This window comes from Rana temporaria, chromosome 9 (genome assembly GCF_905171775.1).
Source record: "Rana temporaria chromosome 9, aRanTem1.1, whole genome shotgun sequence".
Classification (NCBI taxonomy): Eukaryota; Metazoa; Chordata; class Amphibia; order Anura; family Ranidae; genus Rana; species Rana temporaria.
This window is the reverse complement of record NC_053497.1, coordinates 21,986,875-22,058,963: the sequence shown is the minus strand read 5'-3', so window position 1 is coordinate 22,058,963 and position 72,089 is coordinate 21,986,875. Positions and strand designations below refer to the sequence as shown.

At 42.1% G+C, this 72,089-nt stretch overlaps 1 protein-coding gene across 1 annotated transcript; it reads left to right on the top strand.

Moving 5' to 3' along the window:
• The first annotated feature begins 20,720 nt into the window (after positions 1–20,720).
• LOC120913177 (red-sensitive opsin) lies at positions 20,721–40,695 on the top strand. Its single transcript, XM_040322939.1, has 6 exons — positions 20,721–20,971; positions 28,381–28,677; positions 30,435–30,603; positions 32,790–32,955; positions 35,015–35,254; positions 38,031–40,695. Exons 1-6 carry the CDS (start codon positions 20,863–20,865, stop codon positions 38,145–38,147), a joined length of 1,098 nt encoding a protein of 365 aa, XP_040178873.1. The 5' UTR covers positions 20,721–20,862; the 3' UTR covers positions 38,148–40,695.
• The last annotated feature ends 31,394 nt before the right edge of the window (positions 40,696–72,089 follow it).

Here is a 72,089-nt window from a genome sequence, read left to right as displayed (position 1 = left end):
TTGACAAAATCTTGCAAAGCCTACTACATGTAGGGCCAAAATAGAACTCTGGGCCTCATCTATGAAAGTGTCTTAAACCAGAGTTGTCTGAGTTTATCATAACAATCATTTTCTTCTTTTCATTGTCAAGCCTGTACTAAAAACATTAAAAAAGGAGAATGTGATTCATTAGATTGTCCCCGCAGACAATTCAACGAGATACTTCCATAACGTAAGGCTCAGCACAGCAAGCAGCAGGTTTGAGGTTAGGCTTCATTATCCTCTATTGTGTCATTCCATTATTTTACAGACTATATCACATAATATACACAGCCAAAAAGTAAAATTACAGTTCCATAAGGAGCGATGATGCAGACGTTTCATAGCAGCAGCCAGTCCAGCCAGAGCCTTGACTTTGATATACAAGGATCTGGTACCCAAACCTCCTGCTCAATCCACAACAGATGTCCTGGGTTCCTGTAATAGTTCTTTTAGCCAGCTCTGCTCCGGTTGCTAGTGTGGTACATGACCGAGTTCTGCTAGTAGTGAACTTTTGTTTAGCAATTGGGAATAGTTCAGAACTAGCGGAATTCCTGCCAAGCACTCACAGAAATAGGGCAGGTGGGCACTGTGTTCATTGTTCAGTCTACTCGGGATAGGAAAAAGGGTAAGCAAAGTTAACAAATTATAGCAAATCCATTCACAATCATTATTGCAAAAACACAATTCCTGTTGGCATATGTAGATTCTGGTCAATAATCGTCAAAAAATGGGCAGATTTAACAGTACAAAATAAATAATCGAGAAAAGGGAAGCGCAGCACTTCCTTGTGGTAAATTAATAAAAATGACATAAAATTCAATATATATACATAAAAGACAATATTTGATATTTAGTCCATACACAATTATTTGATTTTGAATTCATGCACAAGTGCCCAAACTGACAAGAAAACTAAAATAAATTATTTTAATCCTGCACCCAAAAAGTGCTATAAAAGTGACCAGCTATCTCCACTTCCCACGTGACTTGAACACATCCACCACCAGGTGAAAAAACCTGCTCACCTCCAGCAAGTTAAAACCAAGCTCATCTGTGTCCTCCAACTGGTAATTGTCTCAAACTCGGCAGACCTTCCATAACTCCCCTCCAACTCTGGATGGAAGCAACATCCAGGGGTATTGTGGAGGCAGTCCTAATGAACTTGTCACTTCTGGTCCCATGGGGTGAGATGTGTACATTGTAACTATGGAAATGCGGCTCGTGGCTATTTAAGGGCTCGAGTGAGTTGGCTCCCTACCTACTGAGGAAGCCCAATCGGAGGGTGGAACACGCCTAGGAGGGAGGAGCCGAGCCCATTACGTCACGCCACCACTGTATGAGGCAGGCTGATGGTTGCATTTTAAATGCATAACATTTTGTACATTTCTTTCCTGAAATGGAAAGCACTATGTTGTTGCCTATCTGTTCCATATAATATATGTTGGATGTCATACGAGTAAACTTGGAATCGGAGGGTACTTCCATCCAGAACTGGAGGGGAGTTGTGAAAGGTCTGCCGAGTTTGAGACAATTACCAGTTGGAAGACACAGATGAGCTTGGTTGTTTACTTGCTGGAGGTAAGCAGGTTTTTCACCTGGTGCACAAGTTACTTTAAAAAGTTGAGATAACTGGTCACTTTTATAGCACTTTTTGGGTGCAGGACTCATTTCATTTAAAATTGTATTTATTTTTGCTTTCTTGTCAATTTGGACACTTTTGCATGAATTGAGAATTAAATAGTTTTGTATGCACTAAATATGAAATATTGTTTTTTATGCATATATATTGAGTTGTATTTATTTATTATTTATTTATCACAAGGGAGTGTTGCACTTCACTAGGGCCCCTTTCACATGGAGCGGATCTGCTGGAAGGACTTCGCCAGCTCAGCGGAGATCACTCTGTTGATCTCCGCTATGTAGGCGGATGACGTGTCCGTCTCTGCTTACTGTGCAGGGACGGTTCAGAGACCCGCTGTTCTCTATTGCGAGATCAGATGAAAATAGACAATCTATCCGTTTTCATCCAATCTCATCCGATCTGCTGGACGTCTGTTTTGAGCGGATCTTGTCAGATCGGATGGCAGGTGGGAGTCCACTGATATGCGCCTGCCCATAGATGTCAATGGGTGGCCCGCTCGGATCCGCCTGTAAAATGGACAGGCGGATCCGAGCGGCCCGATTGTGTGAAAGGGGCTTTATTCTCGATTATTTATTTTGTGGTAAAAGGTGGGGTGAGATCACCTTAATGTGTTATAGCTAGCAACACAGTTTACGTTTGTATTTTTTTTAGGCTGTGCTGATTGGAGTATCATTTTTCTTTTAGATTTAACAGTACTTATGAAGAGATTTGCAAGTAAAGGATTATGAGTTAAGAAGGATGTAAACAAATCCAATGTGGTCGTAGCTCATACTCATTTGAGTATGCAGCAAACCCTCCAAATAAAAGATGTTGTGCCAGGGGCATCACATTGCCAAGGCTTCTCTCTCCTTTTTAATTACCTATGGTAAAAAGGTGTGAAATGTAACTGTAAAAAAAACAAAAGTTAGATTTATACTTATTTTAACCTTCTACCCTAGAGCTGCTTCTTGTGAGGATTTTAACTGCTCTGTATTGCGAGAAATCTATTCTGAATGTGTGTGACGTCATTCCAGCCTAGGCACCACATACAAAAAATGGGGGTAGAATAAGTATAAATCTAACTTTTTCAGTTACATTGCTAATAGCAGGTTATTTGGGAAGAGGGAGGGCCAGACAGCGTTTTACTGCACAGTATGTTCTAAAGCATATATCTAAAACCAAGAACAAAAATGTAATATATTGCAGCTTACCAGTTCTAAGATGAGGTGCCTGTCCTGGCCCTGTCCCACCTTGTGTCTGGACAGTGAAAGGCAGGGACGTGCAGTCAGGGGAGGCAGGTGAGGCAGAGCAGAGCCTCACCTGCCATAATCATAAAAAAATAAATAAAACATATATCGACTTCGAGGGTCGTAGATTGGCGACCTGGGGTCACATGGAGAATAGAAGAAGTCCTATCCCACCATTGGTCACAATTTGGGGCTCCCTATCATCTCCTTTTGCAGCCTGTCAGAATCTAATTACAGAGCAGCCACTTTAAATACAAGCTGGCACAATCTGTCTGCAGCAGACTGAGAGGATGAGCACACAGTGCCTCTTCTTAAATTCTTGTCAGAGGCACTGAGCTCAATAGACAGCTTGGAGTCGTGGACCAATGTTAAAGTACCATTGGCCCAAGCTGTCCAATAAAAATGCTGCAGTGGAGGCACGCCTCTCACTGCAGTGTCATAGAAGGGGGCATGTGTCTAAAAGACAAATCCTCCCTTCTAGCCCAGCCCTCTTAACTAGAAGGAAAAAGCCTGGGTTTATGGGTATAAGATTTACCCACAACCCCATGTTTTTCTCACACAGTTAAGAGGGATATTGAGAATCTTCTGCTGCTGAAAAGGTATAAGCTAAATCCTATATTATTATGCTACATGTTATAAGCTAATTTATTATTTATCTATTTACTGTGAAATTACTGGTTTGAATTTATAACTTCAAACTTCTGTAATTTGTCCATTAAGCCACCTACTTGAGTACAGATTTGGAAAATATAGTAAATTACCTTAAAAATAATATATACAAATTATTTGTTATATTACTTACTTATGGTAATTAAACCCTTGCCATCCAGGCCAATTCTGACACTTCTCTTATATTTGTATATTCACCTAGCATAACAAAAAAAAAAAAATGCTTCCCTCTTTAACTTGCTTTTTACATTATCTTACGTAGCTTTGCCTTATATGTAGTGTTAAAGCGGGGGTTCACCCGTACATGACACATTTTCCCCTTAGATGGATGCTCGTTTTGTCTAGGGGAATCGGCTAGTTGTTTTAAAATATGATCTGTACTTACCGTTTACGAGATGCATCTTCTCCGCCGCTTCCGGGTATGGGCTGCGGGACTGGGCGTTCCTATTTTGATTGACAGTCTTCCGAGAGGCTTCCGACGGTCGCATCCATCGCATCACGATTTTCCGAAAGAAGCCGAACGTCGGTGCGCAGGCGCAGTATAGAGCCGCACCGACGTTCGGCTTCTTTCGGCTACTAGTGACGCGATGGATGCGACCGTCGGAAGCCTCTCGGAAGACTGTCAATCAAGAAGGAACGCCCACTCCCGAAGACCCATACCCGGAAGCGACGGAGAAGATGCATCTCGAAAACGGTAAGTACGGATCATATTTTAAAACAACTAGCCGATTCCCCTAGACAAAACGAGCAGGAATCTAAGGGGAAAAGAGAAAAAAAAAAGATCATTGGGTGAACTCCCGCTTTTAGGAGGGGGCTAGGGTATTATGTTTGGCATAATACTCTGTACTATGCTGGCAGATTTTCGTTATCAGTTGTAAATTAGATGTACACACTATCTGTCCTAAAAGGATAAAGCTCTCAAGGCTTGGGTGGTACATAGGATTGGAAAAAATGGTCCCCTAGTCTGTTGCCTAATTGTACAGTGCAAGCTGTTCTGAACAATTAAAGTTGCCTATAGAGCCCAATGTATAAATCTGCTCCACAGAAACAACCAGAAAGGTAAGAAATATTTATTACAAAATAATTTTTTGTACAATGAGTGAATGGGAACACAGAACAAACATATACTGGGGGTTTCTCAGATTTCACTGCAAAGGTGTAAAGCAGAGATATGCAATTAGCGGACCTCCAGCTGTTGCAAAACTACAAGTCCCATCATGCCTTTTCCTCTGGGTGTCATGCTTGTGGCTGTCAGAGTCTTGCTATGCCTCATGGGACTTGTAGTTCTGCAACAGCTGGAGGTCCGCTAATTGCATATCCCTGGTGTAAAGTGTTGGGTAGTGGAAGGAAACACACAAATGCAAGCTGAGATTACCAGCTCCATGTAGACCATGGGAGCTCAACCTGTGGCCCTCTAGCTGTTGCAGAACTACAAGTCCCATGAGGCATTGCAAGGGTGACAGTTAGAAGCATAACTTGCGGAGCTACAAGTCTTATCATGCCTCTTCCCAAAGGAAGAGGCATGATGAGACTTGTAGCTCTGCAACAGCTGGAGCGCCACAGGTTGAGCACCCATGATGTAGACCATGGATAGGAACTTCCTTACAGCAGTGAAAAGTTTACAGTGGGAGTGATGTAATATTTTGGTGAACATCACTATACCACTGCCACTAGAGTAAGACCCCTTTCACACTGGGGCCATGCCATGTTAGCGGTAAAGCGCTGGTAATTTTAGCGGCGCTTTACCATCATTTTAGCTGGGCTTTTCGGCCGATACAGGGGCGCTTTTTACCTGAACAAAGGGTTAAAAGCGTGTTGTGGATCTGCCAAAGCGTTTAGCAGGCGCTTTGGCAGCGCTGCCCATTCATTTCAATGGGCAGGGCGTTTAGGGAGTGGTGTATACAGCGCTCCAAAACCACCCCAAAGATGCTGGTTGCAGGATTTTTTTTTCCGTCCTGCAAGCGCACCACCCCAATGTGAAAGCACTCGGGCTTTAACACTGGGGAGGCATGAGAGGCTCTTTGCAGGCTCTGGGGCAGATCCACAAAGCGAGTACGCCAGCGTACTTTCAAATTTCCCGCGTCGTATCTTTGTTTTGAATCCTCAAAACAAGATACGACGGCATCTGGGTTAGATCCGACAGGCGTACGTCTTCGGATCTAAGATGCAATTCTTCGGCGTCCGCTGGGTGGCGTTCCCGTCGCTGAGTATGCAAATTAGCTATTTCCGACGATCCATTAACGTACGAGCGGCCGTCGCATTCTTTTATGTCGTCTCTAGTCGGCTTTTTCCGGCGTATAGTTAAAGCTGCTGTTTGGTGGCGTACTCAATGTTAAGTATGGCCGTCGTTCCCGCGTATCATTTAAAAAAAAAAAATTTGTTTGCGGAAGTTGTCCGTGAATCGGGCTGGACGTAATTTACGTCCACGTCAAAACAATGACGTCCTTGCGACGTCATTTAGCGCATGCGCAGTTCGTTTGGCGCGGGGACGCGCTTCATTTAAATGAAACACGCCCCCCTACTCGTCGATTTGAAATAGGCGCCGTTACGCCGCAAGAGATACACTACGCCGCCGTAACTTACGGCGCAAATTCTTCCAGGATTTAAACCAAAAAAAGTAAGTTACGGCGGCGTAGCTTATCTCAGATACGCTGCGCCTGGGCAGATCTTTGTGAATCTGCCCCTCTATTTTTAGCACTAACATGCCTGAAAAGCTCCTTCGGTGTGAAAGGGGTCTTAATTGAAATGTACATTTCGCTTGTATGAGCAAATTATTTACATATCCAAATGCATGCAAGTATCTGAAACCTTTCTAGAACAACTGCTAAGGTTTATGTAGAACTTTAGTAGCCACCTTCATAAAAAAAAAAAATCACATTTTTTTTGTAGAAAACAAAAATATAAGATATATACTTCACTTTTGGGTAAAAATATACAAATCATTCCTTTATGACCTTGTGACTAAATGTACAAGCAGAGCTGCTAGTGTATATCACAGTTGCATCTAAATATACTAAATCAGGTATCCAACTTTACAGTATAGCAGTTTATCTGACTTTGAGATAGAAAGATAAAAACGAATTCTAGGAATCTGTGAGCAAAAAGAAAAAAAAAAAAAGGTCTCCTAGATAGATGTAAAGTGCAAAATGGCAAATTCTTCCATATAAGATCTGAATGTGTTAACAAATTTCATAATTTCCAGTATGTAATTGGTACTGGTTTTCTATATGTTTTAGATTTTTAGATTTTTTTTGCTAAATTATTTAAGTAAGTTCTTCTTTTATTAAGTAGTAACTTTTTTTTTTTTTTTTTAAATAATCATAATACATATTCTTACATTTATTTGAGCAGAACATAGCTAAAGCCATATCAGTAACTAGTAATGCTATTTATTAGGTAGCTACATACTGTATATCTTATCAGCTAAATTGGATGAAGTTAAAAAAAATTTCCACTGAAGCTACACTTAGGTTAATTGTAGCTTACCGGTACCCATGAGGTCTGAAGATGAGCACAATACCTTATGCAATGATTTCAGCTCTGTCCATTGATTTCCATTGTGGCCTTATCAGCTATAGGACCAGTCTTCTTCAAAGACAAGCAGACATCTGAGATGTAATAGCCAGTGCCCCAGTTATTCATTCCTTCGCTCTCTCCATTCACTTTCCTAGTATGTATTTCCTCTTTCCTCCCATCGCGTAGCCTAAATTTCGTAAATTACGTCTGCCCTGCATTGACAGATTAGACATTTTCTTAATCTGCCTTCCCTGGCCTGAACCAAGAATCCCTGGGAGGATTAGTGACACTCATGGACATTTGATGTCAGTTTCCATCAGTCTCTACCAGGAAGTGTGACACGTTTATAAGATTTGGGGTTCTTTGCACTAACTAGTTCCTAGTAGAGCAGAAAGCAGAGATAATCTCAGGTGCATCTGTCAAAAGGCATCTGCTAAGACTCAGAAATAAATTAGTACATAAATTGAGAGTTCTAAGTCAAGGTGAATGCCTCACGCAGACTCACATTCTATATTTAAAACCAAATAACTTTTATTTTACATATATAGTCAAAATTACAACAGAAAAAAGGGGGTCAAAAAAGACACTCAAGCACTTAGTAGGTCCCTTTTAACAGTCACTACACCTCTATTAGGAGGTCACTTCTACCTAAGGATACCTCCAAGGATAGTATGATGGTGTAGACCGTTAGACTCTCACACATTCTATATTTACCATCTTCGGGCCAGATTCACAGATGAAATAAGCCGGCGTATCGAATGATACGCCGGCATATTTTCAAATTTCCCGCGTCGTATCTTTAGTTTGAATCCTCAAACCAAGATACGACGGCATTTGGGTAAGACCCGACAGGCGTACGGCTTCGTACCCCTTCGGATCTTAGGATGCAATACTTCGGCGCCCGCTGGGTGGAGTTCACGTCGTTTTCCGCGTCGGGTATGCTAATTAGCTGTTTACGGCGATCCACGAAGCTACGCGCGCTCGTCGCATTCTCTTACGTCGGCTTTTCCCGTCGTAAAGTTACGGATGCTATTCCAATGGCTTATATTTAGACTAGCCATGTTAAAGTATGGCCGTCGTTCCCGCGTCGAATTTTGAATTATTTTTTTTTGCGTAAGTCGTCTAGGAATAGGAAAGAACGTAACGCACGTCAAAAAATTACGTCATTTCGCACCGGGAAATTACAAAACGGAGCATGCGCAGTACGTTCGGCGCGGGAACGCGTCTAATTTAAATGATACAAGCCCCATTTGAATTAGGCGTGCTTGCCCTGGACGGATTTACGCTACGCCGCCGCAAGTTTACAGGCAAGTGCTTTGTGAATCGAGCACTTGCGCTGAAAACTTGCGGCGGTGTAACGTAAATGGGATACGTTACGCCGCCGGAAGTGTACATGAATCTGGCCCTTCATGGCTAATAATAGGAAAATAGTCTTACCAACATTAGGTTACAGATAGACACCAGCTTCAAGACACAATTGTAATTGCTGTGCCCTGTAGCTGTCATTAATCTGTCCTTCACAGATGACAACAGTCTACAAAATTACACTTTTGTGAATCATATTTTATCTAAGCAGAACACAACTAACTAGTTGAGTGACTCTGATTTGTAAACCTCTATTCATCTTGGGCATAGGGCTGCCACCTCATCCCTTTAAACCCAAACACATATGAATTTCACAGGTTCTGTGGCTAATTGAATGCATATAAGGCACCAAGTGAGTTTAATTACTACCTTAATCAGCCACAGAACATGTGTAATTGATATGTGTTTGGTTTTAAAGGGATGAGGTGGCAACCTTACTAGGACACCTGGCTGTTGCACTAATTAATTGAGTTTAGTTGCCGATGTCCTCATCTTATGAATAGCTGTGAGGTAATCAAGTAATGGAAGATCTGCTCTGCAAGTGGTTTGGCAAAGTGGAATTCATTACTTGGTCAGCTGGGAAAATATTTGATTTGTCTGATGCAAAGGTGTAAAGGCCCGTACATACGGTCGGACTTTCGGCCAACAAACTTCAAAATCTGCAAGTTTTCAATTTTGTCCGATCGTGTGTACGCTCCATCGGACCAACTTTTTCGGGTTTCATCGAACAAAAAGTTCGGTCTGCAAACGGACAAACTTTACGAAAACAAGAAAAGTCCGATGGTGCCTAGTCCGACCGTGTGTACAGCAAGCCAAGTACAAAGACGCATTCCCAGAACCAATGTTAAAATCAACCAACAATAGCAGAAGTTAACCAAAGGGTGGCGATAAAGAGCAGAAAAGAGCAGAACAACCACGTGATGTTGGGAACGTTTTAGAAAAGTTTTCAGAAAAGTCAGAGCATGTGTATGCTATGGGTGTGACCGGACAAATCACTTCGGACAAAAATCCAAGGGAAAGTTTGTCAGATGTCCAACCGTGCGTACAAGGCTTTACAATCACCAGAAAGTCCTGCTTGAAAGCTACAGGGCCTCAGGGCAGGTAGGCTCAATCATATACAAGAATGGCTAACCAAACAAAATTTGCTGCTCAGTTAAAGAGCTGTGAAAGCCAAGGACTAGATTTAAGACACCTTTCACACTGAAGGCGTTTTTCAGGCGCTATAGCGTTAAAAATAGCGTCTGCAATCTGCCCTTAAACACTTAAGGACCGCCGCATGACGATATACGTCGACAAAATGGCACAGCTGGGCACAAGGGTGTATATGTACGTCCCCTTTAAAAACCCAGCCATGGGTCGCGATTGCGCTCGCAACCCGGTCCAAAGCTTCGTGACTGCGCCCGCGGGACCCACGGACCCGTTCGCCGCCGGTGTCCTGCGATCGGGTCAGAGGAGCTGAAGAATGGGGGGGAGAGGTGAGTGTAAACCAACCTTCCCTGTTCTTCTCTGTGACTTGTCACTGATTGTCTGTTCCCTGTCATAGGGAACGACGATCAGTGACGTCACACGTCCAGCCACGCCCCCTTACAGTAGGAAACACACATTAGGTCACACTTAACCCCTTAGCGCCCCCTAGTGGTTAACCCCTCCACTGGCATTGTCATTTTCACAGTAACCAGTGCATTTTTATAGTACTTTTCGCTGTGAAAATGACAATGGTCCCAAAAATGTGTCAAAAGTGTCCGATGTGTCCGCCATAATGTCGCAGTGATGAAAAAAATCGCTGATCGCCGCCATTAGTAGTAAAAAAAAAATTATGAATAAAAATGCCATAAAACTATTCCCTATTTTGTAAACGCTATACGTTTTGCGCAAACCAATGGATAAACGCTTATTGCGATTTTTTTTACCAAAAATATGTAGAAGAATACGTATCGGCCTAAACTGAGGAAAAAAAAATGTTATATCTTTTTTTGGGATATTTATTATAGCAAAAAGTAAAAAATATTGAATTTTTTTCAAAATTGTCGCTCTATTTTTGTTTATAGCGCAAAAAATAAAAACAGCAGAGGTGATCAAATACCACCAAAAGAAAGCTCTATTTGTGGGGAAAAAAGGACGCCAATTTTGTTTGGGAGCCACGTCGCACGTTCGCGCAATTGTCAGTTAAAACGACGCAGTGCGAATCGCAAAAAGGGGCCAGGTCCTTTACCTGCATATTGGTCCGGGTCTTAAGCGGTTAAACTTCTGCTCTTTTCCTTTCTTTGTGAAAGCCTGAGGGCTTTCACACTGGAGCGGTGCACTGGCAGGGTGTCAGAAAAAGCCTTGACAGCAGCTTCTTTGGAGCGCATTAGGAGCGGTGAACTCACCACTCCTAATGCGCTCCTGCCCATTGAAATCAATAGGCAGCGCCGCCGTACTGCTGGCAATGCAGGCGGTTTTAACCCTTATCTCAGCCCCTAGTGGGGGTTAAAAGTGTCCCGCTAGCGGCCGAAATGCACCGCAAATCCGACGGTTAAAATAGCAGTGTTTTACCGCTATTTTACCGCCGACGATATGGGCGGCACAGTGTTAAAGGGGTCTAAATCCACAATGTACACATTGATCCATATGTCACAGAAAAACCAAAGGAAGAAATTGGAGCAGTGGGACTTGGGATGTAAGGTAAGTAGAATGAAAAAGCTCTGTTGGACATATCAGTCACACATTGGAGTTGATTTACTAAAGGCAAATAGACTATGCTCTCTTGAAGCGCAGTTGCTCCAGAGCTTAGTAAACAGTGGCGGTTCGTCCATAGAGAGCGCTGGAGCGCCGCCCCCTCTGGCTCTCGCACAGAGACTGAAATACATAGATTCATGCATTGCATGAATCTATGTATTTTCGCCGCTGCTGCCCACTATTCAGATGGCCGGATGCTGAGCGCCGGCCATCTGAATAAGGGTAGCTGGTTGGCTGTGTGGAAGTGCCTATCAGAGCCAGCAGGCTGTAGTCGGCTTCCTGAATGCTTATCCTCGGGACGTACCGGCGGTGCGTTCCTTGGATAAGACTGACAGGCATCTCAGCCAATCAGGTTCACCGGTTCTGGTTATCGGTAACCTGATTGGCTGAAGCGTCATTGAGGGTGGGAGAAGACATCGAGGGACGGTAGAAGCACAGCCGACCCCAGAAAGGTAAGTGCCAGGCGGGGGGTAAGGGGGCATTTTACAGGTCACAGTGGCAGCATTTTACTGGGCACAGTGGCGACAATTGTGGGGCACAGTGGCTACAATTGCTGGGCACATTGGTAACAATTGATGACACATACAGGTCACAGTGGCAGCATTTTACTGGGCACAGTGGCGACAATTGCAGGGCACAGTGGCTACAATTGCTGGGCACAGTGGTAACAATTGATGGGCACAGTGGTAACAATTGATGGCACATACAGGTCACAGTGGCAACATTTTACTGGGCACAGTGGCGACAATTGCGGGGCACAGTGGCGACAATTGATGGGCACAGTGGTAACAATTGATGGCACAGTGGCGACAATTGATGGCACAGTGGCAACAATTGATGGGCACAGTGGTGACAATTCATGGCACAGTGGCTGTGTTTGATGGCATGGCACAGTGACTGCGTTTGATGGCATGGCACAGTGGTGACAATTGATGGCACAGTGGCTGTGTTTGATGGCATGGCACAGTGACTGCGTTTGATGGTATGGCACAGTGGTGACAATTGATAGCACAGTGGCTGCGTTTGATGGCATGGCACAGTGACTGCATTTGATGGCATGGCACAGTGGTTGCGTTTGATGGCATGGCACAGTGGCTGCGTTTGATGGAATGGCACAGTGGTGACAATTGATGGCACAGTGGCTGCATTTGTTTGTTTTTCATTTGCCAGTGCCATCTGGTGTGTTTGATAATTAAGATGGATAGGAGTGTGGAGGAAAGAAGAGTAGCCGTCAGCTCTGGATGTGAATACCCTTTTTGAGCAATTTACTTGGCAATAACTTTGTCATTACTTAAAGCGGACCTTCAGTCATTTTTTCAACTTTCCATCTATTAAAGTGGTTGTAAACCCACTAAAAAATTTAATAAAAAAAACCTGCAAGACAAAGGCATAATGAGACAGTATGCATACTAGCTCATTATGAAATACTCACCTTAGATTGAAGCCCATGCAGCGGTCCCAGCAGTGGTGGTGCGTCCATAAGGGCACACAGGCACTGCCCCCTCTCTCCAGCCACCCCCTCTATGACCAATGGATAGTATCATGCATAGCATGAATCTATCCATGGCTGCTGCTGCCACCCCCTATTTGGGTGCCAGACTCCTGAATTAAAGTGGCAGGGGGTATTTTTGAAGCACCATAGGCTCTAATAGGCTTCAAAATAGGTGAACTGCGAGCGACATGCTTGGCACTCGCAGTCCATCCAGGTTTTTTAGAAAAGTGAATGATATTCGCTTTCCTAACACTGAACCGCCTCTCCGCCAATCAGGTGCTTGGGTCTGTTGCCCATCACCTGATTGGCTAAAACAACAGGCGCTGTAATTGGACGCCTATCAGGAGAAAAGTACGGGAGGAGACGCATTGAGGACAATGGTTGCCGCCGTCACCCGCTGCCCCACCAAGACAGGGTAAATCGGGGGTCACAGTGGCAGCATTCAATGGGCACAGTGGCAGCATTTGATGGGCACAGTGGCAGCGTTTGTGCACAGTGGCGGCAATTGATGGCAAATCGGCGGCATTCGATGGGCACAGTGGCAGCGTTCGATGGGCACAGTGGCTGCGTTTAAATGGCACAGTGGCTGCAATTGATGTTTTTTTTTCAGAATTTTTCAGTTTGTTTGTGCCCCCCCAAAAAATTTAAGCACCAGCTGCCACTGGGTCTCAGTACACAGCTCCAGCCGGCGACATCGCTCTCGGAGTTATTTCCGGGTATCACGGGCTCCAGCGATGTGACTTGCCGGAGCCACGATGACGTCACTCCCGAGCATGTGCGCAGGAGCTGCCGGTAACAGCACACTAGCTGAAGCAATGGCACGAACATACAGGGGATATCTCCTAAAGCGTGCAGGTTTAGGCGATATCTAGGGTAGCTACAGGTAAGCCTTATTATAGGCTTATCTGTAGTAAAAAGTGGATTGTAAGGGTTTACAACAACTTTAAATGCTCTGCCCTTGTTGTTTTAACTTTGGATAGTAAAACTTTTTTTCTGCTAGTAAATACCTTATACAGCCCACTTCCTGTTTCTTGTCTGGTCATTAACCTAGGCCAGGAAGGGAAGGGGGGATGAGTCATAAGAGGGCCATTGAGAGCTGCAGGGCTGTGTGTGTGTGTGTAAATACAGGAAGGGAGGGAGCAGCCAGCTCAGGCTCTCAGTGGCTCGTTGAGAGTCTGAGCTGGGTGTCGGTCTCGGGATCTGGCGAATCCAGACTCCCATTCTCGTGATGATGTGGTACCTGGATCGACTTCTGTGACGTCAGCATAGAGCAGACTTCAGCCCACTTTCTGCTGAAAATGAGTCACAGGAGTGCAAAACGATCTGCACTCTTGTGATCCACAGGAGAAGTACAGCCAAATGAGCTTTGGCTATACTTCTCCTTTAACCACTTAAGGACCGCCTCCTGCACATATACGTCGGCAGAATGGCACGGCTGGGCACAAGCACCTACAGGTACATCCTCTTTAAGTGACCAGCCGTGGGTCGTGGGCGCGCGCCCGCGACCCGGTCCGAAGCTCCGTGACCATGACCGCTGGACCCGCGGACCCGTTTGCCGCTGGAGTCCCGCGATCGGCCCCCGGAGCTGAAGAACGGGGAGAGCTGTGTGTAAACACAGCTTCCCCGTTGAAAGTAAAGATATATATATATATATAGAGCTTGAACTTATATGGTATAAGAATAGTAACCAAATGCATTACCGTCCCCCGTTCTTCACAGTGGCGCCGTCATCGATCGTGTGTTCCCTTTTATAGGGAAACACAATCAATGACGTCACACCTACAGCCACACCCCCCCTACAGTTAGAAACACAAATGAGGTCACACTTAACCCCTTCAGCGCCCCCTTGTGGTTAAATCCCAAACCCCAATTGTCATTTTCGCAGTAAACAATGCATTTTTAATGCATTCTTTGCTGTAAAAATGACAATGGTCCCAAAAATGTGTCAAAATTGTCCGAAGTGTCCGCCATAATGTCGCAGTCATGAAAAGAAATGCTGATCGCCGCCATTAGTAGTAAAAAAAATTTTTTTTTATAAATGCAATAAAACTATCCCCTATTATGTAAACGCTATAAATTTTGCGCAAACCAATCGATAAACGCTTATTGTGATTTTTGTTTTACAAAAATAGGTAGAAGAATACGTATCGGCCTAAACTAAGGAAAACATTTTTTTTAATATAGATTTTTGGGGGATATTTATTATAGCAAAAAGTAAAAAATATAGATTTTTTTTCAAAATTGTCGCTCTATTTTTTGTTTATAGTGCAAAAAATAAAAACCGCAGAGGTGATCAAATACCACCAAAAGAAAGCTCTATTTGTGGGGAAAAAAGGACGCCAATTTTGTTTGGGAGCCACGTCACACGACCGCGCAATTGTCAGTTAAAGCGGCGCAGTGCCGAATCGCAAAAACTGGCCAGGTCCTTTAGCTGCCTAAAGGTCCGCGTCTTAAGTGGTTAAGATAACAAAGTGGAACACTCCTCATTTTTTTCCAGGATGAACTAAGCTTTCTTCTGTTGATATTACAAAATGTTTTTCTGTGCAATCTTTAGACAAAATGACATAACAAAAACACTACTACTTTGATCAGTGCTAATTAAAAAAAATTAGCTTTTTTTTAGATAAAAAAATTAGTTTCTGTAGATAAAAAAACAAAAAAACACACAACTACTTCTGTAGATTAAGAAAACATGAATTCTATAAAAAATAATCTTTATAAGTTGCCATTCTGGTGCAAAGTATTTCAAAGCTATTTAAAAAGGAAGAAATACTTTTTTTCTCAGTTTTATCAATTTTGCATATTTTGTTGAACTCCCAAAAAAATTAATAAAAACATTTATATAATTTTTCTAAAAAAAAATATAAAAAAATAATGGATTAATTAGAACAGAAATAAATTAATAGAACATAAATAATAATAAAAAAAGCAAAAATAACAGCTAAAGTTGGAGGATGGAAGTTTATTATCACTGATTAGGGGAGTAAACAAAGGCTTAAAGTGGTTTTATACCCTGTAATTTTTTTTTTTTTTTACACCTGTAAAGGAAAAGCCATAATGAGTTAGTATGCGCCGCATACTAGCTCATTATGAAATACTTACCTTAAAACGAGGTGAAGAGAACTTACCTGGTCCACGCCGAGCGAGATGTCATCTTGCTCCAGCTTGTCTTCCGGGTATCGCCGCTCCAGCGCTGTGATTGGCTGGAGCGGCGATGACGTCACTCCCACGCATGCGCGCGGGAGACTTCAATTCGGCAAGGTCCGGTTGCTGCGCATGCGCCACTGCAATCAGTGGCGCGTTGCAGGGGGAATATCTCCTAAACCGTACAGGTTTAGGAGATATTCTTTATACCTACAGGTAAGCCTTATTATAGGCTTACCTGTATGTTAAAGTAAAAAAAGTGGGGTTTACAACCACTTTAACTAGAAACATATTTTTTTTTTTAAAGCTGAACTCCAGGTATGATTTTTATTGTTTTATTGTACAGCCCATCAGTGATTTTATTTTCTTTCCTCCCAGCACCAGTGGAAGGAAAGCAAAATCGCTTGATTCCCCCATCAACACAGTCAAGCCCTGTACACACGCTCGGGTTTTCTCTGCGGTAAAAAGTCAGCCGAGAAAACCGAGGGGAAAGCCGAGAACCCGGCAGGAAAACTGTCATGGAGCTTTGGCCGGGAATCCCGGCCGTGTGTTTGCTCCATCGGCACTGCCTCGCAGTCTTCCCCATAGGTAAGTAGTAGATCTGGCAGAAATAAAAACGCAGGGAATCCCGACGGGAAAATAGAGAGCAGGTTCTCTATTTTCCCGACGGGATTCTCGGCTGTTTTCCTGATGGGAAAACTGCGAGGAAGCATACACACATCCGGTTTTCCTGGCCAAAAGCTCTCCTGGCATTTTTCCTGCCGGGAAAACCGGTCGTGTGTACGAGGCTTCAGTGTTGTGTTCCCTTCCCAGCTGGCAGAGCACCATGATTGCTACGAATGGCTTTAGCCACCGGCTGTTATCGTATATAAAAAAATCTGACAGGCTGGTTGTACCCAAGTCAATCGATGGATCGACTTGGGGACAATCGACCTGCTCATACATGTATTGAATCTCAGCCAGTCCCTGCTAAACCGGACACATTTCGATCCATGTATGGCCAGCTTTATTAGTATTTATTAGTCCAACTCGGCACCATGTAATTATGCTTATTTCATAGCTGAACGATACCTATGGAAGCTGACAATCACTACAGAAAACTTCCACGGGGGTTGCTGCCATTCATATGTTTTTCAATTAATACCAGGCATTTTCTAAATGGGCGAGGTGGAGATCAGGATGTCATTGCCCCTCTATCTTGAACAATCAGAAAACGCCTTGTATTGGTTTAAAAAAAAAAAAAAGTGTCCTGTAAATGGAGGCAGTGCCAAGCGGGCAGCCCCCTGTAGTTAATATCCAGAAGGGAAGCTACTTGTCTTTTCAGATATTTATTAGTGAAACATTTTAAAAACCATTTTATAATTTTCTTTCCACTTGACAATTATGTGCCACTTTGTGTTGGTCTATCACATAAAATCCCAATAAAATACATCTACATTTTTGTTTGTAACATGACAAAATGTGGAAAATTTCAAGGGGTATGAATACTTTTTAAAGGCACTGTATGTGTGAACTCAATAAAATTTTAATAGGTAACACAAATAAATACAAAAAAATTATAAAAGATACCGCAAATATTATAGATAGCATACAATCAACATTTTAAATCACCATTAGTGTTTGTGATATAAACTAAAAGTCCATAAAAATCTGTGTTTTATGCTTCTGGTAATACCTTCTATGGTGAGAACTTCCCTCAGTGGTGTTTGATGGGCTATGTTTTTTTAAAGTGGAGGTTCACCCAAAAACTTAATTTTTAACATTAGATTGAGGCTCATTTTGTCAAGGGGAATCGGGTGTTTTTTTTAAAATCGAAGCAGTACTTACCGTTTTAGAGAGCGATCTTCTCCGCCGCTTCCAGGTATGGGCTGCGGGACTGGGTGTTACTATTTGATTGACAGGCTTCCGACGGTCGCATACATCGCGTCACGATTTTCCGAAAGTAGCCGAACGTCGGTGCGCAGGCGCCGTATAGAGCCGCACCGACGTTCGGCTTCTTTCGGCTACTCGTGACGCGATGTATGCGACCGTCGGAAGCCTGTCAATCAAATAGGAACGCCTAGTCCCGAAGACCATACCCGGAAGCGGCGGAGAAGATCTATCTCTAAAACGGTAAGTACTGCTTCGATTTTAAAAAAAACACCCGATTCCCCTTGACAAAATGAGCCTCAATCTAATGTTAAAAATTGTTTTTCGGGTGAACTCCCGCTTTAAGGGACCCTCCATCTCCTCTCCTTTGCTCCCAGGCACACAAATTAACACAGGTCCATAGTGTAGCATGTATAACATACCAACTTTTATTAAAATAAATTTACCGTACTTACATTTAAAACAATTAAATGTGCCTTTAAACTGGATAATACAGCTGCAAAAAGGTACTCAATGGCGTCGGCATCACCCGGCTACTCCCACACGTTACGTCACCAACCTCCTGACTTCCTCAGTAAAACTATTAATTTCTGTAGCAGTCACATACGTATAATTGCACATAATAACTGATTCTCTATAGTGCACCTATAGAGTCCTAAAAACGAGGTTGCCTTTATATGCAAAAAACTACCAGTTTCTCAGGTCACTGGCTCCTCCAGTTGGCCCATCACTTTGATGCCTTACCAACCAATACTGAGACACTGTTTGCATAGCATAGCACTCCAGTATTTGAGTGTGCCAAATATCAGATATAAATACAATATACAATAGTATATAAATCACCGCGCTACTAATAGAAAAACGAATAATGGCAGCCAACACTACAGAACTAGATCGGTTCTGAAACACAAGCAATAAACAACAAAAAGTGTAGCGCTCATAATAAGTGAAAAATAAATAATAAAAGATGAGTAAGACCCTTAATGAAAAGGGACATAAAAATTATAAAGTTCAGAGGAACCAATCCAAAAATAATGTGAAAAAATGTTCAATAATAAAGTTCAAAATGGACAATTAATCCAGCATAAAAGTGACTTGATACTGAGAAGAAAGTGAGGTGAAATTGCAGTAGAGGGTCCACCACCAGGGAAATTCAGAGGCTTACCAGATGTCATGGACCTAAATAGGTATATACCTAATAGGTCACTAGGGCTTAATAGTAGTAATGCCTTGACTTCAGGGCAACTCCAACACCACACAGGAAGATGATTCCACAGGTAAGTACGATGGACGGTGGGACCATAGGGACATATACTTGATAGTGATCAGCAATGATGAACAAAAAAGCTCATATTCAATGTTCAGAGGTTCACAGCATAATGGACCCAGGAAGGAAAAAACGAGATGGACATAGTGTAATACTGTTGGTTAAAATTTTACTTAGTTGAAGAAAGTAAAAAGTTACACTCACATTTCAGTGGATGATACAGGCAAATAAAATATTAGCAGTGGAGTCAGCGAATCCCGACGCGTTTCGATCGATTGATCGTCATCTGGGGTACTTAATACCCCAGATGACGATCAATCGATCGAAACGCGTCTGGATTCGCTGACTCCACTGCTATTAAGCCCTAGTGACCTATTAGGTATATACCTATTTAGGTCCATGACATCTGGTAAGCCTCTGAATTTCCCTGGTGGTGGACCCTCTACTGCAATTTCACCTCACTTTCTTCTCAGTATCAAGTCACTTTTATGCTGGATTAATTGTCCATTTTGAACTTTATTATTGAACGTTTTTTCACATTATTTTTGGATTGGTTCCTCTGAACTTTATCATTTGTATGTCCCTTTTCATTAAGGGTCTTACTCATCTTTTATTATTTATTTTTCACTTATTATGAGCGCTACACTTTTTGTTGTTTATTCCAAATATCAGATATGACATTTTGGGACAAGGTTTGATCTTTTTTTTCTTTTACATACATAAGGTTTCTGCAAATGTGTCTACTTGTAATTGGCAATGTCAGTAATGTTAAATATTTAGATGGAGCTAATGCATGAGAACATTAAACTAAATTTGGGTAAGTGTTTGACCTTGTAAAAGTCTCATATCATCTCTCATTGCTCAAGGTTCCCTTAGAACAGTCCTATAAATATCTAGTCCAATGTCCTGAATTCCTCCAGTCTTCAAGTTGATCCAACACAGATACAGAGATTTAGACAAAGGCCTATTTTTGGTGTATGTAGGCCACCCAACTAGGCTACACATTACATCTGCTCATCTTAAAGCCATAATCCCAACTCAAGCAAACCAGCCTCACTGACCGGGATAAATCTATAGTCTAACCTCCTCTTACTGGAAATCTTTTTCGGTTTTAACAAAATTTCCAAAGGATCGGTATGCACTCCAACCATTGCAAGTTATTAAGCAAAACATCAAATGATAATCCTCTGTCTAGATATTCTCCATCACGATGTATGGTATATAATTGCTAGAAGAGAGATTCCGGTAACAGATGGTAGGAGAGATAATAGTACCTCCCAAACTTTCTCTGAATGGAGATGATGCCCTGATTGTTTATTGGCCAAATTACAATAATGTGCACAGGTACATAGTCTAAAGAAATGAGAGTGTATAGCTCAACATCAATTCACAATACAGGGATCTTTATTTTATACACAATTTTCACTTCCTCTAATTAACACAGTGACCCCAATTTCACAAAGTGAAGGGTATTAGCAAATGGACTGACATGGAGAAGATGAGATTGGATTTGGTGGCTAAAAAAGCCCAAGCCTTTCCCCTCCTCCTTTGTCTTTCATTTAAGCAAGCTCTTATCCTGTCACCCAAAGTGTCCAGAAAAGTCAACCTTAACCTGATCAAGTGACGTAAAACCACAGCAAGCAGCAAGGAAGATTGGCTGTGGAGAGGAAGGAGGGGTGAAGTTAAAACTCCTGCTCCAATTAAGAGATAAAAAGTTTAAGGTGGTTTGAGCTGGGCTGTGGGTGTCTAGGCTAATCCATCTCTGCTCAGTATATAACTGGAGAGAGGTAAACAAATTACCCATCCAAGTGACAGCCAGGAGTAGAAAGCAAAAAGGAGAGATTGTGTGGGAGAAAGGGAGAGGTGGTGGGAAGGAATCAGGGGTATTTCATACCAGAGGTGTCAGTTTGGTGGCAAAAGGGATACACAGGTTATGGCTGCAACATGGAATGAAGCTGTATTTGCCGCTCGAAGAAAACATGATGAGGAAGAAACCACGAGAAGTAGCGTTTTCACATATACAAGCAGCAACAATACGCGGGGTGAGTAATGGGGGTGGGGGGATGGCGGGGCAGCAGAAACCTAAAGTTAGACATTAGACATTAGAAAAATTAGAGTTGTCTACTGGACAACTATTTTTTCGGAAAACTGTTTGTGTAGTTGATGCCTGAATGAACATACCAGAAAACAATATCTGCCATTAATGTCAGCCTATGCATCTTCAAATACACAAACTTCTGAAGATATGTAATGTCCAATAATGCTTCATCATTTTAAAATATGCTTCTTAAAATGTTTGCCGATGCATAGGTCACACAAAATATCTTTTATCAGCATTCACATGAACATGCAACACTCCAAGACGAACAACCAATAAACAATAGCTTTACCAATTGACTATTGGGCAGATATCAGTCTGTTTATAATATCTAATACAAATCATTTTTGTCCTAAAAACTTTCTCTAATGTCTATGAGGAAATGTATATGTGTATGTGTAAAAATTACTCTCATTAGGTTACTTTAGATTACATTATTTAGTTATTAGTGTTACATCCTTAAACCCACTAAGGTTTTTCCTATAGAAGAAGTATTACTTACCGAGTATAACTTGGATATTACAAATGTTAATGCTAACATTAAAAGACAATCACATAATGCAACTACTTATATAAAGCAGCTAGGTGGCTGTGATCAGGGGAACTCCCGAATAAGTTGACAACATTTTTTTAATGGCGAGCAAATGCTTTTTGTGTTATATTATGACCACTTCTTGGTACACAGAGATTATACGAAGAACCAAGCGTTTTATTCTTGCCCTGTCATCCCTTTTAGGGACCCAACCTGCTGGTCTCTGGGCCCTTTAGTCTTCATTAGAAGCTACCAGGTCCCTTGAAAAGGTCTACATGGGCATTTGTATATTGATCAGATAGTTGGCTGCCTACTTGCATAGTAAAGCAGCTGATTTAATGCAAGTAAATGCCCTCTATATCTTTCATTAACTCTTGATTTATAATCTTCTTTCTGAGATATTGATGTACCATTGTATACCCCAAGCTTTTTTTCTGGTCCTTTATCAGAGGACTCAACTTTTCCTGGTCCCTATACATTAGGCTAGATATGACATTCTAAATTTGTAGAAAATTACCTGGGAAGGGGTGACGTTAGATAATTTTTTCCCAGCTTCACCAAACTATATATCTGTTTATAAAAGCCTAATGTATAGTTTGCTTTTCTCAAGTTCCCAATTTATGGGTAAAATCCTTTTCTATAACCCTTTAAATTTTATGTATCCTTGTTTTAGAACAAGAAATTGTAAAGCTTAATCAGGAGTAAAGCCTAGTACACACGATCAGAAAATCATACGAAAAATACTGCTTTTGAAGCGATCATATGATAAGCTGATCGTTAGTACATAGCTTTCTGAATAGCGTGTGAGTTTATTTGAAGGGACAAACGCAACATTTTTTTTGTATGATACCAGATCAAACAATTTTTGTTTAATCAGTACAGTTTTTGTCTGAAAATACAATACAATGCATCACTTCCGAATTGTTATTCTTTCGTGTGAGAATTTTCGTACCTTTAGTGACCTCTTCATTTTTGATATGGAGGCTAGCAGAAAAAAGAAACTGTCGATAATTGGTCCGATAATTTTATCGTGTACACCAAGCTTAAGTGTCACCTGCATGACTGTAGGGGTTGAGTGAATAACATGAGTGTATGAACAGAACTACATGCTATTCCTTTGTAAAAACATTTGTTGAGTTGACTTTAAACAGAAATGCTCCCTGAAGTACAGAAAGCAGTGCCGTTTATGTATTAGGAAATGCAAATTACTAGATTGGGAACAAAAAAAGAGCACTTTGCATACAGCACCAGAGTAAAGTCGGCCATACACTGTTTGAATTTCGAAAGAATTTTCTTTCGAAAATCGTATCAAAGAATTTTCGTATGAATTTCGCACCGTTAGTGGGCTGCAGCAACAGCCAATTTTCGTGCGGCAATCAAATTTGAGGAATCGGACATGTTGGAAATTTTTAGAAAAAGGAACGATTTTCTAATCAATGATGGGAGAATCGTGCGAGGAGTGTAATAGAAAAAAATGCGCATGTGCAAGAAAAGAAAATTCACGGAGAGAAAAGAATATTCCCGGCCACGAAAATTCTTTTCTGTAGCAACATGAAGGCTTTTCGAAAAACAATGGTGGCACCATCGGATCACAAAAAAACGAACTTTCTGATTTTGAAAAAAAAAATTAGTTTCGAAATTCGACTGTGTATGGCCTGCTTAAGGCTAAACATACTCTGCAAAGCCTACAATATGTTTCGGAGAGTGCTAATGTTCTGTGCTTTTTTTATGTAAAACAGTATTTATAAGCCTTCAGAAAGCAAACAGCCTTCAACATTTCACAAATAGAAATGAGTACTCATAAGGAAAGTAAGCATGTTTTTGAGTAAACATGGAAGAGTTCCTGCTTATACTTTCCTGCATGCACCAAAGAGACTTTTTAATACATTTTTTAAGGCTCTGATTTGTCAAGCTGAGAGCACATTTAAGGTGTGTGCAAAAGTGACCCCTCAAGCCATAGCATATGACTTGACGATCCACTTTGGCACACCTTACATGCTATTGATGAAGGGCCAGTGACCTTGTCTTCTGCTTCCACATTGGAGAAGTAATGGCTAATAATACCACTTTAACAGTCTTCTCTGGAAGTATAAAGCACACCTTTCCAAATTTACAAGCTGGATCGGAAAAGTACTGAATATTTAGAATCTGCAGGGAACGAGGTTTGCTTAAACCAGCACCGACTACCCTTTAGATGCTTACTTTAGCTCATATATTTTCTAAGGAATATGGGTTTGTTTGGAAAAGTTTAGACAGGTATTCTAAAGGGCAATATTGAGTGTTTGGGTAAGCCACTAACCTGCAGTTTGATTGCCAGGTATGTTCCAGTACCCATGCTGTTCATATTTTGTCTCGCCAATCACATGAGCATGAACGTCCCGTTGAGCAGAATATTCTTGTTAAAGCTTTAGTAGATGGAGCCTCGTTCATCTTAATCTGGGGATAGGGGTAGGTACCATCATCCTTAGTTATTGGATATTGGAAAGAGAAGGAAGTGCCTGGGGCTGCTCCAAACATGCTCCTCAGCACTAAAAAGTCAAGGACTATCTCGGTACCCAAGGATTAAGCCAGGATCTCATCAGGATACACATCTCAGCCCCTCTTCATTGGGGTTTATTTGTTTATCACCCCCTTTCATTACTGTGCACGGTTTTGAGTGCACACTGTATGTACTTTTGTACTAACTGTTTTTAACCATGTCTGTTCTTTAATAAATTGAAAACATTTTTTAAACTGCATTAATCCCTGGGTATCGAGATAGTCCTCAACTTTTTAGTACTGAGGGGCATGTTTTGAGCAGCTACACTCCCTCTCTTTTCACTTGTTAAAGCTTTAATACATTTATTTATTTTTTTCTAAAACTGGAGAGTGCAAAATCTGGTCCAACTGTGCACGACGGTAGCCAACCAGCTTCTAACTTCAGCTTGTGCAATTAGGCTTTGACAAAAAAAGCCTGCAGGCTGATTGGTTTCTATGCGAAGCTGCACCAGATTTTGCACTCTCCAGTTTTAGTAAATCAACCCCGTAGTGTTAGTGTGATATGTTTTGTGTGCTAAATTATAATTTATTTTACTATATAGGCATCCATTACATTGAACAGCTTATAAACTATAATAGCACAAACTACTTTAGTTGAAACTTTTCCAAAGTTATGCAGGCCTATGCATAGCAATTTCCTGGACATTTCAACCACTTTCAGCTATGTTTTTATTGGATCAAGGCAAAATACTATCAACAGTTTCTATTGACGCCATGAAACAACTGTTTGTGGAAGGTTGCTTTTGTCAGTTTGAAAGCTGAAGGTGAAAGCTACTTGAGAGTAGGTAAGATTGCCAGAAAATTGCCCTAGCATTAGGGCCAGCATTATATTTTCCTACACTAATGGAAGCAGCCCACATCCAACCCCAATGGCCCATTGGGATACCATCAGTATAGTTTTGATTAATCCAAAGTGTAAAAGGATTATCTACTTAAAGGGGATGTAAAGGTTTTTTTTTTTTTTCTAAATAGGTTCATTTAAGCTAGTGCATTGTTGGTTCACTTACCTTTTCCTTTGATTTCCCTTCTTAATGTTTTTTTTTCTTTGTCTGAATTTCTCACTTCCTGTTCCTCCTCAGTAAGCTTGCCCCCATCATCCATGGGGGTTAGTCAGCCAGAACAGCTTACTGAGGAGGAAGAGAAAGTGAGAAATTCTGACAAAGGAAACAAAGAAAAAAAACATTTAGAAGGGAAATCGAAGGAAAAGGTAAGTGAACCAACAATGCACTAGCTTAAAGGAACCTATTTAGAAAATAAAAAACAAACCTTTACTTCCCCTTTAAGTAGATAATCCTTTTACACTTTGGATTATTAAAACTATACTGATGGTATCCCAATGGGCCATTGGGGTTGGATGTGGGCTGCTTCCATTAGTAAAGTGAGAGCCTCTGGGTAAGATATGTAAATACTAAAATATGAGGTACCATCATCCTGAGAATATAGAACATTTTGGGTCTAAGGTCCCCGAACCAAAGAACCAAGGGGGGAAGAATGGGCCAATTAGGACTATCACGGTACTGGTACATAGGTGAAGAATGAGAGTAAATATTTAAAACAAAAAATAAACTTTATTCAAAACATGGACAAACATAATCACACAATTAAAATAATGATAACCAAAAACAACACCATACTGAAGGTCCCCAGGTAGGGAGAAAAACACGATGGGTTGAGGTTTATGCCAGTCTCAACTAGTTTCGCGGAATATTCCGCTTCCTCAGGAGAAAATCTAAAAGTTATTAAACAATCAATAATAAAATACAGAAACAAAACATAATTTAAATGGGGAAACATCGGGCTGAGCTGATCACCTAGACAGGTCCCGCCAAGATGAAAACAACGGGCGTAACCCTACAGAGTCCCGTACGGTAGCCAGGGGAGACACATGGAAGGAGTATCCTGCTAGTCTAATATGTATAATACAAGATTGTGTAAGTTAACATCTACTCAGCTGGCCTGAAGCAGGGAGGGGAATGTGTGAACACGCGTGAGTAAAATTTAGTGGGTGAAAGTGAGGTTGTGAGTGCAATAGGGGAGGAAAGAAAAGGGGGTGGGGAAAAAAGGAGAGATGGGGGGGAGAAAAGGGGGGAAAAACTCTGTAGGGTTACGCCCGTTGTTTTCATCTTGGCGGGACCTGTCTAGGTGAGCAGCTCAGCCCGATGTTTCCCCATTTAAATTATGTTTTGTTTCTGTATTTTATTATTAATTGATTAATAACTTTTAGATTTTCTCCTGATTATGTTTGTCCATGTTTTGAATAAAGGTTATTTTATGTTTAAAATATTTACTCTCATTCTTCACCTATGTACCAGTACCGTGATAGTCCTAATTGGCCCATTCTTCCCCCCTTGGTTCTTTGGTTCGGGGTCCTTAGACCCAAAATTTTCTACTTTCTGCTTCCATTAGTGTTGGAACTGCCAAAGAAACCTTGGGATGTGAAAGTAATACATGAATCTAAAGATCAAAGTGCCACACCAAAGTATTAGGGTTTTCATTTTATGCATATAATAAGAGCAATAAATAATGCATTTTGGGGGAAACCCATCACACCATTTGTCAGGGCTTAAAAAGAAATAGAATTAGCTAGTATGGACTCAAACTGTAATTTAAACGCTGTATTGGAAGAACATGGTGACATTCAGCAGCTGGTTTAAGCTACCAACTACATTGCCGAGTTCTTCCAAACCAAACCATAATTTGTACTCTTATGCCGCGTACACACGATCAGGCTTTTGCCCGGCCAAATCACATCGGAATTCCCACGGAATTCCATCAGAGAAAAATAGAACATGTTCTATATCTAAACTCCAATGGAATTCATCAGAATTTCCAATGAAAAAACTCAGATGGGGCTACACACGATTGGAATATCCGATGGAAAAAGTCAGTCTGACTTTTCTGTCTCAAAAAGTCGCGATTGGAAAATTCTGATCGTGTGTACGCGGCATTATACTTTGGCACGGCGCTTTAATCTTCAGTTTTAAGTTAGTTTTAACTCTTCAACGTCTAACAAAAAACAGAAATATCAGTCAGACTGATTCCATTACAAAACGAGTACAAAAATGTAATAGAGAGCACACTGCATTTACCCCTATCCACCAGTCATTTGTCACTTTTCATCACCGAAGAGCAGTTAGACTAAAGCCTCGTACACACCAACTCGTCGGAAAAGACACATCGTTTTCCTTGACGAGTTCCTCGACAAGCTTGCTTTGCGTACACACTGTCAAGACAAAATCCCCTCGTTCTCAAACGCGGTGACGTACAACGCATACAATGGCAGGGGAAGTTCGATTCTACTGGCACAACTCTTGGGGCTGCTTTTGCTAATCTCATGTTACTGCGTGTTAAGTAAAAGTTTGGATCGGAGACGATTTGCACTTTTCAGTCTGTTACAGCGTGAAAAATGTGTTATCTCCATTACAAACGCTACTTTTACTCCCGTCTCATACTTTATTCTGAGCATGCAAGGGTTTCTTAGCATACACACCATCGTGTTTCTCGTCGAAAACCAGCCCGACGAGGAAACTTGTTCTCTTTTTTCCTCGTCGAGTTCCTCGACGGTTTCCTCGATGAAAAATGTACACACGACCGGTTTCCTCGGCAAAAAAGCTCTCCCACCAAGTTTCTTGCTGGATTCTGTTGAGTTTCTCGTCGTGTGTACAAGGCTTAAGAGAAGATAAATTCTGATTGGTTACCTAGCGCGTTACCTAGTTTATATTACCTAGTGCATTATACTTTTCTTTATTAGATAAATCTCTAATTCTTCACGATCTGTCTCTCCCCTGATGACCCCTTACATCTTCTGCTTATGTTAATGCTGCCATCTGTTTCAGAACGCCCCATTCAGCAGGAAATCTTTTGGCACTCAGCAACCAATGCAGGCAATTCAGAGCCCAGGAAAGTAAACAATTTGGGACATTATTACTGCAGCAAATCCACAGAGAAAAGCTAAAGAGTATACTGTTCACAGAATTCCCTATTTTTCTCCAGTATATCCAGTGTATTCATTTTGGGTGGAACCCTCTTTTACAAATAATGCACCATAACTCTAATCAATAGGCCCAGGCCACGTTACAATTTGATGGAGTTACTGCAATAGGGTGGACCTAGCATTGGATATCTCGTTTCATCGAGTGTGGAATAAACTTGTTTGATAAGACATATACATGTATATCTAAAAAAATGCAAACAATACATTTTCTCTTAGATTAAATCATTAAATACCAGGAGTTGATGTAGTAATGTCTATCCAGTGTAACTATTTTCTTTATCATTTGCAGGTCCCTTTGAAGGTCCAAATTATCACATTGCACCTAGATGGGCCTACAATGTCACCACACTCTGGATGATATTTGTAGTTATAGCATCTGTTTTAACCAATGGGATTGTCTTAGTAGCTACATTTAAGTTTAAAAAGCTTCGACACCCTCTGAACTGGATCTTGATGAACTTGGCTATTGCTGATCTTGGGGAGACTGTCATTGCCAGCACCATTAGTGTCATCAACCAAATTTTCGGTTACTTCATCCTTGGCCACCCCCTATGTGTGATTGAAGGGTACACTGTTTCAGTGTGTGGTAAGTCTTCAAGGAGTATTACAATGTAAGGTTCTGCAGTTCTTGGTAAAGTGATGAGCTGCTCTGATTGTTCGTTTCATTTTTTTTTTTTTTGTATATGTAATGTTTGCAAATTTTCAGAAATCTTACCTCATGACTCATCCCCCCCTCCCTTCCTGGCAAACTCTCAAGCCCCATACACACTATCAGTTTTCCTGCAGGTTTTCTCTTCAGGTTTACCAAAACCATGTAGTGAAAGGGCCTGCCTGATTGCATACAAATTGAAACTCTTGAGGTTTTACCTCATATTAGATGGTTTTGGTAAACCTGAAGAGAAAACCTGCAGGAAAACTGATAGTGTGTATGGGGCTTAAGAAGAGTGAAAGAGAGAGCTGTGCATAAGCCTAGGCTTTTTACCAGACAAGAAACAGGAAGTGGGCTATATAATGTTTTACTATCTAAAGTTAAAACAACAAGGGCAGAAGATTTAATAGATGAAAAGATGACTGAAGGTCTGCTTTAAGTTACAGGGCATACAGATGACAGCTCTCTACGCATTGTATCTGAAATGACCATATAGCATAACCAGGGCAGCCATCACAAATGTTGGGCCCCCTTACTTTAGGCAGGATCCCCCTGGCCCTCGTCTCTCCTGCCGCGAGATGATAAATGGTGGGGGGTGGGGGGGTTGTGGTAATGACGAAAGTGTCATCTCTATTCTTCTCTCTCCTGCCGCGAGATCATAAGTGGGGGGGGGGGGGTTGGTTGGTGGCTGACGAACAAAACAAAGTCAAGTCTTCTCTTCTCTCTTCTGCCGCAAGTTGCTAAAGGTGGGGGGTCAGACAGAAAAAATAAATTGTGCTAATTATTCCTGTGCATGAGCCAAACTTCTCTGAATGGCTGAAGGCTGCCATGGGAATGAACAGATCTGTGGTGCATGTGCGCAGTAGGGTCATTTTCTTTGCAGCACTGGGCAAGACTGCACAGTGAAGATTTTTTGAGGAAAGTACGTATTCTACTAGAGAGTCTTAATTTAGGGGAGTGGGAATTTAACCAAAAGTACAGGCATGATTTAACTGTAAGCCTTGTCATGCACCATTCTTTTCTGTATGGTGGGGTTGTGTAAGTCTTTTAGGACTGAATGGACAGGACTCTGTGCAGGCCAGTCAAGTTCCTCCACCCCAAACTCTCTCATCCATGTCTTTATGGACCTTGCTTTGTGTACTGGTGCAAAGTCATGTTAGAACAGGAAGGGGCCATCCCCAAACTGTTCTCACAAAGTTGGGAGCATGAAATTAACCAAACTGTCTTGGTATGCTGACACCTTAAGAGTTCCCTTCACTGGAACTAAGGGGCCAAAATTAATTGGACCAAAGCAAAGTCCATGAAGACATGGCTGAGCGAGTTTGAGGTAGAGGAAATAGACTGACCTGCAAAGAGTCCTGACATCAACCCAATAGAACACCTTTGGGATGAATTAGAGCGGAGACTGTGGGCCAGGCCTTCTAGTCCAAAATCAGTGCCTGACCTCACATTTGCGCTTCTGGAAGAATGGTCAAACATTCCCATAGACACTCCTAAACCTTGTGGTCAGCCTTCCCAGAAGAGGTGAAGCTGTTATAGCTGCAATGGGTGGGCCAACTCAATATTGAACCCTACGGACCAAGACTGGGATGCCATGAAAGTTCATGTGCGTGAAAAGGCAGGCGTCACAATACTTTTGACAATATAATGTAAATATATCTAGAATCATGTCTAAATTATTGATCTTTCTACAGGTATCACTGGACTATGGTCATTAACAGTAATTGCTTGGGAAAGATGGTTTGTTGTGTGCAAACCCTTTGGTAACATTAAGTTTGATGGAAAACTGGCTGCTGGTGGAATAGCGTTCTCTTGGCTTTGGGCAGCATGCTGGTGTGCACCTCCAATATTCGGCTGGAGCAGGTAATATCTTCAGACGTAAACACTACACACAAATGTAGCCCGTTGTTTGCTTCAAGTCCAACTCAGTTAAATACATTTCAGATGCATCAAAACAAAAAAAGCATTCAAAGCTTTACAAGTTGTTTTCTTTAACTACCTCAGCCCCGGAAGAATTTACCCCCTTCCCGACCAGAGCACTTTTTGCAATTCGGCACTGCGTCGCTTTAACTGACAATTGCGCGGTCGTGCGACGTGGCACCCAAACAAAATTGACGTCCTTTTTTCCCACAAATAGAGCTTTCTTTTGGTGGTATTTAATCACATCTGCGGTTTTTATTTTTTTTGCTATGAACAAAAAAAGAGCGATAATTTAAAAAAAATATATATATATTGTTTACTTTTTGCTATAATATAAATATATAAAAAAAAATAATTTGTTCCTCAGTTTAGGTCCATATGTATTCTTCTACATATTTTTGTAAAAAAAAATCGCAAAAGGAGTATATTGATGGCTTTACGCAAACATTATAGTGTCTACAAAATAGGGGATGGTTTTATGGCATTTTAATTATTATTATTACTAATAATGGCAGCGATCAGCAATTTTTATCGTAACTGCGACATTATGATGGACACATCGGACACTTTTGATGCTATTTTGGGACCATTGTAATTTATACAGCGATCAGTGCTATTAAAATGCACTGTTTACTGTGTAAATGGCACTGGCAGGGAAGGGGTCAGTGGCGGCCCGTCCATAAGGACGCCCGGGCGCCGCTCCCCCACCCCCTCCCGTAGTCACAAAAAAAAAAACGGGCCCTTTAAGAACTTTTATTTAGCTAAAATATAATTTTTACATTTTAATTGCAGTTCTGGCAGCCGTCTATAGAGGGCGCTGCAGCGCCACCCCCTCTCGCAAATAACACACATTCATGCATTGTATTGCACGAATGCATGTTATTGTTGGTTGCCAGCTGCCTGCACTATTCAGATAACCGGACATTGGATGCCGATTACCTGAATAACGGCAGCTGGTTGGCTGAGCGGAACTGCCTATCAGAGCAAGCTGCTCTGATAGGCTTTCCGAGTACAGCCCTCCGGCTCTCGGATGTCTATCCTCGGACCGCAGCCTCCCTGCGTTCCTTGGATAAGACTGACAGCCGTTTCAGCCAATCAGGTTCCCGGATTATGGTTATCAGGAACCTGATTGGCTGAAGCGTCACCAAGGCGGCAGAAGACATCGAGGGAAGACATGGAAGCTTCAGGTAAGTGCATTTTACAGGGAACAGTGGCGAAAATTGATGGGCACATTGGCAGCATTTTACAGGGGCACAGTGGCGAAAATTGATGGGCACAGTGGCTACAATTAATGGGCACAGTGGCGACAATTGATGGCATGGCACAGTGGGGACAATTGATGGCACAGTGGGGACAATTGATGGCATGGCACAGTGGGGACAATTGATGGCACAGTGGGGACAATTGATGGCATGGCACAGTGGGGACAATTGATGGCATGGCACAGTGGGGACAATTGATGGCATGGCACAGTGGCGAAAATTGATGGGCACAGTGGCTACAATTAATGGGCACAGTGGCGACAATTGATGGCATGGCACAGTGGGGACAATTGATGGCACAGTGGGGACAATTGATGGCATGGCACAGTGGGGACAATTGATGGCATGGCACAGTGGTGACAATTGATGGCACAGTGGCTGCATTTGATGGCACAGTGGCTGCATTTGATGGGCACAGTGGCTGCATTTGATGGGCACAGTGGCGACAATTGATGGGCACAGTGGTGACAATTGATGGCACAGTGGTGACAATTGATGGCACAGTGGTGACAATTCTTCCCAGTGAAACCAAAGATGGAGCACAATTACTCCCACTGAAACAAACAATGTGGAATGATTTTTTCTCACTGAAGTCAGGACCTTTTCTACTCCCAATGGCCACAGTCTGACCCCCCTAAAGTCTGAAGGACAGTAAACTGGTTCTTTGTTTATAAACCCCTGGTGTAGAGCACTTTATATGCAGTATAGATAAAGATATAAACATTCACTTAATTGACTTAATTAACAGAACTTTTTAAAAGAATAATCTTGCATCTGTAGCGTGCACATGTTATTGTAGACTGAAGGTCACACGGTATTTAGAAATGGGCTCCAACCTATTTCACATTTTCTAATGTTTTTCTACAGATACTGGCCCCATGGCTTGAAGACATCTTGTGGTCCAGATGTGTTCAGTGGTAACAGTGATCCCGGAGTTCAGTCTTACATGATGGTGCTCATGATCACTTGTTGCATAATTCCTCTGACAATCATCGTCCTTTGTTACATACACGTTTGGTGGGCCATTAGAAAGGTGAGCAAAGCTAGTATTAGAGCCATATAGCACAAAAAAAGTAATCTTAGTTAAAGCGGGAGTTCACCCGAAAAACATTTTTTAACCTTAGATTGATGCTCATTTTGTCAAGGGGAATCGGGTAGTTTTTTTAAAATCGAAGCCGTACTTACCGTTTTAGAGATGCATCTTCTCCGCTGCTTCCGGGTATGGTCTTCGGGACTAGGCGTTCCTACTTGATTGACAGGCTTCCGACGGTCGCATCTATCGCGTCACGAGTAGCCGAAAGAAGCCGAACGGCTCTATACGGTGCCTGCGCACCGACGTTCGGTTACTTTCGTAAAATCGTGACGCGATAGATGCGACCGTCGGAAGCCTGTCGGAAGACTGTCAATCAAATAGGAACGCCCAGTCCCGCAGCCCATACCCGGAAGCGGCGGAGAAGATGTATCTCTAAAACGGTAAGTACGGCTTAAATTTTAAAAAAACTACCCGATTCCCCTTGACAAAATGAGCATCAATCTAATGTTAAAAATTAACATTTCCGGGTGAACCTCCACTTTAAAGGGGTTGTAAAGGTAACCTTTTTTTCCTAAATAGCTTAAGGTACAGTCCTCCTTCACTTACCTCATCCTTGGATTTTGCTTTTAAATGTCCTTATTTCTTCTGAGAAATCCTCACTTCTTGTTCTTCTGTCTGTAACTCCACACAGTAATGCAAGGCTTTCTCCCTGGTGTGGAGAAAGCCTCTTGAGGGGGGAGGGGGCAAGCAGGAGTGTCAGGACACTCTCTACTTTGCAGATAGAGTAAGGAGCTGTGTGTTAGTGGGCATCCTGACACTCCTGCTCGCCCCCTCCCCCCTCAGAAGGCTTTCTCCACACCAGGGAGAAAGCCTTGCATTACTGTGTGTAGTTACAGACAGAAGAACAGGAAGTGAGGATTTCTCAGAAGAAATAAGGACATTTAAAAGCAAAATGGAAGGATGAGGTAAGTGAAGGAGGACTGCACTAAGGTAAAGGAAGCTATTTAGGGATTTTTTTTTTACCTTTACAACCCCTTTAATATTTAAGGCATACTTGGCTGTCACTAGAATCTGTTTATTTCATCAGTATATATGCTTAAAGGGGTTGTAAAGGTTTGTTTTTTTATTTTCTAAATAGGTTCCTTTAAGCTAGTGCATTGTTGGTTCACTTACCTTTTCCTTCGATTTCTCTTCTAAATGTTTTATTTCTTTGTCTGAATTTCTCACTTCCCGTTCCTCCTCAGTAAGCTTGCCCCCCATCATCCAAGCCGTTCTGGCTGGGGGATAGTCAATGTGCTCGCCCCCTCCCTTTGGACTGGGCAAGCTTACTGAGGAGAAACAGGAAGTGAGAAATTCAGACAAAGAACAAACATTTAGAAGGGAAATCAAAGGAAAAGGTAAGTGAACCAACAATGCACTAGCTTAAAGGAACCTATTTAGAAAATAAAAAATTAACCTTTACAACCCCTTTAAAGCCCCATACACACTATCAGTTTTCCTGCTGGTTTTCTCATCAGGTTTACCAAAACCATGTAGTACAAGGACCTGCCTGATTGCATTCAAATTGAAACGCTTGAGGTTTGACCTCATATTAGATGGTTTTGGTAAACCTGAAGAGAAAACCATCAGGAAAACTGATAGTGTGTATGGGGCTTAAGAGAACATGAAGCTCGTTAAGTACTGAAGAGACAAAATTGGAAATGGTGACTAGTGTGAAAGTTATGTCCTAGTGCAGTGATAGCAAACCTCGGCACCCCAGATGTTTTGGAACTCCATTTTCCTTGATGCTCATGCTCTCTGCTGTGTAGCTGAGCATCATGGGAAATGTAGTTCCAAAACATCTGGGGTGCCAAGGTTTGCTATCACTGTCCTGGTGCAATATAATAATGAAGCCAGGGAGGATAATAAGTGTTACCCAGTCATAACATTTGGACATGGTTTGTTTGCGAAACCACAACACAACATGTTACCTGGAAAAAGTGTTTTACAGTTGAAAACACCACTGCCAAGCTTTTATTGGGATCACAAGTAAGTTTTCAAAAATCTTTCTGTCTTTTAGGTAGCCCAGCAGCAGAAGGAGTCTGAATCCACACAGAAGGCTGAACGTGAGGTCTCAAGGATGGTAGTTGTCATGATCATGGCTTACTGCTTTTGTTGGGGACCGTACACAATTTTTGCCTGCTTTGCTGCCGCCAACCCAGGCTACAGTTTCCATCCCTTGGCTGCCTCGTTACCTGCCTATTTTGCCAAGAGTGCCACCATTTACAACCCCGTCATTTACGTCTTCATGAACAGACAGGTTGGTGCATTGGGGAAAATTGAGGAAAATATGCTAAGTCATTCATCCTTTGCAGCAGAAAATCAATGTAACTATGGAAAACGGTAATGTCTCCTGTGCCAGTGCCTGGGCCTAGCAGCCACTTGCTAGGTAAGGATGCTGAAACAGGGTTAAAGGACACATGACCCCTCTATACCCGGAAGTGCTCACTTTTCTTAACAGCTGCGATGGAGCAATGAGATGTGAAGAGTGCAGATAAAGTGAGTATATAAGGGTGTCTGGGAATGCCCTTTACAGATACACTATTACTTTTCCCCCATAGGCAAAGCGACAGTGTCTATTTGAAATGACTCTGTCACTTAAAGGATAAGTTCACTTAAAAAAAAAAAAATGCACATTTTTTTGCAGGTAAAAACATGTGCATTTATTTTATTTTTTTACTTGGAGCCTGGAAAGGCCTGTGAATGACATGGCTGAGTGGGCGGAGAAGATGTCCACCCACTGTCACTGGAGAGGTGGAGTGGCTGGAACATTTTACATGTTCTACCCTAAACATTTTTTAGGTGAACTAATCCTTAAAAAGAAGACACTTCAAAACTGATTTACTAAAGGCAAATTGACTCTGCACTTTGCAAGGTGCAGTTGAACCCTGTAAAAGCAGTTGCTCCATATCTTAGTAAATGCGCAGAAGCTCCGCTAACTTCCATCATCATGTGCAAGCAAAAATTATGGGCCAGATTCAGGTACATTGTTGTATCTTTGTGCCGGCGTAGCACATCTCATATGCGCTACGCCTACGTAACATTGAGAGGCAAGCTGAGTATTCACAAAGCACTTGCTCCCATATTTACGCCAGCGTAACGTAAATAGGCCGGCGTAAGCCCGCCTAATTCAAAGTAGGCAGGTAGTGGGCGTGTTGTATTAAAATGAATCGTGACCCCCATGTAAATGCATGGCCGTACGAACGGCGCATGCTCAGAATCAATGGAAGCGCCCCTAGCGCCCAGCGTAAATATGCACCCAAGATACGACGGCGTAGGAGACTTACGTTGGTCGTAGGTCGTAGGTCGTAGAAAAGTCTGGCGTATCTTGTACTGTGAATACGGCACATAGATACGACGGGGCATCCTAGAACTTACGCGGCGTATCAACAGATACGTCTGCGTAAGTTCTTTCTGAATGTGGCCCCATGTGGTTTTTTTCCTTGCATGTGATTGAGTATTCTTTGTAAAGTGAAGCTTTACCTCATTTATTAAGCTCTGGGGCAATTGCACTTTGCTAGCAAGTGCACAGTCTAGTTGCCTTTAGTAAATCAACCCCATTATATTTATCTGCCCCAGTGCCTGTTCATAGAATCTTTGCTCAGTTGCTGAGCAAAGTGGTCCAAAGGATCTACCCTCCCATAAACTCCAGGAGGTGATGGGCAAACCTCTCCAATGGGGGTATAGACAAAAACACAATTTTAGTTGAGTAAGGGAGAGTAATGGTGGCCATACGCTAAATGAAAAATCATTTGCAAATCTGTAATTTGGACAGTTTGTTTGTTTCTTGTTCAGTTAATGGGCACAAATCGAAATCCAGTTGAGTCTTTTTTTAGTAAAAAAAAAGAAGGAAACCATGTGATTAAGGCCCCTTTCAGACGTCCGCTCCGCCTGTCCGTTATTACAAGTCCGGTAATGGACTTGTAATACATCCCTATGGGATCGCGTCCGTTAGCGGATGGAGCATCCGCTAGCGTCCGTCGGGATCCGGTTTTCGGACGGAAGAAAACCCTATTTTTCTTCCGTCCGGCGGAACGGAACTGATGCAGACGGACAGACGGTCCGTCTGCATCCGGTTCCCCATAGGGCAGAGCGGAGCTGAGACAGGGCGGTCCCTGCACTGTGTGCGGGGAACCGCCCTATCCACCGACAGCTCAGCGGGGATCCCCGCTGAGCCGACGGAGCGGACCCAGAAACAGTCCGCTCCGTGTGAAAGAGCCCTAACTCACATTATATTGAATGTTATGTCATGGTTGTGAACTGTTGATCCATGAAATTGTAATGCAGTTTCTGTGAAAATAAACATAGACAAAATAAAATAGAAACTGAGTCATTTATGTCCATTGAACAATTTATCGTTTGAAATTCGGTCATTGCATGATGGCAATATGGTTTGCTGTCACGACGTGTTTTTGTTTTTTCAAAAATGCATTCGAACAATTTTTAGACTGGCATTAAAACTTCTGACAATGTTTTTTATTGCAGTAGGTGTCTTCATTTAATGTTGACACTTGCCCTATTTCTTGCTTTAGTGGGGCAACCCGACTTACAGCGCAACTTTGCAAGGCGATTTGGAGGCGACTTTAGCGTGACTTTGAGCAACTTACAACGCGACTTAAAGTTGCCTCCAGGACAGGCGACTTTGGCTGTGGCCAATCACAGAATAATTAGCTCTGTGAGAGAGGGGGTTTGACTGGGTAAACTATTTTCTTTTCCTGTAAAGTTGCTTCAGTTAAGATGGAGATCTGACTTGGAGGCAACTTCCATTGAAATCTATTGGTACAAGTTGCCTACAAGTTGCCTAGAAGTCGCCTTGAAGTAGTACAGGAACCTTTTCTGAAGTCGGAGCGACTTCATTAGTGTACATTAAGACGGCTCCCATTCACAATGGCATTTCTTATGTCCAGTGACTTGGGGCAACTTGAGGTCTGGCAAGTCGGCTCCCAAGGGTCCAGACAAACTTGAAACAAATGTTAACAAAAGAAAAAAAAACTCAGTGATATCTAATGAAGACCTGTTTTTGTTACTTTCTTTAGTTCCGGAACTGCATCTATCAATTACTTGGCAAAAAAGTTGAAGATGGCTCTGAACTTTCTTCTACATCTAGGACGGAAGTATCCTCAGTTTCCAATTCTACCGTGTCACCTGCATAACTTCCCAGAGACATCCCTCCTCGAGTTTCCTAGTCCCATCTTTCTGCACATATTGTATATATTTGATTGCAGGAGCAGCTATGAGTAACTCTCCTACCTACACATGCATGATCATTATTTGTATCTATATGTCCATTTTCACTACATATTGTCACTTCATACTGTGACTGTAATATTTTATTTTTTTTCATTATTATATTATTCTAGTAACTGGCCTGAATATTGTCTATTCAAATATAAATCAAAGAAGTATTATGGGCAGCGGGACTGTCCAAAGTGTGACTTCTATAACTGAACAATACTTGTTGTACTAGCTACTGGAACATAAGTAAACCTATTCTTAAAACAAATATTGGGGACTCCCATTGCTGACTACCTTCTGAAAATGCAGGTTGCCCAGTTGCTACGGTAAACCTTTGGGTTAAGTACTTTCTAAATCCCTGACATGGAATTTTGCAGTCCAGGAAAAAGTCACAAGTCCTGCAGGCTTATACTGAGTAAGAGGCACAGGGTATTAAATCCAGAGGTCAGCATGAGAATCGAGCAAGTAGCATTTTCAGAATAGGAGCTCAGCAATGATAACCTTATTGTTTTACTCCTTTAAGTCAAGTGGATAATTTTGTAAAAATAAATGTAGTGAAGGAGCATACATACAATTTAAGGATGATATTTGAGAAGGGGAGGTTGCTTTAGATACCCCCTTGATGTTTTGCTGCTATATAAAACTTTAAAAGTTTAACTGTAATGATATTTATGTGATCATAATATTCTTTGGCTTGTCTTAGCAAGTATGTTTGGAGTAATGTTTCCCGACTAATTACAATATGAATAGCAATTGTCTACAATGTTTGTTTTAACCTATAAAGTTTAGCAAATAAAAAAGTGATGTAACTAGAACTACAAGAAAATGATCAGTGCAATTTACAAACTAAATTGAACAATCTCAGTAAGGTTCGGTCAAATGCCCTACGTCCCCTTCTTCATCTCAATGTGATTCTTTCAAGTCTGGAAAAAAGCGCCATTTACTAGTACAGCCCTTTTTAACCAGGGTTCTGTGGAACCCTAGGGTTCCTTCAGAGATTGCTTGGGGCTCCTTGATCAATAAGCAGCAATGGATTGACTTCCCACCTTATGGTGTCTGCATAGTTATGAGAACAATATCCCTGGGCAGAGCCAGTGGCCTAAGACTAGTGGTTCCTTTTAGCTATCTCCAAGTGTGGCATTTTTCCCAATGTCTGCCAATATAATGGGACAGAAACCTCCTGTGGAGCAGAAGGGAGGTTTCCCAGCTGTGGCCCCTGTTTTCACTGATGCAAAACAGTTTTGCCACTGGCAAATTTCTATAAAGCTCTCATTCATAAAGAACCAGCAGCAGGACAGTTTTAAAGCCCAGCCCCAGGAAAGTTGAAAATTATCCCTTGTAGTGGGTCTGTGCTCACAGCTCGTTTAGGTCTAGGGGAATGGAAAAGTAGATTTACTTTCCTGCTCCTCTTTAATGCTAGACTAGTCCCATCAGCATCTTTTCCCCATACTCCAGCGGTCTAAGGTCCTAACGTCATCACGACTACTGCAGGGCCCATAGCCCTATATTGGATATTAGGAGGCTGAGGGGCAATTCACCTCCAGAGCATAGGGGAACGTCTTCTAACGTCTTCTATCAGGGAAGCAGAGGGTCAGAAAAGTAAAAGTGATTTTACTTTTATCTAAACCCAATCAAGCAGTTAACAGCAAATAATTTTTAGATTTGGGCTTTAATTTGGGATAGTATGTATCACGTACCTGGTGCTGGACACCAATGGAGAGGGGCTTCCTTTGTGGCTAAGTCCTAGACTTTCCATGAAGGATACACAGGAGGAATCAGGCTCAAAGTTCTGACTGGAGTGTCGTTAGGCGAGAAGCCAGTTCAAAGCCAAGGTCAGGTACTGGGTTTGGACAAGAGCAAGCGTAGTCTGGAGGATAGCCAGGGTCATACACAATAGAGCAGGATAAGGCAGTCTGTAAAACAAGCTGGGGTCAGATAAAGGGGCAGGCAGGAGACAGGTCCAAAGGTAAGCTGAGTCAGTAACAGGTACCCACAGATGCAAGATAACACAGGAACAAACACACTGGAAAACCATAGATCAACCAGCAATCACAGAGGGTGACTGGCCCCCTTATAAAGGCCTTTTGAAACCAGTCCGGGCTGGGAACATGCACGGGTGTGAGCACGTAGGCGTGCATTCGTGTGGCCATGTAAGATACAGGCAGGAATGCCTGGTCTTCGGGAGCCTCTGCTTCGGATAGTGTCCTGACAGTAGGCCAGACTGGTGTATGCCTAACTTTTATTTCTCTACAATAAATATAGGGACTGCCGTGAATATGAGTGATATATTATGAAGTGGTTTGGGTGCACACTGTTCTAACACTCAGCTTTTTTCTCCTTTCAAAGAAAGCAGCGATGTGCTGTGAACAAAAGGCAGCTCTAAGAACAGATGGTCAGTAACAAGTAAATGCTCTGCTTGGAGTACCCCAACTTAAAAAAGGCCCTATCGTCATAAAATAAAAAAAATGCTAATTCAATAAACCCCAAAACACCACCTCCAAAAAAATAAAAATAAAAGTCTTGCAGCAAAAAATTAGCAGTTTACTCTAAAATACAAACCCTATCAACTTAAAAGAAAAGACAATATCCCCCCAAATAAAAATAAAAAAATACTGCCCCCCAAACTTGATTTTTTTGCAAAGGGAAGCCTTGCAGTAAAAAAAAAATGCTATGGTTAGGACATCAGCTAACATCAACTCAAATAAATCATTAAACATTCTTTAATTTACCAGAATTTTCATCGAAATTAGCTTTTTTGTAGCCCCCTGTACAACAGACCTCATACTAGGGGAGGAAGAAGCAGATGAAGGATCACATCTGTAATGAAAGCTCCAAGATATGCATAACTGATTGCATAGGTTAAGAAGTCCATATCTGATGCTACCCAAAGGCACCTTGAGATGCCTGCTATTTGATGAAAGTGACAGTTTTGAACATACACCAAGAGCACAGGTATGCTAAAAGACTTCAGAATGTTGATTGAACTTCTAAAAAATTCCTTTCCCTTGATTGAGGCTTTATCCCCTCCCACCAGCATCATCTGTGGGTTACATGTGCCGAGTGGTGCATGCGAATCTGCAGAAAAAGAGGTTCTGGACGCTCTGATTGCATACCTCCCAACATTTCGAGATGGGAATGAGGGACACCTACTAGCAAATGTAAGTTGGCATAGGATACGCCCCCTTAAAGGAGAATTAACAAAAAAAGAGGTTAATTAAATCCACAAGTTGTTTATTTTACCACTTCTATTCCTTTATGGTGGCTTTTAAAATTACAGATGCAGCAATTTTGAATTTTAATGAAAGGTTTAGCACTGGGGAACACTTTTTGAAAGATAAGAAGTGCATTTTATATACAACTATATGCTGTATTTATTGGCGTATAACACTCACTTTTTTACCCTGAAAATATTAGGTAAACTGTGCCTGCGTGTTATATGCAGGGGGCTGTGCAAAGTTTTTTTCCTGAAATTTCTCTCTTAAAGTTAGGGTGTGTGTTATATTCCTGTGAGTGTTATACGCCGATAAATACGGTAGATAAGACCAAAATGAGGGACAAATGAGGAGGAAAAAGGGACAGAGGGACATTGCCAGAAATCAGGGACAGTCCCTCGAAATCAGGGACAGTTGGGAGCTACAGTGGGGATCGAATGTTTGGGCACTCCAGGTAAAAATGTGTATTAATGTGCATAACGAAGCCAAGGAAAGATGGAAAAATCTCCAAAAGGCATCAAATTACAGATTAAACATTTTTATAATATGTCAAAAAAAGTTAGATTTTGTTTCCATTATTTACACTTTCAAAATTACAGAAAACAAAAAAATGGTGTCTGCAAAAGTTTGGCCACCCTGCAGAGTTAATATCTTGTACTGCCCCCTTTGGCAAGTATCACAGCTTGTAAACGCTTTTTGTAGCCAGCCAAGAGTCTTTCAATTCTTGTTTGAGGTATCTTTGCCCATTCTTCCTTACAAAACTCTTCTAGTTCTTTGAGATCTCTGGGCTGTCTGTCACGCACTGCTCTTTTAAGGTCTATCCATAGATTTTCAATTATGTTGAGGTCAGGAGATTGTGAAGGCCATGGCAAAACCTTCAGTTTATGCCTCTTGATGTAATCCCCCGTGGATTTTGATGTGTGTTTAGGATCATTATCCATTTGTAGAAGCCATCCTCTCTTTAACTTCAGCTCTTTCACAGATGGCATCAAGTTACCATCCAAACTTTTCTGAAATTGTATTGAATCCATTTTTCCTTCTACTCGTGAAATGTTCCCTGTGCCACTGGCTGCAATACAACTCCAAAGCATGATTTATCCATCCCAATGCTTAACAGCTGGACTGAGGTTATTTTCATTAAATTCTGTGCCCTTTCTTCTCCAAACGTACCTTTACTCATTCCGGCCAAAATTTTCTATTTTAACCTCATTGGTCCACAGAACTTGTTTCCAAAATGCATCAGGCTTGTCTATATGTTCATTTGCAAAGTTCAAACGCTGATTTTTGTGGTGAGGACGTAGAAGAAGTTTTCTTCTGATGACTCTTCCATGAAGACCATATTTGTACAAGTATCTCTTTATAGTGGAATAGTGTACCACAACTCCAGTGTCTGCCAGATCTTTCTGGAGGGATCGTGCAGTCAGACGTGGGTTTTGAATTGCTTTTCTCACAATCCTGCGAGCTGTTCTGTCTGATATTTTTCTTGGTCTTCCAGATCTTGCCTTTACTTCCACTGTTCCTGATGACTGCCATTTCTTAATTACATTCCGAACAGAGGATATTGACATCTGAAAACGCTTTGCTATCTTCTTATAGCCTTCTCCAGCTTTGTGAGCGTCAACTATTTTCAGTTTCAGTTTTCTAGACAACTGCTTAGAAGAACCCATGGTGCGGATTGTTGGGGGAGGTCAGATGAGTCTGGGCATTTAAAACCTTTGAGATTGACATCACCTGGTCTTCCTAGAACGATGATTGAGAACAATCCATGACACTGGCAGGTCTCAGCTTTGCAAAGGGGGCAGTGCATGCTATAAATTCTGCAGGGTGCCCAAACTTTTGCAGATGTCATTTTTTTGTTTTCTGTAATTTTGAAAGTGTAAATGATGGAAATAAAATCTAACTTTTTTTTACATATTATAAGAATGTCTAATCTGTAATTTGATGCATTTCCTTGGCTTCGTTATGTACATTAATACAATTTTTTACCTGGGGTGCCCAAACTTTAGATCCCCACTGTATGTGATTGTGCACATGCGCAGATGTGCTGACAGTCTCTGCCGGGTCCCAAAGCCCAGCAGAGCCCTTCAGCACATCTGCGCACACTTGCACAATGTAATTCTTGCTTAGGCGAAAAAGGACATGTAGGCCCGCAGCACAAAAAAGTATATGTCTGTGTATGTAAACATGATCAATGAACTTCTATTACAGTAATACCTTGGATTGTGAGGAACGCGGTTAATGAGCGTTTCGCAATACAAGCTATTATTAAAAAAAAATAATTGTCAGCATTGTCCTGTGCAGTGTACTGTAGTCTGCAGTGACATCTGAAGCGGCCATATCCAGTTCTTTCTATGAACTACAGAACACGTTCCCCTATGTTATGGGGTTGAGGATAAATCTATAGACTGGTAGGCTGTAATATATTAGATTTTTGTTTTTGGGTTTAGATACACTTTAATATAAGGTGACCATATTTTTTAAATGAAATCTGGAGAATTTTTTTTTTTAAATGTTAATTAAAGAAGGATATGCTGAGAAGTGCCCTGAAAAAGGGAAAGGCGGGAGGGTGTCGAATGCGATTGAATGCGCAGACTCACGAACATGAGGTGAGCTGGGAAGAGTCGGCCCAGTGACGTGTAGTACCGCACACTGAAACCAACAAAGAGCATGTGTGAGTGGGCTGCTTAAATACCCTTCGGGCTCCTCCCATAAACTCAGGCCACCATATTGGCCTTCTTATTTATTGCCCATAGCAGGCAATTGTGGGATCTCATTAAATTTTGTTCCTACTCACTGGGCAGCACAGTAGCTTAGTGGTTAGCAGACTTACCTTCTAACACATGAGTTTGGGGATCAAAGTTTGCAAGGACGTGGAGTTTCCCTCTTCTCGTGATTGTGTTTTCCCCTTTGCATATTTAAATTTCATCCAAAAAAAACACTACATACTGATTGATCAGTCAGCAAGGGACAAAAACGCATCTGGTGGCAATTGACAATCCGCATTTGGTGGCAGGCGACATGGCAAGTGACAATCCGCATTTGGTGGCAGGCGACGTGGCAAGTGGCAATCCGCATTTGGAGGCAGGTGACGTGGCAAGTGACAATCCGCATTTGGTAGCAGGTGACGTGGCAAGTGACAATCCGCATTTGGTGGCAGGCGACGTGGCAAGTGACAATGCGTATCTGGTGGCACATTCTGCATTATGGTTGAGTTTAACTATTTCATTCTATATTACAATGTAATAATAGAAGTAATGTGCTTCAATAATCTTGACACCATATCAACCATGGTACCGTGATGATTGAAGTGCTAAACACCAGCCATTGCCCTGATAAATTGCCCCGTGAAAAGCCGCATACATTTCCAGGGCCTTAGCACAATTTTCTTCCACAACACCGGTCCCTGGTGCCAAAAAGTTTGGGGACCACTGCCCCACACCATTACACCACCACCACCACCACCACCACCAGCCTGAATCGTTGATACAAGGCAGAATAGATTCATGCTGTGTACACCAAATTCTGACCACTTTAATATGGCATATTTCACGCCCTACTTACCAAGCCGTTTTTAGTTTTTAGTGTGGTGATACTTTGACTGACAATAACTCTGCCATACAACACTGTACCCAAATTGATTTTATAGAATTTATTTAGATGGAGCTTTCTTTTAGTGGTATTTATTATTCACTGGGTTATATAAATGAAAAAAAGTCAAACATTTGAAAACAAAACTTGTTTTCTTACTTTCTATTATAAAACATATCAAATGGAATTGTCAGGACTGGAAGAGAATCCCTGAAATTACTGCTTTTTGGAAAGTAGACACCCCAAACTAGTCACATTTTTTTTCTACAACATTTTTACAATTTTTTTTTTTAAATTAAGAAACTGCTGGTATTAGGGGATAAATCGTGGAGCTTGGTAATGGTGCAATGGGTGGTGCCGGAATAGAAAAATAAAATGCCGCCATGATGCAAAGCATTGTGGCTGCAGCATGTAATCTTTGAATTTAATAGGCGGGAGCCCTGCATCCTTTCCCACCACCCATGGAAAGCACCAACGCACTCTGTGAAATCACATGTGATTCACACTGCAGTGCAAATCACATGCGATGTCCGCGTGATGCAATTTCAGCCATACAGCTAGTATGGCTGATATGGCATTGCATTCAGACCAAACTCGCACAGGGCCCTTTTTTTGGTCCGCACCAGAATGCGATCCGATTAATGTCCGGACTGTCAGTTCGCAGTGCAATATGCGAGCTGAAATGGGGGTGTCATTAACGATGTATTGACGCTCCCAGCAGTTTGCATATGGCAGTAGGAACTGCAGTGCGAGTCAGGTGCGATTCGCCGGGTTTCCCGCATCGCTTGAGCCCAGGTTCGCAATGAGCTGCGGGAGTAAAGCTGTGCGAGTTCACTCCCGCATGTCACTCCCGATTTCGGCTGCAATTTCACAGACATCTGTGTGGGTTTGTCTGCACAGATGTCAATTGAAATCGCACCCCGCAATCGCAAAAAGTACCACACAAACTACTTTTTAAAATCGCTGAGGCGTCGCACTGATTAGGACAGTGCCAATGCCGCGATTGGACACATCAAATCGCATATCAACATGCACCAATGTGAACCAGGGCTAAACCTCCAAGGACAGAATGAGGCTGACATACAAAGTAGGGGTGGGTTTTAATACTGTGGGCGGTGTCATTGGATTGCACTAGTGTTGGCTGGTGATCAACAGGTTTTCTTTATGTGAGGCTAACGAGTGCTCCTTGATCATCAGCCAGTAAGTGAGACACAGCTACCATGATTGCTTGTGTATTACTGCACACATTTATAATACTGCAAAAAGTAAAAACACATTTGGAGAGATAAGCATAGCATAGCATAACATAAGCATAGTGTTTTTTTTTCTTAATTTTAATTATTCTTTTTTTTATCCTTTATTTTGGACATTGTACAAGAACAATATATATCAAAACACTTTATGCTTGTAATCCTAAGACCCCATACACTCTGCAAATTTTTGTCTTCAGATTTACCAAAACCATGTTATACAAGGTCAAACCTTAAGGCTCGGTTCACACTGCTGCGCTGTGAATTTGTTCCGTTTTTGTCCTGTGCGAGATGCGAATTTCAGGAGTTGGACGTAGCTGCGATTGATGTTCTAGTCAACCGAATCATAATGTAAAAAAAAAAGATTTTAACTTCCTGTTTTTTGTGGAGAGTAGTGTGGCGGAATTCGCACATATGTGAACCATCAATGTGATTCCAGAACGATTTACATTGATGTCTATGGAGACTAAATTCGCAATGCTGTAAACTCGTACAAGACCCTTTTTTTATCGCATTCGGAGAGGAATCACAACCCATGTATGTGAACAACCGTCATTGAAAACAATGACTTTATGGATGACATGCGAATTTAGAATGTTTTTGACGCATCACATTTGTTATGAACTCGCATCAGTGTGAACCAGGCCTTACAGTTTCAGTTTGTATTGCAATCAGGCAGGCCATTTCACTACATGGTTTTGGTTAATCTGAAGACAAAAATCTGCAGAAAATCTAATAGTGTGTATGGGGCTTTACAGTCACATTAACACATATGGATCTATTATTGTGCATTTCTTATAAACCAATATATACATATCATGTAGATCTCCCATGTCTGACTATTGGTGTCCTTCATGGTTGTCAGTAATCAATGATCTTTTGTTGGGGTGGGCAGGCACAATTGGCCAGTTTTGTCACAATGTCTGATTTTTCCATTATACAGTTAGGATTGAACAGAGGTTGTTGTAGCAAATTGACTTGTTTGGCTCAGTTTCAGGTCCAAATTCAGGCAAAAATTCAGACCTGAAATGAAATCGGACCCCTGCTGTGCCCTGCGCTGCACATAGTGTGAACACAGACTTAAAGCGGGGGTTCACCCAAAAATAAATGTTTAACATTACATTCAGCCGAGTTGTCCTAATGACAATCGGCTGTTTTTTTATTTATTTTTCATGTACATACCTTATTTTCACCGCCGCTTCTGGGTATGTCTTCTGCGGGACTGGGCGTTCCTAATTGATTGACAGGCTTCTGACCGTCGCATACAGCGCGTCACGAGTTGCCAAAAGAAGCCGAACGTCGGTGCGGCTCTATACGGCGCCTGCGCACCGACATTCGGCTTCTTTCAGCAACTCGTGACGCGCAGTATGCGACGGTCGGAAGCCTGTCAATCAATTAGGAACGCCCAGTCCCGCCGAAGACATACCCGGAAGCGACGGTGAAAATAAGGTATGTACGAAAAAAAAAAAAAAAAAAAAACGCAGATTGTCATTAGGACAACTCGGCTGAATGTAATGTTAAAAATGTATTTTTTGGGTGAACCTCCACTTTAAGAGCATATATATATATATATATATATATATACAGATAATATATATATTATGTATCAATATCTATATAATATATATATTTATATAAATATATAATGTCTAGATATTTTATAAATGTGTATTGAGTCAGGGGGGTTCACCCAAATAAAAGTAGCTTCACTTAGGCTGCTTTCACACTGAGGCGCTTTGTAGGCTCCCACGCCAATGTGATAGCCCAAGGGCTGGCTGGCAGGATGGAAAAAAAAGCAACCTGAAAGCAGCCTTAGATACCAACAACAATGTAAGTAATATTGCTTTTTGCTGTATGCTGGCATTTATATGCACCCAGGATAAGCCGTGGGTCACGCTTGTCCTTTTTTTCGGCAGCTGGCCATATTGAGCCGCAACATGCAGAAGAGTTGGAAGGGTGGATGACCGAGCCGTCCTCATCCTCTGTCACCCAGGCTACCTTGGCTGCCAATGCAGGTGCCAAAGCGGCCTATTCCATCGGCTCGAGGTCATCATCAGTTACTCCTTCCCTAGCCCCACCATCATGCACGGAGGAGTCCCCTGAACTGTTCGACCACACTGTTGGGTACATGCTGCAGGAGGATGCACAGCGTTTTGAAGACTCCGATGATGGTACCCAGCTTGAGGAAGGCAGTAACGTGAGCCCAGACAGAGGGGGTGCCCAAGAAGGACAACAAACTGGCAGTCATGTTCCCCCAGCTGCAGCATACTGCCAGGTTTGCTCCAGTGACGAGGAGGGAGGGGATGATGAGCTCACTGACTCTACGTGGGTGCCTGATAGGAAAGAGGAGGAGGAGGAGGCACATATTCAACGAGGCAGGATGCCCTCCAGGGGCCAGGTTAAGGGCAGCCAACCGATTGTATCACACCGCAGAGCTCTGCATGTGCAGGGCGCTGCTGACTCTGCACGTTTTCCCAAAAGTTCTTTGGTGTGGGCCTTTTATCAGTCATGTGCAGCAGATCGCACCGTTGCTATTTGCAACATATGTCTGAAGCGTATCAAGCACTGCCAAAAAAACAGCCTCTTGGGCACCACATGCTTGACCAGACAAATGTTGACCTGCCATGCAGTCCGTTGGCAAGCGTACATAAAAGACCCACACCAAAGAACAAAGTGGACCTCTCCTTGCTCCTCATCAGCTGGGATCTCCAACCCCACTATACCTTCAGTCCTCTCAGAAACCTGCACTGAGAGGCATGAAGGTGTTCAAGGGGCTACACAAATACGCAGGCAAAAATATGCTATGCAGTGCCTGAGATGGTGTGCTTGGGGGACAGGAGCCACACTGGGGCAAAGATTCTGTCAGCTCTGCAGGGGCAGGCTCAGAGGTGGTTGACGCCACGCCAGCTTAAGCCAGGAATGGTGGTTTGCGACAATGGCACCAACCTCCTCTCCACCCTCCGACAGGGACAGCTGACCCATGTGCCCTGTTTGGCTCACGTCCTTAACTTGGTGGTGCAGTGGTTCTTGGGCAGGTACCTGGGCTTATAGAGTGTCCTGAGGCAGGCCAGTAAAAGGAATTTAACATGCCCACCTAATCTGTGACATGCCCACCAGGTGGAACTCAACGTTGGCCATGCTGCAGCAGCTGCACACACAGCAGTGGGCCATCAACGAGTACCTGTGTGACTATGGCACCAGGACAGGGTCAGGGGAGCTTGTTTTATTTGCCACGCCAGTGGGTCATGATCAGGGATACATGCACTGTCCTGTCACCATTTGAGGAGGCCACGAGGATGGTGTGCAATGACAGTGCATGCATCAGTTCTACTGTCCCTCTTATCCACCTGTTGGAGCACTTGCTGCGTGGAATAATGGACATGGCACTTGAGGCAGAACAGAGGGAGGAAGAGGAGGTCTTCCTTACCTCTCAAGGCCCCCTTTATCCAGACAGTGTTCCTGCGGGCCCGCCGATCACACAGAAAAAGGACGAGGAGGAGGATTGTGTCAGCATGGAGGTGGAGCCTAGCACTCAGCATCAGCAGCAGTCTTCAAGGGATCATTTACAGTCGCCAGAAACCCATGGACTTGTACGTGGCTGGGAGGAGGTGGCTACAGATCATGTCGTCCTTAGTGACCCAGAGGACTCCGGACTGAATGCCTCAGCAAATCTACACTGCATGGCCTCCCTGATTCTGCAAAGCCTGTGAAAGGATCCTTGTATTCATAGTATCAAGATGAGGGATCATTACTGGCTGGCAACCCTCCTTGATCCACGTTACAAGGGTAAGGTTGCGGACCTTATCTAGTCGTCGCAGAGGGTGAAACATCTTCGGGAGGCCTTGCAGAAAGAAAGGGAGTAGCCGCTATCACTAAGCACTAATTCCAGTGCGAAACGTGTCAGCTGCCAGGTTTTATTTTCATTTTTGCTGTGACTTGTAGTGCTGGCCTTTTTTTTAAGAAAGGCTACCATTTGTTCAGAGTGCGGCTGTCCAGAAACACCTTTTGTTCAGGCCTTGCAGAAAGGTTTGTGCAACGTGTTTCCAGAGCCTGGGAGGCTACAAATTCCTGGTCCTAGACAACTTGTTGCTGAGGCTTCAGTCAGTCACAGAAGGAGTGGTGGAGAAGGTGGCCATCTGACCGATGCGTTCAGACAATTTTTTAGTCCGCAGCACCAAGGTATGATCGGTTCCAGCAACCATCGCCAGCGTCTGATTCACATGGTGCAGGAATACCTAGGGGCAAGATCAGACTTGGACACCTTTCCCACCAAAAATCCTCTGGGATACTGGGTCTTGAGGATGGATCACTGGCCAGAGCTTGCACAGTATGCAATTGAGCTACTGGCCTGTCTTGCATCCAGCGTTCTTTAAGAACGCACATTCAGTGCTGCTAGAGGCTTTGTAACCGATCACAGGGTGCGTCTGTTCACCGACTCGGTCTATCGGCTGACCTTCATAAAAATTAACCAGTCTTGGATCACCAGTTACCAAGCACCTGATGCTGATGTAACCAAATAATTTTTTTTTGAATGTAGGATCCCCTCAAGACTGCCTATGCTAATGCTGAGTGACTATCCTGTTATGCTGAGTGACTATCCTCCATCTCCTCAATGATCATGCTGATAGCTTGTAAGAACATTTTTGGTTCTAGGCACCACAACCAGTGCCTAAGGTCCAATTTTTCTGCCCCTGTTTAACAGGGGCATGTAATTACAATTTTTGCTGCAATACTTTGCAGCAGGGCTCATTCCTGTGCTCCAACTAGAGCAGTGTTTTTCAACTCCAGTCCTCAAGGCACACCAACAGGTCATGTTTTCAGGATTTCCTTTAGATGAAACGGCTGTGGTGATGACTAAGGCTGGGTTCACACTACTACACTACTTTCATCCTACTTTGCTCTGTGTTTAATGTTTCCCTATGAGAGCGTCTTGTAGCGTCCTACACAAGTCAGTCCGACTTTGAAAATGCTCCCTGTACTACTTTTGGTCCTACATTGATCCTACTTCAGGCCCATTGAATATCATTGAAGTCGGACCAAAGTAGTATCCTGTTCATGAAAGTAGGATGGATGTAGGACCAATGTAGGATAAATGTAGGACCAATGTAGCAGAGCAAAGTAGGATGAAAGTAGTGTAGTAGTGTGAACCCAGCCAAAAGCAGTGAAACTGATCAAATCACCTGTGCAAAATAATGGAAAGCCTGAAAACATGACTTGTTGGTGTGCCTTGAGGACTGGAGTTGAAAAACACTGAACTAGAGTATCTGTGAATGGTTGCAGTGTTGTGGCACCAGCACCAGTGCCTAAGGCCCAATTTTTCTGCCCCTGTTTACAGGGGCGTGTAATTACAATTTTTGCTGTAATACTTTGCATCAGGGCTCATTCCTGCGCTCCAACTATAGTATCTGTGAGGGGTTGCAGTGTTGTGGCACCAGCAACCAGTGCCTAAGACCCAATTTTGATCAAATACCACTAAAAGAAAGCTCTATTTGAGGGGAAAAAAAGACGTCAATTTTGTTTGGGAGCCACATTGCACGACCGCGCAATTATCAGTTAAAGCGACGCAGTGCTAAATTGCAAAAAGTGGCCTGTTCCTTTAGCAACAAAATGTTCCAGGGCTTAAGTGGTTAAGCATCATTAAAATCACTGCTCCTGAAAAAACTTCTGTTTTAAAACTTTTATTTTGCATTGATACATGTACCCTGGTGCAGGACCCGGGTCCCCAAACCCTTTTTAGGACAATAACTTGCATATTAGACTCTAAAAGTCGCACTTTTGTTTTTTCACGTTCGAGTCCCATAGACTTTAACGGTGTTCGAAAGTTCGTGCAAACTTTTGGTCCATTCGCATGTTCTGGATGCGAACCGAACCAGGGGGTGTTCGGCTCATCCCTAATGGTTATACAATGTTCTAATCCAACTTATCCTCTGGTCAATTCCTACTGCCTCTAGTGTACTCATGATGAATCCCCAGTCTACCCTGTCGAATGCTTTTTCAGCATCTTTTGACAGGCGAAGTGTTGGGGACCCACTTCCACAAATTTTGTTTAACAGGAGAAGTGTTCTTACTCCATTATCTCTCCCTTCCCGCTACAAATCCTACCAGTTTTGCGTGTATCGGGTTCCTCATGAGATCTTTCATCCTTGTTGCTAATATTTTAGCAAATAGTTTAGTATCTGCATTTAATAATGCTATTTGTCTATAGCTTCAGCATAGGGTTGCATCTTTTCCTTCTTTAGGTATAATGGTGAATCACATCTTAAAGTTTATTCCTAGTGTGTTTATATACGAATATATTTTTGATATTAACACTACTTTACATTTTTTTAAATAAAGGGTTGTAGACCCATCGGGGGCTGAGCTTTTCCCCATTGCTGTTTTTTTTAATACTACAGTCAGGTACATAAATATTTGGACATTGACACAATTCTAATCTTTTTGGCTCTATACACCACCACAATGAATTTGAAATTAAACTAACAAGATTCTTTAACTGCAGATTTTCAGCTTTAATTTGAGGGTATTTACATCCAAATCAGGTGAACGGCGTAGGAATTACAACAGTTTGTATATGTGCCTCCCACTTTTTAAGGGATCAAAAGTAATGGGACAATTGGCTGCTCAGCTGTTCCAGCACATCTTGTTCGTTTCATTTCAAATCCATTTTGGTGGTGTATAGAGCCAAAAAGATTAGAATTGTGTCGATGTCCCAATATTTATGGACCTGACTGTATATTAATCTCCTCATCTGTTATAGGTTTCGCTAGTGTCTTAAATTTTTCTTCTGAGATTTTAGGTAGTCTAGCATCTTTTAAATGGTCCCTTATTCTCTCTCCTCTAATTGCTTCAATTTCCTGTGACCCCTTTTTGATTTATATCACATTTACAGAATGTGCTGTAATATTTTTTGGAATACTTTGACTATCTTGGGCGTTAAAGTGGTTGTATAGGTGTTTTTTTTAACTTTTACCTACAGGTAAGCCTATAATGAGGCTTACCTGTAGGTATAAAGAATATCTCCTAAACCTGTACGGTTTAGGAGATATTCCGCTTCGCAATGCGCCGCTGATTGCAGCGGCGCATGCGCAGCGGGGATCCTCAGCTAAAGGGTCGGCAGCCGGATTGAAGTCTCCCGCGCGCATGCGTGGGAGTGACGACATCGCCGCTCCAGCCAATCACAGCGCTGGAGCGGCGATACCCGGAAGACACGCCGAAGCAAGATGACATCTCACTCGGCGTGGACCAGGTAAGTTCTCTTCACCTCGTTCCGAGGTAAGTATTTCATAATGAGCTAATATGCGGTGCATTATGGCTTTTGCCTTTCAGGTGGGGAAAAAAAAATCATCGCAGGTATACAACCATGGAAAGTGATGGTGAAGCGCTGTGAACTAAAACTAGAAGGGGATCTCAATACCTAACAAGTAGGTAACCCTAAAGTGAAATACATAAATAAATAAATAAATAGATACTAGGTGACTATTACAGGGAAAGAAAGGGGAATAAACAACATATAATGTGAACATAAAGTGACACGAATGTACCAGGCTGGATGAACCAGAAACACAGTGGTAAAGGTGCACGGATGTGAACCAAACAGTAGCTTTGTCACTTTATGTTCACATTATATGTTGTTTATTCACCTTTCTTTCCCTGTAATAGTCACCTAGTATCTATTTATTTATTTATTTATTTATTTATGTATTTCACTTTAGGGTTACCTACTTGTTAGGTATTGAGATCCCCTTCTATTTTTAGTTCACAGCGCTTCACCATCACTTTCCATATTTGAATTTTTTTTCTGTGTAAGGCAGACTTTAAGGTGATTGCAGCAGTGCCCCCCGGTGTCCAGTACAGATAGCGCAAGAGTACTACCATTTCCTTCACGCAGGTATACAACCGCTTTAACTACTTGCCGACCAGCCGCCGTCATTCTACGGCGGCAGTTCGGCTCTCCTGGGGCGAGAGCCCGTAGTATAACGTCGGCTCTTTGAGCGGCCACTAGGGGCGCCTGCGCGGAGCCGGAGGCGCGCGCGCGCGCCCCCCGCTCGCTCTCGACTCCCGTGCGTGTGCCCGGCGGGCTCGATCGCCGCCGGGCACCCGCGATTGCTCGTTACAGAGCGGGGACCGGGAGCTGTGTGTGTAAACACACAGCTCTCGGTCCTGTCAGCGGGGGAAATGCTGATCTTCTGTTCATACAATGTATGAACAGAGGATCAGTGTTTCCCCTAGTGAGGCCACCCCCCCCCACAGTAAGAACACACCCAGGGACATACTGAACCCCTTCCCCACCCCCTAGTGCCAGTGCCAGTGGCATTTTTATAGTAATCCAATGCATTTTTATAGCACTGATCGCTATAAAAATGCCAATGGTCCCAAAAATGTGTCAAAAGTGTCCGAAGTGTCCGCCATAATGTCGCAGTAACGAAAAAAAAATCACTGATCGCCGCCATTACTAGTAAAAAAATTATATTAATAAAAATGCCATAAAAATACCCCCTATTTTGTAAACGCTATAACTTTTGCGCAAACCAATCAATAAACGCTTATTGCGATTTTTTTAACGAAAAATATGTAGAAGAATACGTATCGGCCTAAACTGAGGAAAAAAAATGTTTTTTTTATATATTTTTGGGGGATATTTATTATAGCAAAAAGTAAAAAATATTAATTTTTTTCAAAATTGTCGCTCTATTTTTGTTTATAGCGCAAAAAATAAAAACCGCAGAGGTGATCAAATACGACCAAAAGAAAGCCCTATTTGTGGGGAAAAAAGGACGCCAATTTTGTTTGGGAGCCACGTCGCACGACCACGCAATTGTCAGTTAAAGCGGCGCAGTCCCGAATCGCAAAAAGTGCTCTGGTCTTTGGGCAGCAATATGGTCCGGGGGTTAAGTGGTTAACAATACCATCTTTCCCCCTTTATCTTTTATTTCCTCTATGAAATTTATGGATTTTTTCTTTCTCAGCATTCTTGCTAAGTATTTCCCTGATTTATTTCCCCATTGGTCCCTCTCCTTTGCTATTCTGTTAAATATTTGTCTAGTCTCTTATTACATTGGCTCTTTTAACATATCTCTTTTTATCACTAAAGCATGTTGGACCACAGTATCTGCTTTTTGTGCATGTTTTTGTTCAAGGTCATAGATTTATTTTATTAGTGATTCCATTTTCTTAGTTCTTTCCTTCTTTTTTTCAGCTCCAATAGCTATCAAAATGTCCCTTTATATATGCCTTATGGGCCTCCCAAACTGCGGCCTTCGATACCTCATCAGATTCATTTAATTGAAAATATTGTTCCAAGTCTTTTTTTTTATCCTCTCTTCCACTTCTTTATCCTGCAGTAACTCCTCGTTTATTCTCCATATATTCATATGTTTTTTTTTTTTTTTTTCCAATAACAGTTTTATTCAGAAAATTTTCAATACACGTATACATGTAGGATCAATCTCGATAACAATATCTAGAGGAATGGTCATTAACATACTGGATAATGTCTAATAGTCTACTCAACCAGTTATGTGTCCACTCAATATTCATATGTTTTAAAGTTTCTGTTATACTCATTTTCATTGATACTGGGGCATGATCTTAACAAAAATTAAAATCCCCTGCCAGAATCACATAACCTTCTTTAAAATCTATTAATTTCCCCATAGTTTCTTATGGGTATCTTATTGGATTTTTGTTGGGACATTATATATATTTGCTAATGTGCAATCTCTGGTGAATAATTTCCCTTTCAAAAACAAAAACCTAGCCTCTGAGTCCACCATTCTCTCCTTTGGCGTAAACTGTGTATTTCTGGCAAATCCTAAATCTACTCCCTTTGCTTTTTTTGTTAGGGAGTCCCCATAGTACCAAGTTGGATGCTTATTTGAATATAATTTTATTTTGGAATCATGGGTAATATGTGTTTCCTGGAGGAATGTTATCCCTGCAGAATGTTGTTTAACTTCTTTTAATATTTTGCGTATTTTCCCGGGTGTATTCAGACCCCTACCATTATACGTTAAAAAAATGTATCGCTGTCATCTTTTATCTTTATCTGCCCTTTTCCCCTTCCTTCTTGACCTTTGGGACTTCTATGTTTTATACATGTCTTTGTACACCAACTGGATCAGACTCTGCTCTTGGGTTCCCATCCCTTTTCTACCTCTTGGTTTCCCTCCTCGTATCCCCTATTAATCTTACTACTCGTCCTATCCCCCCCACTCAATTTTCTTTTTGTTTTTTTTCTTCTTTGGGACAAGGTGCCATTGTTGATCTTCTAGACTTGGCGCTTCTCTCTGTGTGTCTGACCAACCTGGTATAGGCGTGTCAAGTTTCTTACAAAATTCTTCCAACTCTTCTGGGAACCTATATCTTGCGGAGCGGCCCTCTTTCAGTCCTATCGGGCATGCAGAAAAGCTCAAGAAATATTGTATGTTTCATGATCTTATTTGCTCCAGTAAAGGCTTAAGTTGTCTTCTTCTTATTAAAGTTTCTGAAGCTATTTTTTTAAAGTCCTTTTTAAAAGAAAGCCTGTCATTTGGATGATTGTGTTTAAGGGAGAAAGAGACCTAAAAGTATAAACTTCAAGACGCTTATATGCACTCTTAGTTCTAAAGTGCTCCTTGTACTCAGTATATAGGGCCATATTCTGAGTATAGTTACGATGGAGTATCTCAGGATACTCCGTCGTATCTCTCTTTTTTGGGCCGCGTATCTATGCGAGTGATTCTTAGAATCATTTTTGCATAGATATGCTTAAGATCCGACATGTGTAAGTCACTTACACTGTCGGATCTTAAATGTAATTACTCCGCCGGCCGCTAGGTGGCGTTTACGTTCAGGTCTCATTTGTTTATGCAAATGAGCCTGATACGCCGATTCACAAACGAAATCGCGTCGCGTAACCGTCGCTAACGTCGTTTGCGTAGGCGTAAGGTTACCCCTGCTATATGAGGGGTAACCTTACGCCAGTCCCACGTAGGCCATGTTAAGTATGGCGTCGGGTCCACGTCGTGTTTTCCTGTCGGGTACGTCGTTTTACTAAGTCGTCCACGAATACGACTTTATGTCAATGACGCACATGTCGGCGTCATTGACGTTTTACACCGAGAACTGGAGCATGCGCACTGGGCTATTTTAAGCTGGCGCATGCGCAGTTCGTTCAAATCGGTGGTGCGCTTAATTTAAATACAAGCCGCCCCCTTGGATATACACGGGGATACGCCGGGCCAATTACACTACGCCGCCCCAAACTACGGAGCAAGTGTTTGGGGAATACAGCACTTGCTCCTGTAGGTTGGGGCGGCGGAGTGTAAATGGCTTACGCGCCGCCCGCCTACTTTCTACCAGAATATGGCCGGCCCATAGTGCCTGTGTCTGTCTCCAGAGTGGGAGCTTCACTGCACATTCTCAGTGCTAAAGTTGATATTTCCATATTGTGTAATCTGGGATCAGAGGCTCCTGGCTAGAACTATGGTGTATGGTGTCCAGCTGTTCAATCCTCTCAGCCTTGTATTTCTTAGTTTGAATCTGATGTGTTACCAGTAAATGTTTTTCAATTGTTGCCATCATGTCATCTTCAGTATATAGTTCTACAGAGAAGTTGTGTTGCTGGCTAGAGCCTGTGGTGCATGGTGTTGGTGTACCGCTGTTGAATGCTGGAATCCCTAGATTTCGTGGTTCAAATCTCTGATGTGGTAACTGTTTTATATTTCAAAGGCTTAGAGAGTCTAGATCCATGATATAGGTGCTCTAGGAACTGCTTCTGATGTCTTCTGGTTCTGTGGCGCAGTCTGTAAGCTCCTGAGGTTTGAATCAGAGGTCTGTAGGTTCAATTCCCATGAGCGAGCACAGATGGTTCCTCAAAGTAGCACTAAGACTTTGGTGGTTGTGCAAAGGGCGGATAAAATTGTAAAGACTGCTGTTGGTGTCCAGCTGTTCGATCCTCTCAGCCTTGTATTTCTGAGTTGGTGCGGACCACCATTGGTTGGACATGAGTGAACCTCTGATCCTAAAGCTGGGGCAGGAATACAGGGAAGAAGATGGGTGTGTTGATGAAAAATATGAGATTTATTGGTAAAAAAACATTAAAATCTCTTCTTTCCTCTTAGGGTGGGGGATTATTATTGACCTTGTGGATTCCTAAGCTTACAGTGCCCACCTTTCCTGTGCTTAGGTTACTCACTTTGTTTGTCACATCGTTGGTGTTCACTTCATTCACATGGTGCCAAGGATACCCAATTGCTTGATGTTTGCTTTCTTTCGCATGGTGCCAAGGTTACACACTTGCTTGGTGCATGCTGCATTCACATGGTGCCAAGGATACCCAATTGCTTGATGTTTGCTTTCTTTCGCATGGTGCCAAGGTTACACACTTGCTTGGTGCATGCTGCATTCACATGGTGCCAAGGATACCCAATTGCTTGGTGTTTGCTTCATTCACATGGTGCCAAGTTTACCTGCTTGCTTGTCGCATCTTTGATTCATTCACATGGTGCCAAGCTTACCTGCTTGCTTGTCACATCGTTGGTGCTTGCTTCATTCACATGGTGCCAAGCTTACCTGCTTGCGTGTCACATCGTTGGTGCTTGCTTCATTCACATGGTGCCAAGGTTACTCACTTGATGGTTACATGGCTGGACCTTAATTAATTGAGAGCTTATTCACATGGTACCAAGGTTACTTACTCGATATTTACTTACTTGATATTTACTTACTTGATATTTACTTACTTGATGGTTGGTGCCCCAAACAGCTCTGAGTAGATATCTGTTCTGGTATGCTTCGGGAATTGAACTCATGGCCATCAAACTCCACATTTATGACTCAGCATGCTGCACCACAGACCAGGATGCTTAGGCCTGACCGCAGTGCCTATACATACTAAATTCAAGCTGCAACGTGTAGTTACCCGTAGCAACCAATATGAAGAGGATTGGTTGCTATTGGTTTCAGCAATTTGTTCAACGTTAATAAATAAATCTACAAAGGTGACCACCTGAGGACTCAAACTTACAGCAATCTGAATGTGAGATCACCAACATTTCCCCAAGGCTATAGTCTCAGATGGGTGGGTGTCCCAAAACCAGATTTATAATATCATGCCATACCTTCTGATCAGTGGATTAATGTACTAAATTGCCATCATCTAACAAAAAATAGTCTCCCAGTTGACCTTCCAAAGGATAATCTTAATTGCTGCTTACTAAGCAACCATAATGAAATAATACTTAGTCTGAAAGTTGATTGGTTATTATGGGCTTCTTCATTCTATGTAAATGTAAGAAATGAATCATGAAAAGGTGGTTGTTTGAGGATTTGAACTTGCAGACTTATCATTTGTGAGATCAGCAGCATACATGCAGGGCCACTGTCTTGGATGGTGGGCGGAGCTTAAAACTAGAGCTTTAGTATCACAAAATAACACATGACTAGGGGCTTAATATTTGAATATTAAATAAATTGCTACAATCAGACCCTAGACTAGTCCATCGTTTTGCCTAGAGGAAATTTCCATTTAGTAAAATTGTACTTTCCATTCCATTGCCATGAACCAATTAATAAGAAAAGATAAACCTTTGCAATTTTAATAAATAGGTCACTTGGGGGATTTGAACTTGCAACCATCTCATTTATCAGCCCAGTGTCTTACATACAAGACCACTGTTTCAGATGGTTGATGGGTTCCAAAACAAGACCTTTAAGTTCATGGAATACCATATAACTAAATTGCTATCATCAGACCTTAGAATAGTCTGCCACTTGGCCTAGAGGAAATTCCCATTTGGTAAAACTGTAAAATAAAAATTAATAAGAAAGGATAAGTCCTCTGAAAGTTGATTGGTTGATTTAGGTCTTTGCAATTTTAACACATTAATCTGAAAAGGTGGTCTCCTGGGTATTTGAACTCACAGCCATTTTACTTGCTAGCCCAGTATCTTCCATACCAGCCCACTGCCCCAGACAATAGGTGGGGTCCAAAATTAGACCTTTCATTTAATAGAATACCATATGACTAGTGGATTCATGTTCATACAATTTACTAAACTGCTACCATCAGACCTAGACAAATCTCTTACTCGGCCTAGAAGAAATTCCCACCTGGCAAAACTGTACCTTCAAGAGTCCATTGCCACAATCCACAGGGCACTGTCTCAACTGCTGCCTACACAGTGCAGTAATCCATATAAAAAAAAAAAAAAAACGCATATATTATCCCATTCTCCAGGTCGTTTATGAACATATTAAATAGGATTGGTCCTAGCACAGAACCCTGGGGGACCCCACTACCTACCCCTGATCATTCCGAGTACTCCCCCATTTATCAACACCCTCTGCAGAGAAGTAGAACAGCTGTCTGGAGCCTGTGGTTTGTTGCTTTAGAATGCTGTAAAGCCTTGGATTTCTTTGTTTGAATCTGATGTGGTAACACTTAAGTGTTTTATGGGCCACTAAATGCTTTTCAATTGTTTCCATTATTTCGTCTACAGTATAAAGTTATACACAGGAGGAATATTGCTTGCTAGAGCCTGTAGTGTGCATTGTTTGTGTGTACAGAAAGTCCTGGATTTCTTAGTTCAAATCTCTGATGTGGCAATAGTTTATGTTTCAAATGTTTAGAGAGTGTATACCCATGATATAGGTGCACGAGCAACCCCTTCCGAAGTCTTCCGGTTCTGTGACACAGCATGTAAGCTCCTGAAGTTTGAATCAGAGGGCGGTAGGGTTGATTCCTATGAGTGAACAAAGATATTCAAAGTAGCAATGAGACTTTGGGGGTGGTATGATAGATGGATGAAATAGTAAACACTGTTTTAAATACCCTCCATCTTACCCGCCTACATGCTTTCGAGGTTGCACGATCGAAGCACCCACCTACACATCTGCTGGAGCTTCCCAATAGCTCAAGCGTTCTGGATTAAAACATTTCAAATCATCTCTACCCTAGTAGGCGTAACTCTCGAGTCGGGTCCCTCTATTGCCTTACTCAACTTAAAGCCCCCTGAAGTATCCCACCTTCAGTTCAATTTACTCCTGCAGGTTACCATCGCTGCAAAGCAAATGATCGCAAAGGCCTGGAAAACCCCCAGCCTGCACACCCCTAAAGTTAATCATAGAGCCACCAGGGCAATGATTCACGCCAAGGTTGAAGCAATGGTCCTTGATAAAGTTTCCAATAATGAACACATCTGGCAACCCGGGGTGGACCATTTCCTTCCACCAGGTTTCGACAATACCCTCCTCCATCCTTAACTCACCTCCATTTAGGTTCTAAGTGTCTGGGCACCAGACCCCATTTGCTATCCCCTTCCCCCTGGCGACCGCTCCTCTTATTCCCGTTCCTTCTCCCTTCATATCTTCTCTTTTTTCTCTTTACTTTTCTTGACACTTCCTCTCCACCTCTCTTTCCGATGATACCCTGGCATACTCCCTCATCCATGGAATTTGCCCCCTGGATCAAACCATAAGCAATCTCTTGACAGATTTAGTCCTCCACAGCTGAGGAATGCCTGCTTGCCTATGCTTCAACCACTGTCCCGAGGAGCGAACAGAATTCTAAAGCTTTTTGTTCCCTACAATCAATAATGCTTTTGACATAAGTTCTCATTCACACCCTGTATTGCTGCACTACGGTTTTATTGACATTTCTCAAACTCTGACTCCACTCGTCATTCCCTGTCAGTGTTATGGATATATTGCTTGTAACCCGTCTTAAATGTTCCGTGGGGCAGTTCCCCTTCAATTTGTTCCGTTGTAGATGTTATGCCATCTGAACTGTTTTATTTTGGTATCTTCAATAAAATACTTGAACAAGGAAATTGTAAAGACTGCGACAAAGTGTTCAGGACTAAGTTGGTGGTGTGGACCACCACATGTTGGTTTGAGTGACCTTAGAACTGGGGCAGGAATATTGTGAAGAACAGTATATTAGTTAAAAAATGAAATTCATTGGTAAAATGCTTAAAACAAGAATTGCTTATGATTTTTTTTACGGACTTTTGTGGGTTTGTTGCTAAGCCTTCAGCACCCATTGTACCAACACGCCTGGGCTTTCTATGTTTAAGATGCTCTTTGTTCTATTGGGGCACAGTATCCAGCGCTTGTGGTTTTCACTCACATGGTTTCTAGGACAACCCCTTGATAGTTACATGGCTGAAACTCATTTCTTTGAAGCTTCACTCAGATGGTGCCAAGGTCATTCACATCATGGTTACACAGTGAAAAAGTCTGCTACTTAATCTGTCATTACTCATAGTTGCTGTTCCGCCCAAATACAAATAGCTCAGAGTAGACATTTGCTTTGGGAACCAAACTCATGACTTTCTGATTTTACATTCATTGCCATACATGCTGCGCCACAGACCGGGACGCACAAGCTTGACAGCAGTGCTTTACACATCCAAGATTCAAGCTGCAAAGTGTAGTAACCTACAGAAACTGATATGAAGAGGATTGGTTGATATTGGTTTTGGCAGTTTGTCCAAGGTAAATAAATAAATGAATCTGGAAAGGTGACTACCTGAAGATTTGAACTCTCGATCATTTCATTTGTGAGATCACCAACATACCCCCAAGTCTTTAGTCTCAGGTAGTGGGTAATACTTCTAACCAGAGTTGTAATATCATGACATACCATATGATCAGTGGATTAATGTTCAAACATTATACTAAATAGTCATCATCTAATAAATACTAGTCTTCCAGTTGACCTTCCAAAGGCTATTCCCATCCGGTAAAACTGTATTTTCAAGAATATGTTACCTTGAGCAATATCTTAATTTGCTGCTTGCAAAGTACAATAACCCAAAGCAACCATAATGGAATAATACCTAGTCTGACAGTAGATTAGTTATTATGGACTTCTTCAGTTTATGTAACTTTTTTTTTTTTTTTTTTAAAAAGGTTGTAACTTTAATAAATTAATCATTAAAAGGTGGTTGCTTTAGGATTTAAATTTGCAAACTTTGGCTCCCCAAATCATCACAGACTGTGGAAAATGTTGCATTACATTTGAAAATCAAGGTCCCAGAGTCTGAAGGAAGAGTGGAGAGGCACAGAATCCAAGTTGCATGAGGTCCAGTGTGAAGCTTCCACAGTCAGTGATGATTTGGGGAGCCACGTCATCTGCTGGTGTTGGGCCACTGTTTTATCAATTGCAAAGTCAGCAAAGGACTTGACCAGGAAATTCTACATCACATCACTTCTAGCGATGTGCACGAGTGCCTCGGCCGTACAGGATTGGCGGAAACTATTGGCGTCATTGTCTCCCGCAGCTGTCAAAATCAGTTAGCCAATTAGGAGAGGGGGGCAGGGCTGAACTGTGGATCTATGTCTGAATGGACACACAGAGCAGCGGCTCGGGTGCCCCAAAGCAAGCTGCTTGCTGTAGGGGCACTCAGCAGGAGGGACGGGTCAGGAGCACCAGCAAGGGACCCGAGAAGAGGAGGATCAGGTCTGCACCCTGAAAAACCATTTCACATTGCAGGTACTGTTTATTATTTTTATTTATTTTTTGAAAATCTTTTTTATTTTAATTGCAACAACACAAGACATACATACAAAACGTACAATAGCACAGCCAACATCTGGCTTAAAACCCAGCACTGTTTATTATTTTTAAAGAAAAAAAAAGACTTTAGTATTACTTTAAGTGGATAACAAATTTTATTTTTATTTTTTTCTTCTTCTGCCAATGAAAATATTCACTTTTTTATGAATATTATTTTTCACATATTTTTGCTACTTTGATCAGCGTCAGATTAGTATAAAAAAAAATATTGTTACTGTAGATAAAAAGTAAAAAATTGTTACTCTATAATCCTGTTCTCTGATTAAAAAGTCAAATATGATGCAAACTATTACAAAGTTATTTACAAATGAAATAAAGGCTTTCTATGATGAATTTTATACTTATTTATTTATATTGTTGTGCTTATGAGAATTATTTTTCCGCACGATAATTATGAATGAGTAATTTGAACAATAATATTTTCAAGATACAAGATCAATTAATATGAACACAGACTAAAAATAGGGGATTTATTCACCAAACATGTATTCATACGAAATAGTTTTTATATATTGGTACAGAAACAAATGTTACATAAAATATTGAAAACCAATTGAAACACCCGCTAATGGGAGTGTTGTATTTTTTAAATGACACAGAAATTATAAAACTTCAATAACGGTGTGTATATGACAAATTCAACCGTTACTATACTGCAGGCAAGTGATCAACAGTGTGAAATAACATAGACACCTATGTCAACAAAAATAAAAAATAAAAGGTGGTTATTGCCTCGAGAGAGATAGTTATCCAACTGTTTATAATATTCAAAAAATACATATTTTCAAATAAAACTATTGAATATAAGGTATCAATAATACAATATAACTACCCTTTCCAAAATGGCTGCTGGCCTAAAATGATGGTTACCAGAGTTCCAAGAAGGTGTCAGCTTAAGGCGGAGTTGCCACCTTAAAGTTTTTAGAGTATAAGGCGTCATTGAATCTTCATGAATGAGGGTGGGGTTAGGAGTATGTTGAGTTTATGAAAGTAGGATGAAGTGTATCAGTGTCCATGTGTCTGTTTGAGTGTCCTTTGGATAATGGTCATAAGTGGTCTTAAATACCACTTTGAACAATGTACTCGTAACATTTTCATAAACTTAGAGCAGAAGGTGAAACTTTATTTCCATTGGTTGAGGTAGATAATAATTTACCTTCCTGGAAATCCTATTATTTGAATTGTCACTGCCTCTTTTAACCACCAAGGGTCATCATAGAGCAGAAATATTTAACTTGAGATATCTTATAAGTGGTATATTTTATAAATGTTTTATCTTCATAATGTGAATCTGACTGTATAGTGTTGTTAGTATATCTATAAAATTGAGGAGCGCTGGTAACCAGTACAAGATGAGTGCACAATCTTTACACATTAATATCACGCAAAATTATTGAAAATGAATAAGTGTTTTACCCCTGTACATACTATGATTACTTATGCATCTAGATCAGGGGTGTCCAAACTTTTTTCAAAGAGTGACAGATTTGATGAAGTGAACATGCGTGAGGACCGGCCATTTTGCCTGACATTCTTTGAACCATTAAAATATGGTCTAAGTCTCTTTCTGTTAAAAAAAAAAAAAAAAATATGGTCTAAGTGTGTTAGTCCCAGGACTAATACACTGCCCAACAAGAATTATCTTGCCTTTGTATCTGTGTGTGGTGAAGAGATGATCTTGGGCGTGTTATTTGGATATACCGTATTTATCGGCTTATAACACGTACCTTCACTTTAAGAGGGAAGTTTCAGGAACAAATCTTACATTTTAAATAAAGGGTCAGTGCCAATCAATGCAGCCTAATCAGTGCCCACCTGCAGCCTCTCAAGTGCAATGAATGCAGCACACCCGTTGCCCTGAATTCAGCACCACCATTGTCCTGAATGCAGACTCACCATTGCCATCAGTGCAGCCTGATGTATGCCCGTCTGCAGACTTGGAAAAGACAGGGAGGGGATGGGACGGGATGAGCGCCAACAGACATACAGGAGAAACTGTTTTCTCGTGGGCTTTTTAAGTCCCGCCTCTTATGATGGACAGAACAGTTGTCCAATGGCAACGCAGGAGCCAGGACTTCCTTTTACAGAGGCCCCGGTGTAAACAGAAAATATTTTTGTATGTACGGCACTCGTCCAACCCTCTCCCTGTCCCCGGCACTCTGAGATTCGTTGGGGGCCACAAAAGATGTGCATTTCAAAATGCCCAAGCGGGCCGTCCGAAACAGGAACATGGGCGGCGATTGGCCCGCAGGTCGGACTTTGGACGTGCCTGATCTATATAAACACATGCTATATGGATAGATATTTCTGTGTACATGGTTAACGACTCGAACATCGTATGTTCGATCGTTCGTCGAATTACGAAAGTTTTGGGCCGTTCGCACCAAATTCCAGTTGCGTTTCATGGCCCATAATTCACTGCGGCATCGCAGTGCATTGCTGGCTGATGATTGGCCAAGCATGCACTATGACCCGCATGCTTGGCCAATCACAGCTTGCAAAAAGCGGAGAGCCATAATTGGCCAAAGCCAGGGTGGCTTTGGCCAATTATGGCTCAGGAGGTTTAGTACACACCCCACACTATAAAAGGCAGCCTGCAGGTCGGCCTTGTGTAATGTGTTTCGGTGTTTAAAATAGAGAAGACAGAGAGAGAGAGAGAGAGTGTCATTTTTAGTAGGTAGATAGAGCAGGCAGGCAGGCTAGTCAGTTAAATTTACAGTGTGTAGAGCAGGGATATGCAATTAGCGGACCTCCAGCTGTTGCAGAACTACAAGTCCCATGAGGCATAGCAAGACTCTGACAGCCACAAGCATGACACCCAAAGGCAGAGGCATGATGGGACTTGTAGTTTTGCAACAGCTGGAGGTCCGCTAATTGTATATCCCTGGTGTAGTGGATATATTTGCATCGCAGGTGTTGTATATATATTTATACAGTGTATAGTTTAGCTAGATCAGCTCTTCCTAATTTACTGGCAGGCAGGTGATTGTGCTAGCTGCAGTATGCTCACGTGGTGTGTACTGCCCGTGTCCTCTGCAGTTTGCACCTAAAGCTACGTGGTGTGTACTGCCTGTGTCCTCTGCAGTGTGCACCTAAAGCTACGTGGTGTGTACTGCCTGTGTCCTCTGCAGTGTGCACCTAAAGCTACGTGGTGTGTACTGCCCATGTCCTCTGCAGTGTGCACCTAAAGCTACGTGGTCTTTGTCTGTGCTATTTTTCTCAATGATTTGTATCCATATTGCAGGGACCAGACATTACATTAAAGCAGAGAGCAGTTTTAAATTACCTTTTTCTTATAGTAATCTCATTTTTTGCAGGGACAGTTCTAAACACGTGCCACTTCACAGGCATACTATAGACACCCAGCAGGTACGATATTTAAAGGAATTTTTAATTTTTTTATTTAAGCATCATTAAAATCACTGCTCCAGAAAAAACAACCGTTTTTAAAACTTTTTTTCCATTGATACATGTTCCCTGGGGCAAGACCCGGGTTCTCAAATACGTTTTACGACAATAACTTGCATATTAGGCTTTAAAATGAGCACTTTTTAATTTGAACGTTCGAGTCCCATAGACGTCAATGGGGTTCTAAATGTTCGCGCGAACGGTCGGTCTGTTCGAAGGTTCAGGTGCGACCCGAACGGGGGGGGCTGGTGTTTGGCTCCCTACTTGAGAACAATCAGTCGAGTATTTGTGTTGTCAACCTTTATTAGAGATATCAGGCTTCTCCGTCCTTTTATTTAACAAACCAGAATGTAAATATCTTTGGTTCTAGCTCTGCAAACAGTTTGTTTGGAATGTCCAAGGCCTGATAAGTCTCTATAATTTTGGAAATAACTGAAATGACTGTGCTCTTTTTATCTTTTATATGATGGGGCTTGTTCCATACAGAAGTAAAGAAGAGGGTTTTATTTCTTCTTGAAAAGTCTAACAATATGATACAAAAATATTAACAAGTAAATCAAAAAGGTTAAATACTAGAATGGCTAGAAAAATGGAACCCAAAAAACCTGGAAAATAATAAAGTGTCAAAATAATCCCCTCTAGGTGTACATTTCAGGGATAACAAACAGCCTTTGTAGCAGATTCCGAACTTTTCTGTTCTGAAGAAATATCCGTTTCACCATGACTTTTGCAGAGTATGTGGTTCATTAAAATCACCTGGTGCACTCAGTGTTCTAGTGAGCAAAGCTGTAATGCCTGTATCATTTTAGGCCCCTTTCACATAGGGTGTATGCATCCATGCCCTGTGAGAGGGCCGTTCTTACACGTACAGGGATACACGGGTTGTCACGTACCTGGTAGAAGAGCCTGACACAATGAGGAAGGCCTCTCTTACACCTCTGACTCAGTGTCCCTGATAGAGCAGACAGGTGGTGCAGGAGTAGGACGAGTGCCTATTTGTCTTGCTAGCAGCAGGGCTGGACGGACTATGTGGATCAAGCAGGGAAAGACTGTCAGTGGACTACAGCAGAGCTGGAGTGTCAGATGGACACCAATGAGAAGGAGGCAACAGCAGACAGGCACAGGCTGGTGGCAGAAAGTCGGTGAGCTGACACCAGTGTAATGTAGGCAGAGGCTTGCTGCAGGCAGTCCAGCAGCAATTGGGACAGTGGCCTCTTCCCCACAATCCTGGGCAGTGGTTGTCAGGGTCTGTGAGCAGGGGGGGGGCTTAATGGAGTCTGGAAACCCCATTTAATAAGAGGGACCCCCCACTATGTAAATGAGTCTGGGGTACATAGTACCTACGCATTCAACAAAAAAAAGTGTCAAAAAGAAATAAAATGACACAGTTTGACAACTCCTTTATTAAAAATAAAAAACGTCTCCCGATCCTTTGTCAATCACAATGCCCGTCGCACCACTGGCCCCTAAAAAAGAAAAAAAAGCTACCGCTGTCTGACAGTTCTTAAATAGGTAAGGGGCAGAGCCACCTGGCAACATTACCTGGTGGAACCACCCCCCGCCCATGTGACACCATTGACTGGCCCCCTCCTTAACAACCAGCTATTCAGTGTGCCCTGATTGGGCAAAGCCTTGCACCTGACCGTCTGCTCTTGGCTGCATCCGGGGTTACAAATTGTGTAACATGCTGAGGTTTACCCAGTCACTATTCTCTATAGACTTTTTTATGGATTATTTGGTGCCTTGCTTTACTTAAAGGGGTGGTTCACCCTAAAAACTACTTTTTTTTATTACATTGGCCCCCCACATTACAATACGATTAAGGCTATTATTATTTTTTTGATGCTGTACATACCTTTGTACAGCATATTCACCCGTGGCTTCCGGCTTGCGAGTCCCGCGGGAGTGGGCATTCCTAACATGTCTGTGATTGACGTTTTGACCAAAAACGAGCTCCCCCCGTCGCGCAAGCCGCGTCACGGTTGGCGAAAGGAGCCGAACGGCGAGTCGGCGCTATACTGGGCATGTGCATCGCCGTTCGGCTCCTTTCGCCAATCGTGACGCAGCTTACGCGACGGGGGGAGCTCATTTTTGGTCAAAACGTCAATCACAGACATGTTAGGGAAGCCACGGGTGAATATGCTGTACAAAGGTATGTACAGCATCAAAAAAAAAAAAAAAAAAAATAGCCTTAATCGTATTGTAATGTGGGGGGCAAGTGTAATAAAAAAAAAAAAGTAGTTTTTAGGGTGAACCACCCCTTTAATCCTGAACTTTCTGTATTACTTAACCACTTAATCATCACCTTATAGACGATATACGTCTACAAGGCGGTCGCTTAACTCTGGGAGGACGTCCATGGACGTCCTCCCAGAATCGCGCTCCCTTGGGGAGGACCCGGAGCATCACAGAAAATTGCCGCTGATAGCGGCCATTTACCACGTGATCGCTCCGTCCAATGACGGAGCGATCATATGTAAACAAACCGGCGTAATTTGATGACGCTGGTTCCTCTCTCTGTACCGATTGGTACACTGTGAGAGGGGGGGAGCGCGGGTGTCAGCAGCGCTGTGGATGGATCTGTGACTATTGCAGTCACAGATCCATCCCTGCTCAGCCATCCCCGCAACCCCCTGCAATACCCCCCGCGCCAATACTCTGCAATACCACCCGCGCCAATACTCTGCAATACCCGGGAAAAAAAATGTGTTTTAACCACTTCCTGCCCGCTGGCCGTCATATGACGTCCTTGACTTTGTGCAGGGATATCTGAATGATGTCTGCAGCTACAGGCCTCATTCAGATATCCTCTTTTTCAGTCGGCGATTCTCTACACCAGGGATCCTCAAACTACGGCCCTCCAGCTGTTGTAGAACTACACATCCCATGAAGCATTGTAACACACTGACATTCACAGACATGACTAGGCATGATGGGAATTGTAGTTCCTGAACAACTTGAAGACCTATGCTCTACACACCATAAGAATAATCATGTCGCCTGTTCCGCCTCTTGATTGTTCTTACGGGAGGCGAAAGGGCACGTCCCTTCTCCCTCCGGTGCTTCTTCCAACTCACTGCTATGATCGAAGCCAGGATCGTTTTTGTTTTTCAGGCTTCCCAGCCTAGAGGTGAGATGTGGGGTCTTATTGACCCCATATCTCACTGTAAAGAGGACCTGTTATGCTATATTCCTATTACAAGGGATGTTTACATTCCTTGTAATAGGAATAAAAGTGATCAAAACATTTATTTTTGGGGAAAAACATGTAAAATTAAAATAGTGACATGAACAATAAAAAAATTTTTTAAGCGCCTCTGTTCGTGTGCTCGTATACAGAAGCGACCGCACTCGCAAGTCCCGCCCACATATTAAAACGGTGTTCAAACCACACGTGAGGTATCGCTGCGAACGTTAGAGCGAGAGCAATAATTTTGGCCCTAGACCTCTTATCCAACTAAAAAGATGTAACCAGTAAAAATATTTAAAGCGTCACCTATGGGGATTTTTAAGTAGCGAAGTTTGGCGCCATTCCACAAGCGTGTGCAATTTTGAAGGGTGACATGTTGGGTATCTATTGACTCGGCGTAACTTCATCTTTCATATTATGCAAAAACATTGGGCTAACTTTAATTTTTTTTTTTTTAAAGCACAAAACAGTTTTATTTAAAAAAAAAACGCGTTCGAAAAATTGCTGCGAAAATAACGTGCGCGATAAAAAGTTGCAACGACCGCCATTGTATTCTCTAGGGTCTTCGCTAAAAAAAGCATATATAATGTTTTGGGATTCTATGTAATTTTCTAGCAAATAAATGATGATTTTTCCATGTAGGAGAGAAATGTCAGAATTGGTCTGGGTGTTCCAGAACGCCTGATAGTGCTCCCTGCATGTTGGGCCTCTGTATGTGGCCACGCTGTGTAAAAGTCTCACACATGTGGTATCGCCATACTCGGGAGGAATAGCAGAATGTGTTTTGGGGTGTAATTTGTGGTATGCATATGCTGTGTGTGAGAAATAACCTGCTAATATGAACATTTTGTGAAAAAAAAAAAAAAAAATCTTGATTTTGCAAAGAATTGTGGGGAAAAATGACAACTTCAAAAAACTAACCATGCCTCTTTCTAAATACCTTGGAATGTCTTCTTTCCAAAAAGGGGTCATTTGGGGGGTATTTGTACTTTTATGGCATGTTGGGGTCTCAAGAAACGAGAGAGGCTGTCAGTACTTCAGATGTGACCAAATTGATCAATTTTCAGTAATTGGTACCATAGCTTGTAGACCCTATAACTTTCACTAAGTAATAACCACATTTTTTTTTACCAAAGATATGTAGCAGTATGCATTTTAGGCCAAATTTATGAAGAAAAATTTACTTTTTTGCAAAATGTTATAATAGAAATAAAGAAAAGTTCATTTTTTAAAAAAAAAAATCTTTTTTCATTTATAGCGAAAAAAATAAAAACCGCAGAGGCGATCAAATACCACCAAAAGAAAGCTCAATTTGTGGGGGGGAAAAAAAAGGACAAAAATTTAATTTGGTTACAGTGTTGTATGACCGAGTTATTGTCATTCAAAATGTGAGAGCACCGAAGGCTGAAAATTGGTCTGGTCATTAAGGGGGTTTTCGTGCCTGGTGGTCAAGTGGTTAAACGGGATGTAAAGGTAAATTCTCCCCCCCCCCAAATAGCTTCCTTTACTTTAGTACAGTCCTCCTTCACTTACCTCATCCTTCCATTTTGATTTAAGTGTCCTTATTTCTTCTGAGAATCCTCACTTCCTGTTCTTCTGTCTGTAACTACACACAGTAATGCAAGGCTTTTTCCCTGGTGTGGAGAAAGCCT

Bases quoted from the DNA above. Each gene is read 5' to 3' on its own strand.
- LOC120913177 (XM_040322939.1), top strand. From the start codon at position 20,863: ATGGCTGCAACATGGAATGAAGCTGTATTTGCCGCTCGAAGAAAACAT. The intron at 28,678-30,434 runs GTAAGTCTTCAA...ATCTTTCTACAG, and splicing joins GTACACTGTTTCAGTGTGTG to GTATCACTGGACTATGGTCA. The intron at 32,956-35,014 runs GTGAGCAAAGCT...TCTGTCTTTTAG, and splicing joins TTTGGTGGGCCATTAGAAAG to GTAGCCCAGCAGCAGAAGGA.